At 42.7% G+C, this 69,062-nt stretch overlaps 7 protein-coding genes across 10 annotated transcripts; 4 read left to right on the top strand and 3 right to left on the bottom strand.

Annotated features, from left to right (window-relative positions):
- The first annotated feature begins 2,554 nt into the window (after nt 1–2,554).
- Nucleotides 2,555–7,104, top strand: tapbp.1 (TAP binding protein (tapasin), tandem duplicate 1). The gene is made up of 8 exons (XM_080836494.1): nt 2,555–2,749; nt 3,046–3,234; nt 3,524–3,772; nt 3,867–4,226; nt 5,329–5,652; nt 6,144–6,245; nt 6,355–6,383; nt 6,580–7,104. The coding sequence occupies exons 1-8, from the start codon at nt 2,686–2,688 to the stop codon at nt 6,589–6,591; spliced, it is 1,329 nt and encodes a 442-aa protein (XP_080692620.1). The 5' UTR covers nt 2,555–2,685; the 3' UTR covers nt 6,592–7,104.
- A 1,242-nt stretch (nt 7,105–8,346) lies between these two features.
- On the top strand, nt 8,347–14,714 carry daxx (death-domain associated protein; the record flags this gene model as incomplete). 2 transcript variants are annotated; one of them, XM_080838057.1, is made up of 10 exons in its annotated part: nt 8,347–8,544; nt 8,860–9,249; nt 9,470–9,601; nt 9,782–9,898; nt 10,204–10,435; nt 11,055–11,221; nt 11,523–11,679; nt 11,829–12,390; nt 13,118–13,211; nt 13,517–14,714. In XM_080838057.1, the coding sequence occupies 10 exons, from the start codon at nt 8,347–8,349 to the stop codon at nt 13,574–13,576; spliced, it is 2,109 nt and encodes a 702-aa protein (XP_080694183.1). In that variant the 3' UTR covers nt 13,577–14,714. The 2 variants fall into 2 exon arrangements, with proteins under 2 accessions (XP_080694183.1, XP_080694182.1); XM_080838056.1 differs by having other exon boundaries at nt 13,118–13,253.
- A 2,142-nt stretch (nt 14,715–16,856) lies between these two features.
- On the bottom strand, nt 16,857–20,271 carry zbtb22b (zinc finger and BTB domain containing 22b). The gene is made up of 4 exons (XM_080836747.1): nt 20,194–20,271; nt 19,294–19,536; nt 18,159–19,094; nt 16,857–17,836 (listed from the first exon to the last, which is right to left on the bottom strand). The coding sequence occupies exons 2-4, from the start codon at nt 19,501–19,503 to the stop codon at nt 16,895–16,897; spliced, it is 2,088 nt and encodes a 695-aa protein (XP_080692873.1). The 5' UTR covers nt 19,504–19,536; nt 20,194–20,271; the 3' UTR covers nt 16,857–16,894.
- A 705-nt stretch (nt 20,272–20,976) lies between these two features.
- On the bottom strand, nt 20,977–27,836 carry kifc1 (kinesin family member C1; the record flags this gene model as incomplete). Its single annotated transcript, XM_080836935.1, has 16 exons — nt 20,977–21,041; nt 21,171–21,246; nt 21,386–21,459; nt 21,547–21,686; nt 23,442–23,580; nt 24,020–24,184; nt 24,825–25,109; nt 25,301–25,420; nt 25,613–25,780; nt 25,912–26,077; nt 26,205–26,394; nt 26,771–26,806; nt 26,964–27,011; nt 27,113–27,215; nt 27,331–27,405; nt 27,816–27,836. The coding sequence occupies 16 exons, from the start codon at nt 27,834–27,836 to the stop codon at nt 20,997–20,999; spliced, it is 1,851 nt and encodes a 616-aa protein (XP_080693061.1). The 3' UTR covers nt 20,977–20,996.
- Nucleotides 27,837–29,920: 2,084 nt separating this feature from the next.
- On the top strand, nt 29,921–42,730 carry znf384a (zinc finger protein 384 a). 3 transcript variants are annotated; one of them, XM_080837132.1, is made up of 12 exons: nt 29,921–30,021; nt 31,518–31,585; nt 31,995–32,268; nt 32,637–32,759; nt 33,642–33,680; nt 35,427–35,587; nt 35,841–35,917; nt 36,933–37,157; nt 39,134–39,301; nt 39,550–39,628; nt 40,000–40,158; nt 41,208–42,730. In XM_080837132.1, exons 2-12 carry the CDS (start codon nt 31,523–31,525, stop codon nt 41,616–41,618), a joined length of 1,779 nt encoding a protein of 592 aa, XP_080693258.1. In that variant the 5' UTR covers nt 29,921–30,021; nt 31,518–31,522; the 3' UTR covers nt 41,619–42,730. The 3 variants fall into 3 exon arrangements, with proteins under 3 accessions (XP_080693258.1, XP_080693259.1, XP_080693260.1); XM_080837133.1 differs by lacking the exon at nt 32,637–32,759; XM_080837134.1 differs by lacking the exon at nt 39,134–39,301.
- Nucleotides 42,731–46,580: 3,850 nt separating this feature from the next.
- Nucleotides 46,581–54,976, bottom strand: flot1a (flotillin 1a). Its single transcript, XM_080837943.1, has 13 exons — nt 54,870–54,976; nt 53,212–53,275; nt 52,973–53,048; nt 52,791–52,881; nt 52,349–52,492; nt 51,640–51,759; nt 51,404–51,499; nt 51,021–51,173; nt 50,681–50,862; nt 49,750–49,795; nt 49,287–49,424; nt 48,261–48,425; nt 46,581–46,750 (listed from the first exon to the last, which is right to left on the bottom strand). Exons 2-13 carry the CDS (start codon nt 53,252–53,254, stop codon nt 46,733–46,735), a joined length of 1,272 nt encoding a protein of 423 aa, XP_080694069.1. The 5' UTR covers nt 53,255–53,275; nt 54,870–54,976; the 3' UTR covers nt 46,581–46,732.
- A 1,116-nt stretch (nt 54,977–56,092) lies between these two features.
- On the top strand, nt 56,093–62,663 carry LOC308364329 (tubulin beta-4B chain-like). Its single transcript, XM_080837429.1, has 4 exons — nt 56,093–56,238; nt 59,245–59,353; nt 60,076–60,186; nt 60,407–62,663. The coding sequence occupies exons 1-4, from the start codon at nt 56,182–56,184 to the stop codon at nt 61,462–61,464; spliced, it is 1,335 nt and encodes a 444-aa protein (XP_080693555.1). The 5' UTR covers nt 56,093–56,181; the 3' UTR covers nt 61,465–62,663.
- Nucleotides 62,664–69,062: the final 6,399 nt, after the last annotated feature.

Below are 69,062 nucleotides of genomic sequence, written 5' to 3'. Positions count from 1 at the left end.
ACAGTTTGCTTCACAGACCAGCACAAGTTATTACAACACAACCGATTTCCTACCATGCATGCACACACGCACTTACTACCACTCACTAAAAACATCGTGGTGTCATGCCGCATAGCACAGGCATTTTCAGGCGACATAAAACTATTGGTATCCTAACAGTCATCTTGAAATTTCCTCAATTGAAGATGATCACTCATTTTATACCGGAATAAATCGGATGGGTAAAGCCTTGTGTACCTATTTAAACTGGGTGCAACAGACGGTGGTCATTATCAGTCATTTGCAGGTGGTTGTTGAAAGTTTAAGTCATTTCATATTATTTGTAGTGGCATATGAAGTGTAACACCAGAATTAAGGGAGGCACACACCTCAAAGGACTCTACGAACATTTCATACGGTAATATATAATATATTAGGACATAAGTCATATATAATAGGTCATCCATATAGGGCGAAAAAAGGAACAAGCTTGCTATCCCTGACTTGTCTGGGAATTCCCCGCCCCTTCACTGCATTTCATTTGCTCAGTTAGTCTGGCGAACTACTAAATGGAGGTCCACTTCAGTCACGTAATTGGACACGCCTTTAACCAATCAGAACAACGATACTATACAACAATACAACGATCGGTAATAAAGCAAACACATCTTTTTTCTATATGAATTGTTCCAGAGCAGGTTTCTGTTCTATTTTCAAAGAAAACTTGCCTTTGAAATCATCCAAGACAGCCGCGAGAGCAGTATATAGTTTTGCTGTGCTTATCTCTTTGCTTTCGCTTTTGTTACGTAGACGTGGTTATTTTAAATCCGCAAATGGCGCGCCAGGTAGCCAAAAGCCAGTTTGTGATTGGTCCCAGGGATCCTGAGAATGCTGAAATGAACTTCTATGCAAAGTTTGCCAGACCCACTTCAGAGGCAAAATCAAATTGGCCGGAAGAAGAGGGGCGGGACTTCCCAGACAAATCCCTGACAGCAATACTCTAACATGGTTTTTATAGACCCAGTCTGTTGATTACTTCCTTCTCACTATATGTCACTTTGTGCATGACTGTTTTGTACAAAAATACAGTGTGCAAAAGTTTATACAGACGTCAGAAGTCAAACACAATGAAACACAGCATTGTTTACATCCAAGTAACGAGTGAGGCATAACAGAGCACACCAAAGCAATATGAACCACGTATGTGTTTTTATAAGGCTCATACACCCCCACTTCACTTCCCTCAACCTCCGATTTTATATCACATTCTTCAAAAATCATTGAACATTAACAAATTCACGATACTCTTTTGCATAAAAGGAAGTTCAGGCATATTATCTGAAGTCATCCTGTGTAGAAGCTGTTTTGTGATTTTGTCCTCAAATTAAACCCATTGTTTTAAATATACAATGGTTGAAATGCTGGAATCAGTACTTGTATCAGATGATAATCAATTCAATAATTGCAGATGACAAAGAGGAGACAGTGCAGTGTTTGTATTTTTCATCGACATAAAACTTCCATATGTTTGATATGAAAGACATGCTCCAGTTGGATAACTCTGCCCAGAACAGGCTTACATGTTTATCAGGAGTGGATCAGGTATGCACACCATATGATAAAGCTATAGTTTTGGGTTAAAATGTGTCAATGGAAACGGTTGCAGATTTGTTTTGTCTTTAAATTCTTGGTTAGGCCTGATTCTGTGACATAGGCACTTTTGGTCGAAATAGCTATCAACAATTATCATTCACTGTGCCTTCCAAGAGCCCGCAGCCCTGCCATTAATGAGCACGGTGCAAAAACCAAAAGAAATTACAATCTAACAGTTAGAGCAACATCTGATGGCTTTAACTCTGCTCTTGACCAAACACTACAACATATTGTATTCTCCTACTAGTCAACAAATCTCAAGGGGCAGCAATTTCGTAACCTACATGAGGGGGAATGGTGAGTAAGAGAAATAGATGGGAAGGCATAACACAATAGGCCCATTTCATTCTGCGGTCTCTTAAATCTGAGTTAAATGACATAATGATAGGCTATAGCATATATAAAAAGGTGGCGGAAGTGGTTCACAGCTAAAATACAGATGTTTTGATAGTCAAATGAAATTGGCATCACACCAGCAACATTACATAACTGAAACATTCCGTTGCATTTTCTCCGTCTGGGCTATATGTCAGACATGACAGAGGTATAAATATGAAATATTTTAAATATTTGAGCAATTGCATGCCATTATGAAAGGGGAATGTGGAGGCTACATGTGCAGCCCTACTGTATAGTAACCAAATGTAGGCTACAATTACACTATGTCGATAGGTTAACAGAAAATTAGGTAAAGGGCATCTTTTACTTTCTATTTCTGCGGAGAACCGTTTACCTCAAGCGTGAAAAAACCGTCATAACTATTAACGTTTGTGGTATGCTGGCTTGTCATGGGGGAGTTTTGTTGTTCCGAGAAATCATGCAACCTGGAGATCTATTATTAAATATACGCATAGCTCCCCCTAGCGTTGAATCTAAATCAGTATTCTAGCACGCGCATGGCAGTTTGATGTCCTAAAATGAAACTAAAAGTATGGGGCTTTTAGGGAGTGTGCGACACATACATGTTGACTGCAGTTTTCGATTGCACTATCGTGTGCAGTTACATTGTGTGGTGAAGTTTTTAAAAACGACTCGAAATTTACAGAAAGAAATATGACACAATATTGGACTATTTACAAGATCTTAGCCATCACATTGGCGTCAGCCTTCATTCGCGGTAGGTTTTTGGGATTGAATGTTTTCTTATGTTCCTTTTCCTTACTTTAATTCTCAAGTGAGTATGGTGGTACATTCAGACGTCTAGCCTACTCTACACCTGAGCAAACGTTGAGTAGCCTAAATTGATCTGCGTAATGTATGCTACCTGTACCCCGGTTGAGCGATACGTACCTTAACCCTTACCCTAACCCCCTAAATGAAAATACATTACTGCTCCTACAGTGGTAATTCTACTGTATTTTGGAAAACAGTCCTGGCTAAAGTGTGTGTGTTTTTTTTTTTTTACCTCCATAGCGTCTCATAATAGTTGTCCCGTGATGGAGTGTTGGTTTGTGCAGGAGAAGCCGGGAAGAGGTGGCTTCTCTGCAGCCGTCTCACAGGAGAAGTCTCTGATGTACATCAGAACGGACCCCGATGACAGGAGCTTTATGCAGCTTCACCCCCCTGCAGACATAGACCAGTCCAGGGTTTACTATGTTACCGGTGAGTGTATGGTCTTTGTGAATGGTGTGTGTGTGTGTGTGTGTGTGTGTGTGTGTGTCTTAGAAACACAGTGCTATAAAAGTTTGACAAGACAGGTGGTAGGCTAGATGGTCTTATCTTGCCTGATCACTTGCCTAGTGACTAGTGAGGATAGTGCAGCCTACAGTTGTGAAAAAACAAACGTCATGCATTCTCAAATATTAATGACTTATACATCACAAACTACACATGAAACATATTATTGGGCCTATGATAAGTTGAGACAACATATTGTATTTTTCCCCCTCAGATCCTGCTGCTTCCTTCTGCCATGCCCCCCTCCATCCACCAGAGGGCTCTGTGACAAAGCCACAGTGTGAGATTAACCCTTTCGTGCCTCACCCGTCCACTGTCCGCTGGGCTACTTCGCTCACTGAATCCGGCCAAAGCCCCATTCACCTGCAAGCGGATTGGTTCTCAGTAGCTGCACAAGGATTGGATGGAAAGTTGGTATTCTCCGCTATCATGCGTGCCCCTTCAGGATCCAAAGAACCTCATGGTAAAAGATACGGACATGTTCAAAGTCAAAGTAATAGTTTAATGCTATGTAGAATGGTGTTACTTACAACACTGTTTTTGTATTCCTTTCACAGTCATCCTCAGTGTCAGCAGTAGAACTGCATCTGTCCACTTTCGTCTGGGTGAGCGGGTAATGCTCGACTGTGGCTTCTGGGTAGACCCCTCTTCTCCGCTCTCTGGGGCAGGCTTCTCTGTGGAGTGGCGTTACCAGTTCCGCGGAGATGGCCGTCTGGTCCTGGCTTACGATGGCAAGAATGACCGCCTGGCTGACACCGGAGAGCCGGATGCAGCGTTGGACTTCAATGCCCTGCACGAGACAGGAAATGCATCACTGATTCTGGAGGAAGCTCAAGTGCGCCACTCAGGCACCTACATCTGCTCAGTTTACCTGCCAAACCTGCTGGCACAGGTGGCACTGGACCTGGAGATAGTAGGTGAGGACCGTTACCTGGGTTTTGGCAGGAATAGGGGACCAAAATAATGTGCCACTGAACTAACAGGTAGTGAAATGTTTCCATCTGCTGAGTGCTGTTGATGTTATTATAGTTATGCTGACGGTTGATGTTATTTTTTAGTTTGTCATTCTCTTTGTATAGCTAGTTTGTTATTCTGTTGTTTCCTTTAGTATTTACCCTATGTCGTGCACATAAGGATTGATAACTGAAATTCATGAAGACTTTATCAAAGCTTAATGTATCTGTGAAGGACCGGGGCGGTCACCCCACGTTGTTTGGGGATGTGTCGACTGGACGGTGAAGGGTTGAAGAACAGTGCAGGAGATGGTAGTTGTTGTATAAAAATATATATATTTATTTACAAGGGCTATAAACCCCAACACAGTGCCCCAAAATAAACAAACAAAAACCTTCAGGCCGTACCGCCCGGCACTCAAGTGCGTGGCACCCTGGGCACCTGCTTGGCCGATTAGGCCCAAATACCGGCACCTGCTCAAGGCCCAAGCCAGGCCCCTAACTAGGCCCAGGCACCTAGCCCAAAGCTAAGTACACAGCTAGCCACTCAAACATAAAACACATGAACTAAACACATCAAAAGGCACAAAGACAAGGCACAGAAACAAAGCACACAGAACAAGCACAAAGGAACAGGCATAAAACAGGGCAAACGCTGTCCACACATCTAGACAGAAAACACATACACCTTCTAAAAACAAGGAAGTGCTTTACCCTAATACCTCTCATCATTCCTCTCCACTCTGTCGTGACTCTGTCGTGACTCTGTCGTGACTCTGTCGTGACTCTGTCGTGACTCTCTCAGCCTCTCTCCTTCTTGAGAATGAGGCACCCTTTAAATAGGACACAGCCACGTTAGTTTCATTAGCTCAAACATTGGAATCAGGTGCGCCATTCCCAACCATTATGGGGGAGGAGTCCAAAAGTCTTAAAGGGCACCATCCCTTTTTGCCATGGTGAGGAGGGGGAGAATTCACCTTCTCACAGTATCCAATGTGTAAAATAATCTTTTTTATTTTGTGTCTGTCTTTCTCAATTTCTCACACATCTTCCCCTTGCCACACAGAGCCCCCTTCCCTCTCCATCTTTCCCTCCCCCCTCCCTCTCATCGTGCCAGGCCAGGTTGTGTCCGTGCAGTGTGAGGCTTCAGGCTTCTTCCCCCTCTCCCTGGAGCTGGCCTGGGAGTTTGTTGGGGCTGACGGCCAGTTGCTCTCTCTGGGCCAGGGCAGTTTGTCTGGCCACAAGCAGGCGTCAGATGGCACATACAGCCAGAGCAGCCGTCTGGAGCTGGACTCCACCAAGCTGGGTCTGGGTCGTGGAGGGGAGGTGATCTGTGTGGGCAATCACATGGGTGGCACAAGGAAGGTCAAAGTGACCCTCAACGTGATTGGTAGGTTATGTTAATGCGGTGGTTCCCAACCTTTTCAATATTTTATCAGTTATTTTAGTTTTTTTTAAACAGTTTTATGATTGGCTGTGTATCATTCCATTCTTTGGATTTGTTCATGTTCAAGCACTGCCCCACTTAATGTGACCGGTAGTTGGTTGTTTGAGGTTCCCATTCTGTTTTTTTTCAACCTCAACCTGAGCCCCCCTTCCTGAACCCCCTGCCCCACACTTTGGGAACCAATCAGTTAATGTGTTTGCTGTTCAGTACTGGTAATGAACCACTGTGTTAATGTGGGAGCTTTTTTATCTGGGTTTAGGAAAACTTGGACTGAAACCTTTAAGTGAATCCATGTCAATAATTAATATTGTGTTTTGTCACTCACTTGTATTCATTATAATCTTTCCATTGTTAGAAAGAACTGTCTTTAAGACAGTTTGGAGATCAAGAAAGGAAATGGCCATCAAATTACATTCTCTTTTCTCCTCTGTTAGGTGTCAGTGCTCCTTCTATTGAGGACTCCATGATGATGGTTGTTGTTGCTTTGGGCCTTTACGGTCTGATAAAGGTGTTTAGTCGGACAGTCAGCCCTACAGGTATTACAGTTTCTGCATTAACGTGTCAGTCATGAGTCAGTTCTAGCACCTTACAATAAAGAGAATATAATTCTGCCTGTCATTTAAACATTTTAATCTGTTTCTTTAGGTACAAGCAATGGAGACACCAAAGACAAGGTGAGCTCTTCTGTACAGGTCAACCCTGCCATACACACAAGAACACTTTATACTGCTAGAGTTTCATTATGTCGCTTTGTATAGCTGTTCATGTCATTTTAGTCAAGTTCAGTTGTTTTTTTTTGTGTTATTCTATCTTATCAGCATGTTCAGTATTTACATTGTTTTACCACTGTGTTCTGTTTCTCGATTTCAGAAGGGGAATTGACCTTGAAACCAGCGGGTTGTTATTTGGCCATAAAATGACTGTTTTGTCTGATGTGTCAGCTTCTTGTTCAACATTTTAACAGTTTATTAAGCCTTGTGGCACCGAGTTGGGGTTTTCCAAAAATACTTATGAATAATTTCATTCTGTGAAGGGATGATAAAGATAAGACTAAATATACACAGAATGTGCTCTACTATTAGGAAACAGTCTTGCACAGCGCCCTCGAAACTCAACTGTTATGGTGTAATTTTACATTTGTATTCATTTTGACAACTATTGCACTCTAAAAAAATGTGACTTCTTGTATGGTACCAATGGATGTTGTTTTTTTGAATTGATATATGATGGGTATGTGTGTGTGTGTGTGTGTGTGTGTGTGTGTGTGTGTGTGTGTGTGTGTGTGTGTGTGTGTGTGTGTGTGTGTGTGTGTGTGTGTGTGTGTGTGTGAGTGAGTGGGGGGAGGGCAGATTGTAAATAGATTTCTTTGTGTGCTTGAATCAGTCTGTGCACTTGTCAAACACTGTTGGCTTTGATTGAAATAAATACATTTGGAAGGTTCTTTGTCAATTCTGTTATTCCTATTATTTAATCAGCACAAAGCAAATCTGATTAACCCCCTAATGATAAGAGATCAGAGTTTTACGTCGACGTAAAACATTAAATCTATAGAATAGTCTAAAACACATATTGTTTTACATAGCATTTGCCAGCAGTCTTTGTGTTCGCAGATTGTTTAGCGAGTTTCCACGCTGATTCCACGACGGACGGTAGACCGGCATACTACTACAGAAGAAAGAACGGAAAAGGTTGTTACCCAATGACTGACATTGTTACTGACCGGCAACGAATTGGAGACGTACTTGTAGGGTGTGTTAGAAGTGAAAACAGAATCTGATCTGAGCGCGGGTAAGGTTGCTATCCAGCTGTTACTCAAATTAGCTATCGCTACCTTGGTAACATTGCTTTTCTTTTACATGTATGGCCCATTAGCTGTATGCAACGACTCATGAGCAGTAACCTGACCGGTATTTAAGTTATATTAAATGTATGATAACTTATTCGTTATTGCTATCCTCTACTTTACCCCGGAGGCTGGAGTTGATTGTCTTTGTAGCCTTGCTAGCACAATGACTAGCTAGTTAGGGTAATGTTAGCTTGATAAACAAGCCATCGCTAAGTATTATGGACAGAACTTTAGATTAACTGTGTTGTGCTGTGGTGGCCGTTCTATGAATCTTGGCGGTAGTGCTAGGTATGATGTGCTTCTCAGTACCCATACCAACAATGTCATACCAATATAACAATTATCCTAGGATAGCTATCTTAGCCATATAATATTAGCAAGTAACGCAAACATTGTCCATGTTATGTCTATGCAATTGAAATAAGACAGGTTATAAACATTCTGTCGTCAGCTGTGATGGGCGGGGAAACCTCAATTTTACCTATTTTCTTAGCTATATAATATTGGCAAGTAACGCTAACATTAGCCAATTTCAAAACCCACCAGGACTCCCTTCAAGTGGTATTTTCAGTTACCGAAAAATATGTCTTCTTCTGCGGTTCTCTTGGTGCCGTTTATGATATTCAAACCAGGCACTAATGGCGATGCAGTGATTGTAAATGAGGTTAGCATAAAGGTTGACAGCTGTTTAGTGTATGTAACACCTATCTCAGATTAACCTGTAAAATATTGTGTTCTTGTGCTATAATCGGTGTCCATTGTTTAACCCTCAGTAAACTCCCTCTTTGGCAATGGACAGCATTATAATCCTGGATGACGATGAGGAAGAAGAAAAGTCTGAACCGTCATCCTCCATTTCCTCACTTTCATCGGCCTTCAAACCCAGCATAAATGTCCAGGCACCCACACACATCACCCAATCACCCTTTGCCTCTGCGAAAAAAGACAGTCATGTCCTGCAGAAGGAGAATGAGAAGCTATTCGCGGAGGTAAGAGAAAGGGGCTGAGAGAAAATGAGGACTGAGTTGCATACTGATGAGATACAAGTGGCTAGATTGTTGGGTATGTCCATCAGTGTGAATTTGTCTTTTCAGTGTATAGGAGAGATGATGATCTGTGTAGGAACAAGATAATTGTGTTGACGTGATGCAATGTTCCTTCAATTAAGCTACATAGCAATACAACCCACCCATTCTGTTTGGATGTTTTTCTTGTATATCATACAGTTCTTCTCAGCTAATCCAGCCATAGTTTATAATTGTATCATGCTAATGTTTCCGGTTATTGCCTATCCTTTCTCTCAGTTTGTGGAACATTGCAAGCCCCATACCACAGACTGCTCTGAGGTTCTGACCTTCCTGCAATCCAGACACACTAAGGCGTCACCAGATTTTTTGTCTTCTGTTGAGTTCCGGAACACTTTGGGCCGCTGTCTGACCAAGGCCCAGGCCAGCACGGCCAAGACATTTGTCTACATCAATGAGCTGTGCACAGTTCTAAAGCAGCACTCGAGCAAGAGGAGGACAACCGCTCACACACTTCCTCCTGCAGAGGAAAAGACACAGATGAGGACAGACGGAGAGACGGAGGGTGGGAGTCCCGCAGAGGTCACACCATCTACGTCTGGGGCACAAGATGAACATGGAAATGAAGCACAGGAAGAAAAGAAGATAAAACGGGCTTCCAGGAGACAGGTCTTTACAAAAATCATCATCTCTGTCCGCTTTTTTTTTTTGGTGCAAAACACTCTTATCGCCTCTCTCTACCTAGTCAGAAACCTTGTTTTTTTTCATGCCAGGTTCACGAAAGTGTAAGCTACCTTCTCAGAATGATAATGCAGATGGCGTTGAAATGGAAAGACAAGACATTTTCTAATCATGAGACAAATTTTCCTCTTGAATCTCCTTGGTTTAGATTGCATATCTGGAGAACCTTTTGAAGGTGTACAATGATGAGATTAAGCGTCTGCAAGAGAGGGAGCTCAGTGTGGACGACTTGGAGGAGGAGGACTCAAGCTACATCCAAGAGCACAAACTTAAGAAAAAGGTGGGTTCTGCCTTTTTCTCTCTTTCTCTCTGTAGATGTCTCTCTTTCACTTGAGTCAACCGCCATCATTTGTTACCCTCCTCTATATTTACTTTGGTTAAAACATCTTCCTGTATGTCTCTGTTGGCCTCCACTCTGCATCTTCTATGTTCAATATGCTTTCATTTGGTTTGATTCCAGATGATGAAAATCTACGATAAGCTCTGTGAGCTGAAGAGCTGTAACTCTTTGACAGGGAGAGTCATTGAGCAGAGGATATCATACAAAGGGTCTCGCCATCCTGAAATTAACAAAAAGGTAGGAAAACACCAGGGATTACCCAAGGGTGTGATTATTGTGGGGGTTTACATATCCAGGAATTATCCCAGATTGGTTCAGCCTCACCCTCACAAAAGGTCCTATTGTCGGACGAAATACATTTTCGTTCATTTTCTTACACTTTCCGTGTATCATTTGCAGACAGAAAACAACCTGCTATAATCTAGATAATATACCTGTTTATTGTGGTAAACAGGGAGATTATATAGCTCTTTTTTTCTCTCTCACTCTTTCTCTCTGTCTTTCTCCTTCTTTCTCCCCTCTCTCTGCCTCTGTCCCTCAAGATTGAGCGCTACATCAACAGCCCAGAGGTCCGGTGGAACCCGCCGGACTACCGCGACATCCTACAGCTTGTGCAGCGCACCAACCAGCGCCACAACCTGTCACTGAGCCGCAGCCAGTTGTCTCAGATCGCCCAGGACGCCTTCCAGGAGACCGGCCGCCGCCTGCAAGACCGCCGCCATCTGGACATGGTCTACAACTTTGGCTCGCACCTCACAGATGTCTTCAAGCCCAGTACGAATGCTAGCCAATTCACTGCCCACTGTTTTGTATGGATAACATGTTGGGGCAGCCGTGGCCTACTGGTTAGGGTTTCGGGCTGGTAACCGGAGGGAGGCCGGTTCGAACCCCGACCAGTAGGAAAAATGTGGGCAGCTAATGCACGGGTTAGTGTGCTTCACTGTGTGTATCACTACCCTGGATGGGTAAAATGCAGAGCTCAAATTCAGAGTTTGTGTGTGTCACTTTACCTGCCATAGCATAGTCACTAGTCAATAGGGCTCATTTCATTTTCATTTCCATTCCATTACCACATGATGGCCCAAATTACTGCATTTACTATATCTACTGCGGTTTAACAAGCTTTAATAGCAGGCAATGCTACAACTCAATGTATCACTTCTGTCTGAATATTTGCTTCTTAAGGCCCTGACCACAAATATAAAAAATTAACTTTCTATGCAGCAAGCAGTGATTGCATACATATAAGACATAGAAACCAATATAAGTCCAAACCACTCACTGTCAGTACAATGTTTACTTCATGGGCATCAGTTAGGACTGGTTGGCATTGTTTTGTCTTGGCTCACTCCAGTCCCTGTGGTAACCCCTTTCCCATTTTGTTCCCCGTTAGATACAGACCCTGCCCTCTCTGACTCCGGCCTGGCCCGTAAGCTGCGGACCAATCGGGAGATGGCCATCTCCAGCCTGGAGGAAGTGATCACCAAGTACGCCATGAAGCAGGGCGACACAGAGGAGGAGGAGAGGAAGAAGCGCCAGAAAGCTCACCAGAAGAAAGAGGTAGGGAAGAGGAGCCGTGAACTTGCTTGTTGTTTTAAAGTTTTTGGCTAATTGTGTTTGGCACTCTCTCGTGAGATACTTCCAGTTATTATATTCAGTGTAGTGGTGAAATTAGAAAAGATTCCGATGATCACATTCTTGAATTTTGACTTTAACAGGACAAAACATACTTCATTGGTTTACATGTTAGAGTGTATTCTGTTTCTGCATGTTACAGTGTTTTGTTGCTAAATTGGCCAGTGTTTTGTGAATAACTCAGTTGCCGCTAAAGGCAAACGTTGTTGTCAATGTGTCTTACAAGGACAATACAGGCAAAGTAGAGGAGGAGGAAGAAAAGGAGGAACAAGAAAAAGAGGAAGAGAGTGGTGGTGATGAAGAGGAAGACGAAGAGGAGGACGATGATGTTTCTTCAGACCCAGACATTGAAGAAGAGATACAGGCCAGTAATTCTCAAGAGTGTGAGTCACAAGGTGAAATTAGACATTAGGTGTATTCAAATATCTTGAGTAGATTTTGACATTTGAGTACAGAGAGATGGCTGACTGAGTGACACTTCCAGTGTGTTGAAAAGTGTGTTGGGGTTTCAATAGCTTTTTGTTTTGTTCAGGTGATGAGGAAGATGAGGGGAATGATGAGCCTACAAATGCCAGTGACGGTGAAAACCAGGGGAGTGAGGACTTGCCTTCAGTCAAATCTTCTGTTCTGGATGAGGAGGAAGAAGAGGAGGAGGGTGGTGGGGAGGAGGAGGAGGAGGAAGAAGGCACCAGTGAAAATGACCAGCAGTCAGTGAGCAGTAGCCAAAGAGGTGTGTCCACAGACACCTCCCCACCAGAACAACCTACAACGGAAAACCCCTCCCCTTCAGACAGCCCGAGCCAATCGGAGCCCGTCAAAACTAATCCCCTTGAGGACAGTCAATGGCGGAGCCCCATTTCTCCCGCGCAGCCTATTACAACAAACACAGACTCTCTGCCCCCATCGCCGGTGGTGGTGTCCACCAACCAGGCCTTGTTGTCGACTACCTGTGACACGATGTCGACCAATGGTCACCCTTCTCCCCCTAGTCCAGTAAAAACTGACTCTGCCTGGAGTTTAAGGAAGAGGAGGAGAAGTGTTGATCTTATCCCACAGACAACCAGCAGCAAGCGTCAGAAAGCCAACAGTATGAGGTGAGTGGGAACAGTCTTCTCATTATACATCTGGGTGCATCTTCAGAGGCGCTGCATTAATTGGATCAGGTGTATTATAATGAGAGGTAACTAAACTCACTCTTAGTCGGTCTCTGGTTTCCCCTCATTTGTCACCTCAGCCTCTTTCTTTCTTAATCCACAACTAAAAGTCTAAGTGCAAACAACAGCAGTGCCATTTGCAGCTCATTGTCTCACATATTCTTGATTAGAAGTAGCTATATTTTAATACTGTCTGCGGTGAGTGACAGTAGTGAGAAAAAGGTAAGCAAATTTGCTTTGATTATGGTTTTGTAGTGTTTGCGTGTTCAAGTGCAACTTTTCAGCCTAGACACAGGTGACCTGAGGAGATGCAACGGTCGCCTTCCTCGTTGCATGTTGTTTGATATTGGGTTGGGGTGTCTAGATCTGCCTAAAGCCTTACATTTGGTAATAAGGAGCCATGAAGATTGCCACTGCTGGCTTTCTCTTGTACCCTTGTGAAAATGTTGAACCCTGCTTGACTTCATGTCCTCTTCACATCTTTATATCCTCAATGGCATGCACATGGATCGTTTGGTTGAGTAAAGGCATTTGTACAATTGCCTCAGCCTCTGTCAGTCATATAGTCATATCTGCTGTACTGTATGCTCATTTTACGGGTTCAACAGCATAATTAGAAACAGCTTCAGACGCTCTTTGGTGAAGGATCCTTTCTCTTCTCACCCAGTGGCAGTGAGAGTGACATCCCTCTGGATATGGGTGTGGCCAGCAGCCCCCACCAGGCAGACTCCACCCGAGCAGACTCACCCACCCAGGAAATGGTGAGCAGTTCCCAGATGACCCCACCTCCAAAGGCAAATAAGGTTGGAGTACATGGAAGGCACCTGACTTGCTTCCTATCTACAATTTCTCCCAAACCTCTCCTGTATGGTACCACCCTCTTCTGAGTTTAATTATGCTTATGTGCACTATGAGTCAACCATAGTAAATAATAATGAGGGCTGAGATTCAACAAAAGTATGGAAAGATAATCATATTAAATGCTTTGTTACTGTGCCTCTATGTCCAGTAATGTTTCTTATGGTAATCTGCTAATGAAGATTAACTCTGTTCCCTTGTCCATCAGATTGATGCAGCAACCCAGTGTGACCCGGAAGAAGTTATTGTTCTGTCAGACTCTGACTGATGATCACCCGTCTGGTGACGCAAGATGCAAGCAATGGATCCCTTATCCTTCCCTTCTTGCCCTCTACCCTAAGCACCTGTTGGAAAAGACACTTGAGCATTTTTGCTGGACGATCCTGTACTCACCTGTAGAGCTGATGTACCTGTGCAGGCCTTACCTAAGGTGCCTCTGGTACACACTACCTTCTCGGGTGAAGAATTGTTTACAACTCACCTGCTGCTGGGCTGGGCTCAGAGCAGGATTGAGCCATTGTCATTCAGGGTTTAGTCCATTTTAACTGTATTAGTTGTCCTTTTAGTTATGTTTAAGTTTTGTCATTAAATTAATGAACATGTCTGAGGGCACTTCTTCAGGAGGTATGGCTTCCTCCAGCAGTCATGGTGCTTTTCCTGCATGCTTCAATAAATTGCAACATCTTTTGTTGCACAACTGATGGAGTTGATGTCTGGAGGTGCATGTGTGGTGCTTAGCAATCATCTTACAGGAGGGTGCCACAACTGACCAATATGGAGTATTTGATTTTCAGTTTTTGTTTTTTGCTGTACAAGCACAACTGAATTTGTAGTCACAACACTCAGGGATGTAAAACATACGTTGTTTTTCCTGGCAGACTACTGCAAAATGTATTTTTCATGTTGTACATTGTGAAGTATTTGTAACAGGGGAAAGTGACGGCTCCATGTTTCTCGGGATCTGTCATTAGTTACTCTGCCCATTTGCTTAGTAGATGAAAAGAGAGGGTGTTTAAACCGTATGGCTATCCTATCTCCACTTTAGTTTTTCACATCTCTCATGAGCTCAGCCCAGGTGTGTTTCCCAATATGGGAGAATTGATCTTGAATTGGGATGGGGTCAGACTAGTAAAACTAGCCTCGTTTGCCTATTCAGTTGCGTCCATTCCCTAATTTCGTCTTTCGAAAAAAAAAAAAAAAAGTGCAAAGGTCATATTTGACCCCACCATGCGTGGTATAGGAAGTTGAGTCTTTAAGAGATGGATTCGAAAAGACAGAAAATCGGCACGTTGGTACCCGAAGACGTCTTCCTCTTAAAGGCAGCACTGCTTTTTCAACCCAGCTTTCACTATAGCTTTTTCAACCTAGACCTTCTGATTAGCATCAATGTGAAGATCATTTAATCAAAAGATGTTTTCAAGCTCTGAAACTTGAAAAGGGGCAGTGTTGCACACGACAAGCATTCACACTGGGTGCCTGCTGAGCCAAAGCAGAGCAGCTCAAGACAAGGGACCGTTTGAGCACTTTGATTTAAATATGCCACTATAACGGTAAACTTCTATTTAATGTATGTGTTTTTTAGATGCAAGTTTTTTTTTAATCTGATTTTCAATAAACCATTATTTTTATGGCTGTGGGTTAGTATGTGGCTTGTATCCGATCTGATCATCTGATTATGCATTTGGCTGTGAAGTGTCAAACTGCAAATTGAGAAACCTGAAACTGACACGAAAACTATGTAAGTATGTACACTGGGCTGATGATAACCCCTTAGTATTGGCCTGGTTAACTCATGGACATGAGGTTGCAATTGCTCTTATAGTTAAAATAATGCAATGAGTGTTTTTAACAAGAAATACATAATTCCAGACCCACCCTTGATGTCACACCTAAAAATTCCTTTTGAAATGAGGACAGAGGACATCGTTAGTAATTGAGCATTTGTAGTACAAATCACAATGGGTAGAGTCCATGTTAAATGTATCAAGTTTATCTAACATTGCAAAACTGAACAGCAGCAGGAATCTGCTTGTAATGTTAGTATTGTTTATTTATTTTTTAGTTTAAAGTATGTTCAATTGGTTGTTTCTCTGTTATTTTCCCATCTGATGGCAACTTTAAGGGCACCAATTTTGAACTTGCAAAACATCTTTTGTGTGTTTGTCTACAACCTTGAAATTAGTATCACTCCTTGAACATGCAACACATCAGAAGCGTAAGACATTTTGAACCAGATAGGGTTTATTTTTCATCATGTCACAGAATGTTGATGAAAGGTAAGCTCAGTTTGTTTTAATATCAATAGGCTGCTACAACAGTGTTTACACACAGGTGTGTGTGTGGCAGTTATAGCTGTGGAGGTCGGTGTCATATAATCTTTAAAAGGCAAATATGAGGTCACACCCAACATGGTCCCCAAAGAAATAATAACTACTTAACTCTCCCAAAACTATTTAAATAAATCATAAATTGATATAATCAATTAGTGTTAATTTATCTTCACAAAAGTATCTTGTAGAATCTCTCACTCACTTCCAACTATCCAGGGCTAATATACTGAGGTATTTGATAGTCATGGATGGACAAGATTATGAGATATACCCGAAATATTTAGTAAGGCATTTAGTCAATTCCAACATTAAGTTACTATTTCATATTTTGAAATGCATTTCAATATATTTCTGTTGTGTATAAACATAAATATATCCCTCCATATCTATTAACTTCTATTACAGTGATGAATATGTTCTCTTAGTCAACCTCCTATTTCGGGGTGGGGGACAGCTTTAAGACCTCCTCAGATTTGCTCACTTCCAGTAAAATGTAATGGAAGCCGTCCATATTCCATCACAGCTCACACGGCCCCAGCCGTCTGAGTGTCTAATGGTTTTCAGTAGCACTCGAGTCGTTTGGCAAATTTTACTTTTATTACAGTCCACCTTCATAGAAGGAAAACCTTTAAATGTACCCAAAATTTCAACTTTGTGAGGAACATAATTAAAAGCAAACAAAGTTGTCGGTGCATAAAAAAAATCTTAATTGACACCCCAGGTAATCTGGGATAATGCTTTGAAGCAAGACTGAATTCATCAGAGGGTGACAATAATGGTCTGGGTAGTTCTCTGGAGCCCCCCAAACACAACGGTGACACTGTTGATGTTCTGGCACTAAAAGCTGAAGACACATTAAACAGCTCTTCTGTGATGTAGAAGAAATGATTGAAAGTGATGTAACAACAGTCTTAAAAACAATCAATCAACAGTCCTCTGATTTTTTTTTTTTTTAAATGTTCACTGACGATAGTAAGAGTTCACAACAGCAGCCTAGTCTACGTTATACAGCAGCAAAAAGTACCATAGATTTTAAATGCATTCCCATGCCACTACATGGTTAGATATGCAGGGGAAAGTAAGGAAAGACACTGTTTTTGGCATTTTGAAATCACATGAACCTGAGCAACAAAACATCTACACAAAGTCATGTACAGTAAGGTCAGGGAGCTATACACATGGTCCTGTTTAGATTTGTAGCTTATAATTTGGGGGTGATGTGGGACTGTTCACTGAGTGTTTTCATGCCACTCTTCCTAAGAGATGTTGCTCTCACCAACATTCACCTCACACACCTCATCCTCACACCCACCTCTGCTTACCCCCAACCCGAAAATGTTTGACCCCAAACTCTGGGAGCCGACCCCCAACAGGGAACCAGAGCCAGCCATGCTCAGACAAGACATGGAATTGCCACTGCCAGAGCTGGAATTATGTGGAGACATGGCAACCATCCCACTTCTGCCACCAATGCTGTTTCTGCCCTCAGCCTGCATGGCCTCGCTGTGGGAAGGCTGGAGTGGGTGTGTTGGGGAGAGATCCTGTGCATCTTGGGATGCCCCAGCCTCAAGGGAGCCCCCTCCTCGCCTCTCACAGTGGGAGCGGTGGCGCATGAAGCTGTCTCGCCACATGAATTTTTTGCCACAGCCATGGCAGTCGTAAGGCTTCAGGCCTGTGTGTGTCTTCATGTGCTCTGTCAGGTGGTGCTTCATCTTGAACTTCTTGGCACAGACAGGGCAATTGAATGGCCGCAGGTCCAGGTGCATGTTGATGTGCCGGTCACGCATGCTCTTGTGCGTAAACGTCTTCCCGCAGTGGCACATGAACACCTTCCCTGAACCACCAGATGCGACACCATCAAGCCCATCCAACCCCCCACTTAGGCCCCCCTGCCCAGACAAATGAACTGCTCCGTGCTCCAGGGTGTGTCCTTTTAAACTTGGCCCGGATAAACCACTTCCCACTCCTAGAGAGGAAGAGTCCAGTGCAGCTTGACTATACAGTAGGATCTGGTTCCCCTGCATGTCCAGAGGATAGAGTTGTGCCCTGGCTGCAGCTGACTGTAGCGGTCCTAACAGGGCAGAAATAGCTCTGCTGCTATTGTGGCTAGTGTTGTCAAGGGGACTCTGCTGAGAAGTGTGGTCCAAAAGACCACTGTCATACTTGAGGTAGTCTTCAGAGGACTGACAGTAATCAACCTGCAAGCAACATACACTGAGTCAGAGTGAAGTTGACTTAAGTTTCACATTACACATTACAAGACTGTGCCGCCTACTCAGCTCTGATGGGTCAATCAATGTTTTTGAGATCTGCTATTTCTTAAAAGCAGACAGCTAACCAATGCATCATTAGTTTCCCAATCAGCAACTCATTTTTGTTTGCAACCTAGCTGCTAATATCTGAATTAGAGGTTCTTAGGATTTCAGTGTGTCATACTAATGACACAACAATTTTAAAAGAATACAGAAAGAAATTATTTCTTTGGAAAACAGCTGTGAAGTAGAAAGGGATCAAACTGACCTGTGTATCCATTTCAGCATGAGCTCGGCTGCTTAGTTCATCAGAGAGAGTCCTTACGTTTGAAATGTTGAAAGTTCTCTCCCTCTCCAAGTCTCTTTCCCTTTCTCTCTCTCTGTCCAGCTCCAACTCCTTCTCCTCCTCCTCGTCGTCGTCTTCACCCCCTTCCTCCCCGGACACAACAATCAGCTCATCGTCTTGACTCCGCTCTGTCTTCACCACCACCCACTGCTTTCGGGGCATGATGCTGGGCTGGCTGTACGTGGGCCTTTTCTGTGGAGGGGGCGAGTCTCCATCCTGGTAAGAGGAGACACCAAAACTGTCACTAACGCCCACTCCTTGGTCACACCCAGAAAGGGCCTTCTTCCTCCGGTTACTTCCCCTTTCCCGTTTTCTAGAATACATGAGCGCTTCCTCCTCCACCCCCTCGTCTTCTTCGTCTTCATCTTCCTCAATTAGGAAGGCCTCTTCCCCGCCAGATGGAGCACAGTAACTGGAGGTGGAGTTCAGGGCTTGTCCCTCGCTTGTGCTGCCGGTAGAGGCAGAACCCCCAAAGTTAGCTTCTCTGGGGCTGAAGTAGTTGGTGCTGCTGGGGGATTGGCTCTCGCTGAGGGAGGGGCGGCTGTGGGTGTGTTGGTCACCAGATTTAGAATGGAGGACGCCACCTGGGTTCTCACCAGTCCCACCGCTCTCGCGGTTTTCCTGAGAGTTCCGTGCCACAAGAGTGGTGCCAGCGCCCCCCCTGGCCTCCCGGAGGAGCTCGGTGCACTTATCAACAATGTGCCACATCTGCAGCACACTACCCACTGTAAGGTAGTTCACAATGTCATCACGGAGCATGCGAAGCTGGCCAGTGTATGCGCACCTGAGGACACTCTCAAACGCCAGAGGATCCATAACTGCTGGGATGGATACTGTGGACATGTTCTTCAGGAGCACCTGGAGATCAAATGGGCGAGTTATTAAAGGTCTTAAGCCGACTGAAATGTAAATCTATCTAGATGTGCTCATCAGTCTGGGTGTGCTCACCAACATAGATTCCCCCCATTTCAGTAAAAAAAAAATAGAAAATAATAAGGCTTTTTGTTTTAATGTACAGTCTGTACTGTCATATCTGGGTCGACCTACATATACACACCTGGTCATGGAAGTAGGAGGAGGAGGCTGCAAGCACACAGCGATGTGCCTTGAACACCTGACCCTGCACATGGATGGACAGGTCACAAAACCGCCCCTCTTCTCGCTGCCGGTTTAGGCCGTCCAGCACAGACGCCTGGGCAAGTGGAAAACACACCTGCACTACAGTGTCTGTGGATCCTGAGCTGGCACCTCTATGACCCGACTCCATGTCAGCTCAGCATACACAGAGAAGTGACAAAAGCTGTAATAAAAAGGTCAATCATGTAACAGAGCAAACCGTTCTGGTCACATAGCCTAGTCTTACAAAGACTAAAAACCACAAAGACTTGAACCATGTTGTTTTATATCAAGGAGTTGTCAAATATATTGTGCATCACTTTTGAGATACTGTCCATCTACTTATATAGGAGTGAGAGACGTGGTTATGAGGACACATAGCAGAGAAAGCGATGCGGGAATGCTCTCAAGCTTTAGATGAACTGTTGGGGCCTTGTAATACATTTGTATTTGACTAGCCAGCTTTGTAAATCAGATGTCAAAACTGTGGTAATGGCCGTGTCCTCACAAAAACAAGTTATGTCGTGCAGAGCCCACATGATGGGTCTAACCGCACAGCCAGTTAAGACTATTATACTACCAAAGGTTGAGGCGCCTAAGATCAGTACAGACTTGAATATTCTTGGTGTAATATGAGCGAGAATAGACTAAACGGATATTCTAATACAACCTCGTTTAAACACCGACAATCTGTCTACTGGTAGCTCCATGGCAAATTACATTCTGTTTTGCACAATCTGACGTGTTAGCAAGCCCAGTTCCGTTGGCTAGCATATATCGCTACATGCTATCTAGCTGGTTAGCACTGACATCATCTTTAGGCGATTTTTTGCAGACTTACTTTAGTCTTCGCAGTTTACAAAAAGTAAATGAGTGTAATTAACGCAATTTTCCCAGTGAAACCGTTGGCGACTCCATCGTTGATGGAGATCAGCGTTTATTTATTCCCTTTCCGCGTGCACCGCAAACGAACTGTTGAAAAGCCGACACCCGCTACCTTTAAGTGCCCGACAGACAGCAGACTAGACTTGGCCGATACAAAGTAATGCAAGCTCGTCTCGGCTGTGGCATGGCAACCGCGTCAGTACGTTAACTTCAGATGCAAGGAACCTTTTCAAAAACAAATAAGCATTTAAACGTGGTGCATATGCATGTGATGCCAAATGTAAAGCAAAAAATGTGTCAGGTCATGAATCTCCTCTTGTAGTTAGATATTCCTTGAGTTGTATGGGTGTTAAACTCTACACATTTAAAATTAGCCTACATCATTTACCAAAATAAAACCAAATGCATCAAGGAAATGGAACTGCAATTGACCACACCATCAACTCACCTTCAACATCATTTCGGTTTTCCGTGATTATTTTGTCAAATAACGAAAAAAAATGCAATCAATGTAAATTGCATCAATGCAAATTTTGTTTTGCAAAAACGTTTTATTTTTTTTCCAAATGGTATGATTTCACATATGTTAATTTGTTACAATCTGATGAATGTCAGGTCATACCCATGAAGGATATGGAAAAACAAACGAATTACATCACATCAGACTCTTAAAAAGCAGACCTGAAAAACTTTAATACACACAAAAAAAAAAAAAAAAAAAAAAACATTTAAAAACATATCTGCATATAAATATCGGATTCACTTCCGATTCACCGCAGCTGTTCCAATGACGCAGTCATTGACCTGCAAAAGAAAGTAATTTTCAGATTAAAAGTGTTCCTTTAACAGAAACACACATGGGAAATTGACAAATGATGAATAATGGTTAAATCAGTGATGACTTGTCTGGAAAAAGGACTGAAAGAAACGGACCTTGCTGGCAAACCGAAGTGAATTGAGGCTCTCGTTAAAGCTGTCCAGTTCAGGAGCAATGTTCACAAACATCAAACTAGGAGAAAAAAAGGGGGGGGGGGGGGGGGACATTTATAAAGCAACACAGCTTTGTAATACTAACTTCACAAATGTAGTTTTAATCATTCAAACCCACCCAAAAGAAAATTCTATTTACAAAAACAGTCACTACATACGTTTTGCTGTTGCCCCCCAAGCAGTTCTGAAGCAGGTATGTCAGCTTGCAGTTGCGATATGGGATGTGATTCTCCTAAAAATTAAAACAAAAGCCATCTTTAGAAGACTGCCATCAGCAAATACAACACTGCATGAGTCCACCCCTACTCCACAGCCATACCTTGCTGGCCAGGGCGGAGATGACAATACCCAGGTTAGTGAGGGACGAGTTGATGGCAGTCATCTCTTTGAACCGCTCACCCTGGGACTGACTCTTCTGTACCCGTTCACTGCCAGCAAGGTCCACTAGACACAGGGAAGCTAAAAATGGATAAACAATATTAAAAATTGAAGACAAATGTCACAGCAAAAAAAGAAACCCTTTGTAGTCAATGATCTGTCAAATCAATACAGTTAATCTGAATGCCTCATCTGGCAGCCAATATCAGGCATGAAAACGGGTCAGGGGTGAAAAGGGTGAGGAGTATATTACCCCTCTAGGGGGGTCCGGGGGCGTGCCCCCCCCCCGTAAGTAAAATTTTAATATTCCATATTTTAAAGCATCAATCTGATGCAGTTTGAGATGCTTTTTTTCCAACCTGGGGAGAGCTGGAGAAACTTAGCTTCAGCCATGAGTCAAAAATGATTTTGGCCTCCTTACTTAGTATTATGCAAGCCATTCATGCCAGCCTGTCACTGGGTCTATCATTTACAGTATATGAGGCACAATGTGGTAAGGGCACCACAAATGGCTTAATGCATAGCCCCCACGAGAGATGCCGTAACTTAACTTGTCTACTCTTCCATCCATGATTGACAGCCAATACAATGTTATGTAATTCAGATTTCAATACATTGTATTGGCAAGGCCTTTCGCGTTAATCAGCGGCGAAAAAAACAATACCATCATATATTCTTTAGAAGTACTAAATGATGCAAAATATAAGGATCTTTTCATTTATGGAATTCTTGTCAAGAAAATATGATTCTATTGTTTGTTTCGCCGCTGATTTATTATGTTGAATAACTGGATATATATATATAAATATATGTTAAGCTCATATTAAAGTATCCATCTATCTACTTCCTGTGGCACTTGCCCTTGACTGCTTTGCCTCATAGCTTGGCGACTTGGCCTTTTTGAGCAGAGCTCACCTTTCTTGTCACCAAAGTGCTTGTCATGTCAGTGCTCAGGGTTGCTCTGTATTGGGTCTTGTTTATGGTAACGAGACTGAATATCGTCATGATTTGTTTTATACCTGCAAGGCTTGTAGGTTGACTGGCTGCAATAGTAGGAATTATTTGCTACGTTAACAGTCTGTAGTCAAACACCTTTGCAATGGTCACTTTGGCCCAACAGAGCGATTAAAAGTTAGAACAGGGAGTCTCCGTGGCGTTTGAGTTAATGTAGCTAAATGAGCTTACTCAGTTATTCAGTACATCAGTTATTCACACCGTAGCCGTCTCGTAACCAGGCTAATCACATCATATGCTTGCTAACTTTTTTTATACAAATGTATCTGAAGGTTATACCCCTTGAAATGAATCATCTGGTTAAGTTACCGAACACATGTTTTAACGTTTTATATGCTTACATTACGGTCACACAAAAAAAATGTGTCCAGCTGGGATTCCAAAATTGTCCGGGATTTTGCCTCGTCGGATATAAGTGTTTCTCTGGGTCTTTCAAAAATTAGTTATTACGTCTTTACACGTTTTGGAAACTGTATCTAAGACTTACGTTCCACCTTCTTGCGCAAGCTCTGACTGTAGACAGAATTGTCATTGGTCAAACTTTCCCAGTGTTGATAGATAGAATTCATTATCCTCCAAATACGATCATTTTGAGCCTCTGATATGATACGCCATTTACAATCTGGCAACACTGACGCCTGCCGCCACTGAATATGACCCCCCCCCCCACAAAAACAAAACTCATTGAATCTACACGATTCACGTTGGTCACCTATTTTGTTTTCAAAACGGCGAATTTCACTGAAAGTTGAGTGATTCTCATGCCTGCAATATGACCAGAACTACATTTAGAGTAGCTCATGTCTCTCCTGGGGACCTTACATTTGCACTTGGTGCCTCTGTTGGAGTTGATACCCTCTATATCCAGCTGGAAGACAGAGTGGGATCTGGAGGAATGGTCATTTGCACTGGTCCTGGCAGTGGACCTGTGCTGGTTAGCCAACTCGATCAGGTTGTTGACCTGCAACGAAAGTAACAAAAACACCCTTTATCCAGACATTTAGGATCATCCTGCACAGTTCACAAATAATAATAAAAAGAGAGACTATTTGAGCATGAAGATAACAATAGTTCCATCTGTATATGCCAAAAGCTTGGACAAAGCATCCCAGACCTACCACCTATAACAAAAATCAGTACTTGCGGACAATAATGCCTGTCCATTTTGAGTAATATTGGATTGAGCTCAAAATGGTGCTTTCCCACATTCTGATTAGAGCAAAAAGGTGTTTTTCTTTTGCGCATTTTGAATTGGTACTGCACACAAGCATACAGTCAAGTCAAAATGTCTGGTCTCTTAACGAGTGGGCAAGTAGGCAGGTCTGCAGACATTGATATGCAGTACTAACTCTTTAGTTGTACTTAACACTTGCAACAGTCAAGACCAAAGGGTTGCATACCTGGTCCTCATTAGTGACACTCTGATAGGTCAGGTTGGTGACCGTGATTCCGTTGTTGGCGTTTTTCTTGATTTCATGCTCAGGCCTTTTGTTGGGCTTGCCCGTGTAAAGCAGGTCCCTTAAGGTCTCATTATAAATCTCCACAAAGCTGGCAGTGAAGGAATACTGGAAATAAGGATAATGGGACAAAACATTACACACCAAACATTAGACACTGCTTCTCATGGAAAAACACACAAATCTGAAGAAACTTTTGACCTAAAACAATTCAGGTTTTTCCTCAAGTGTCTAGAAGGAAACATCATGCAGAATGGCAACCTTATGGCAACCTTAAAAAGGCATCCAGGTCACAAAGTCTCTGTATTTAAAAAAAGGTCAATGTTTTTCAACGTCTAAGTCTGCGTCGTGTTGCTCTTCAGAATGTTCGAATAAAACAAGTGGTGGACTATTCATCCTAATAATGCAAATATACGTGTCTGAAAGTAAGGCCCTAAAAAGTGGATGGTCCGTTAATACTTACTGAAATGTAATGGTTAGATTGTTGTTTTGTTAGTAGAAAGCATTCAATCATGGAATAGTGCCCTTTTTATGATGAAAATGCTTGAATTAAGAAAGCCAGAAAACCCTTGGAAGAAACCTGAGTGTGTGCTTTAAGTGGACCATCTAAAATGGCAATGCCTCTTTAAGGTTTTTAAATGCCAACAAGTGCACCAGTATGCGCTTCTCATGTGAATCTACAGTCAAAATGCATGTTACGGGGAGAAGTCCAAATGAGCGAGTAGCCAGAGGAGGACTGAGGCTGTACCTCCCAGCCGTGCTGCTCCAGAGCTTTGGCCGCCTTGAATATCTGCTGCACTGCCCGAGGGATGACACCGCACTCCTGGTCCAACTTGCCGCCCTCCATGGTGTACGTCTTGCCGCTCCCCGTCTGCCCATAGGCGAAGCAGCAGACGTTGTAGCCATCCAGGGCTGACTGCACAAGCAGCGATATCTCCTCAAAGACCTCCTGCTGGGAGGCCCGAGGCCCGAAGACGTGGTCAAAGCTAAAGCTGTAGTTCTTCTGCGTGTCCCCAGAGCGGCCTGTGTGAGACTGACAAGGCAGAGGGCTGTTTAAAAGTCCGGATGACTTGGTAGGCCATTGACTTACACCTGCCTCTGGATGGGTTTACATCACACTAAAAACTACATACACATAACAATAAAAATGGAAGTACTTGTGATGCATGGGCATTAAAAACACATTAAACAGACACAGACTTGGCCATTTGTGTGTTCATTTACCTCTTCTGATTTAGCAAGGACAACAGCCTTGTTGTCGTGGGTAGGCAGCTGGATGTGAGGGACATCTGCTTGGACATCGGAGAGCTTGGGCCTCACTCGGCAGAAAACCCTGATGTTGCCCTATAAAAAAAATCATGTTAGTAACAGGAACATGATGATCAAGGGGGATGACAAATCTATCGATACACTCTGAAACAGATGGACGAATCTCGTCCACCATTCCCAGAAAAGTGATACAAATTTCAAATGTAAGTGTTTCTTCTGCTCAATCGAACAAGTAAATCCAGGGGCCATCAGTAGCTTTGGACTAACTTTGAGTTCCTGTATGGTGTTGTGGAGTCTTCGCCGTTCCATTTCCCCATTGTGTAGATTCTCCCTCTGCAGAGCCAAATTTTCTTCCAGCCCCCGAACCTTTTCTTGGGTCTCATGTAGGGTGGCCTGGGTGTGCGTCAGGGTTGATGTCTGCATGGACAGACGGCTCTGAGGAAGAGGATGGGAGCATATTCAGTATTCATATTTAGGATGGGAATCTAGCCAGTTTATTTCACCCATCTGCTCTCCAAATGGCAAGATAACCCAAGAAAAACTAATTATATCCCTTTGCGTGGTACCTGAACTGTATGGAGCTCAGAGTTGAGGCCCTCATTGAGCGTCTCCACAGCACTAAGCTTGACGGTCAAGGACGTCAGGTCTTTCTCCAGGGTGTCCCTCTTTTTGGAAACCTGCTCCAGCTGTTCCTTCACCCCAGACAGAGAGTCCAGTTCCTCCTCACACACACTGTAAAGTAACCGCACACAAAACCATTTATATACTATATAGTACAAGTTTAGTAAAAGGACTAGACCCACACAGAAACATACCATAGTATACCAAATTTGGCTGGAGTGTTAGGAAATGTTTTTACTTGAGCTTTTGTTTCAGATTGTCATTCTCCCTCTGAAGTTTGACTGCCTGCTCCAGGGCCTGGGTCACAGCTTCCTTCAGACCATCATTTTCTTGACTGACCCCCTTCAGGCGGCTCTGGTAGGTGTTAACTTTGACTTCCATGTCACAAACTTTACCCTTCAAATCCCATGGTGGTCTCCTGGCTGCACCTGTGCTCACTGGATAATAAAAAAAAGGGAAGCTCAGAACTGCAAAGTAATGTTTATTTTTTATGCAGCATTATGGATTTTTGGTCTAAAACTAGTGACCTGTCTACCAAAAAAAAAAAAAAAAAAACACGAACAGCCCAGTTGGCACTGATAAAAGCTTGATGGCTAGCAGGAATTACTGCTCATCAGTTCTCCACATACCATAAAAATTAGTTTGAAGCTTATACCAAACCTGGTTACTTAAAAATACCTTAAAAAGGTGGCAAATTGTTGCTTTAATGTACTATGGTATTAGTTTGAGCAGTTGAGGGGCTGTCGTTTTATTACTCAACATTTTATCTACAGAAGGTAAATACAGGTAATAAGTCAGGAATACCTTTGGCTGTAGAGGCCACTGGCCGTTTGTTTACACCTTGAAAACAAGGGAGAAAAAACAGGTTAAACAGGTTTAAATTAAAACAGCTGCACACCAGGTAATGCAACCACCTGTAGTAACAGAATTGCACACATTTTACAGTTACCTTCTTTCTGAATGCAATCTGTTCTAAATTAACAAATAACTTTCCTACCTGTAGGGCCGACAGCAGCTATGGTGGCTGCAGCAGTGGGACGTCTCGCTGGGGGACAAAAAGGGTCTATTAGGAATATGCTCAATTTCAATATACAAACATCAGAGAACTGCAGTGAAGCAAGAGGATTAGCTAAATGAGTCCCTCACCAGCAGGTCGAGGAACTGGAACCGCCACTGGTCTCTTGATCCCCACTACTGAGACTGCCTGTTTTGCCCTCAGAGTATCCTGGTCTAATCGCCTTGTTTTTTTCTGGGGATAGCAATGCGTTTCAAAGATCAAACACATCATCCTACTAATTTAAAATGCTGAGAATAGCCCAGACTTGGGTGGTCGGGTGGTTAATTAGTTGAAGCACTCTGCCCACCTGTGCAGGCTGCGGGTCTTCAGCGCTGCCTGGATGCGCTCGTTTCGTAGTCACAGGTAGACGGGACATTGTATTCTGACGGTGAAATAATAACGTTATGGTCATCTTATGTACACAACGGCTGAGTGATTCATAAGAGATGTTCCCCTAAGATTACTATTGGCCTTTGATGGAAATACAACATTATGCATGAACTCAGGGTAAGGTTATAAATGTATCGACTTAGTATCAGCTTACGTCAAGTTTCTTTATTTGGAACCAATTTAACATTAGTTGTAGTAATGTTTACCCCATGAACAGATCAGTTCAGCGTACGTAGCAGTAACTTGATGCCAAAGCAAAACCACCAACATGCATTTGAAGAACACCTGAATATATTGGACATGACTGTTGCATAGCCAAGAAAATAAAGGTGTGCGTGCATTAGGTGTGTTAGTAAACATGGCATGATGCAACATTCGCCGCCGGTTAATTTAGTCACTCACCTCCTTATTAATTTTGCTCATTTTCCCTGCCACCTGTCAAATTCAAAACACATTTAACACGCCGTCACAGCAAATGTAACTAACTGCGATGCTGCTAGGATAATTAGCTACAGCCAACATTAGTAATGTCAACAATAGGTTACATCTACGCCTACAAGTTAGGCGTTGTTGCTAAGTCACTTTGGAGCTATGGGTTTATTTTTTTAAATAAAACGTCAGTGTACACAGTTTAATCATTGTTTTCCATCATTTGGCTAGCACAACAAACCAAAACGACACATGATAGAGCGCTTACTTAACGTTACTAAAGTATCGTTACGATATATGGATGTGGTAGCTAACGTTGGTCCCCAGGCTAGCTATCGATACCTTAGTTAAGCAAAACGGAAATGTTGGAGAAAATATAAATTCTGATAGCTCAAGAGCAACTTGCCTATGCCGCTTTAAGTAACTATTTGGACATCACGCAAGATTCAGGTAATTGAAAACAAAATACCGAGTATCTTACCGGCTATGGTGCGACTTCATCCAATAATGAAACACAGCCGTTTGATTTCAAATTTTAAATGTTTTGCCGCTTTGAATGGAGATATCCACCACCAATAGCAAACTAGAACAGCAGACTGGGCGTGTTGTAGGCACTGGTTGATCACACACCCATGGGGACTGTGTACCAAAGCAACAACCAGGCTCCTGTTCCTAAAAAACAGACAGACATTGCTACAATTTCTAATAAACTTGTATTATGAATAAGGCTACTTGTCAAATTGTGTTTTTTAATCTGATAGATGGGACATCCGCGTTAGAGGTGATATGTTGTCCTAATCTAGAACAAGACCATAACGGAGGTTTTCCTTTATTATGATGTCGTAGCCTGACGGTATGGATTTTAATTTCAAAATAATAATGCAAAAAAATATCACAAGCTCTGCAACTCACACTAGCTACAATTTGTTCAATTATACAAATAGGCTTTATCACAATAGAATGCATCTCTAGTATGTACATATGAGTGATGGATTAATCCTGTGAAATAGCATATAGGTGAAGTGAAGCTTCAATACATAACTGAAAATCTACAGAATTTATGAAAAATGTATCAACAGTAACATTTCGTTCCCAAAAACAATAGACACTGAAACGTCTTAGATTAATTAATTTGGCCACGAACTGTAGAGTGATAGACAAAGTCCACGCAAAATATAGACTTAGTCTAATTTTAATGGTGACATGTAGCCTAACCATCCTTTACCAGCCATGTGACCTCAAACCAAAAAAATCATTGACGATTCTGAAATATTCTTCACTTCCTATGGGTAAGAGAAGAAATATGTAACCTGATTTTAATAACAATGCTTCATCCATATGAAGATCTGACTGAAAATTAAGTGATTTCTGCAGTAAGGCAATATTTATTCTTGTGATAAGTTATCAATACACAATATGACTTTTTTGAAATATTTACAAGGAAATTAAAATGTTTAAAAGTAATGTATTCATATTAAACCATTGTCCCGAGCATCCTGCCTTCATGTGGGGGTGCAGGATAGAGTGGTGAAAGTCATGAACTATGCCATTGATGGAGACATTTCAAAAAGCCTTATATGGCTGGGATTGCAGTGCACTTTGCCTTGTTTATGAAAATGATAGGCTATAGATAATGTTCATTATCTGACATTCATATTGTGACATGTAACAGATAATTTCTTTGTGACATTTTTAGAATCATCTAGCATGTTGATGATTGTTGTAGGTAAAGAGTCAAAAATGTCCAGACCAGTTAGATGGGTAAACCAGTAAACCATTGATAGGTGAGAGGTTGGTGTGTGTTTCAATCATTTGCGATCATATTCATATATCATAATCAAATGGTTTACTTGGAATTCTGTATCCATCGAAATGGCTCTGTGGTAGGCTGTCCCATAGACATACATACACTAACCCATGTATATGTCCTACTAGAAACCGAAGACCTCACATGACGGAAGTTAAGTCGGTGGTGAAAAAGAACCATTTTGGTGTTTTGACCTCATTCACCGGAAGTGTCGAGAAACAGAGTCGAGCTGCCCCACAAGAGGGAAAAAAATTGAAAAAAAAATTGAGGGAAAAAAACGGCGAATCTGAGGGTTCGGGCGGATTTGGACGAAGTTTCCGAACTGTCCCGGCCCGAGGGAGACCCAGGGTTGAGAGGGAGTCACCATCACCGGTAATTAACGTACAGTAACGACTAAATTGTTAATTATTTCTCATAATTTCAGCAACTCACACGAGTGCTTCTCCCCTGTCTCGCCAGCCGGAAGTCTGCACGAAGCTGCGTCTCGCACAGGGGCATTGGCGTCGACGTTTTTTTTCTCTGTTCGTTTTTTTATCCGCGAGTTTTTTTTTCTCTTTTTTTATTTTCACAGTGAGACTAACGGGAGAGGGATGCAGGCATGGGGACATTATTGTTTTCTAGCGGAAGTTTATATGTGCATGGTTTTCACTCTGTAATGTACAGTAGGCTGTTAGCTAACAAAAGACAAAATTAATGGAGGCAAGCTAGCTAGTCTGTTGAGCTCAAATATCATTTTGAATGGATTGTTTCTTGTTTTTGCTAGCTAGCTGTTTTGCTAGCTATAAAATAATAAGGCGAGCAACGTTGTTGCAACAAACGATACAAACAATAAAAACAGATGAAATATCGTTTGGTATAGATCGAAATGTATAACCAAGAAAGTAATTAAAAAATGAACTGCACCATCCTAACTTGAATTCTTCTTTGGCTGGCTAGGTAACCTTGGCTAACTTGATACAACTTAGAACTATTTTTTTCACATATCGCTAACCTGGGCAGTTCTGCAGATTTGGCGAGCACATAATGCATTGCACACTTTCATTAACATTTGTCTGATTTATATATCATAACATCCACATAGCAGTGTTTGTCGCAGGCTAGCTCGATCGTTAGCTTTTGTTTTGGAGAGCTATTAATAGTAATAGCTGGCCATCCAGCCATCTAGCGAGCGACTGAAAGCAAAGGGGCGTAGCTGGCGGTGTCTGACATGTGTGATGTGAAAATTTGTATGTCGAATTTCACCGGAGAGTGTCTCACAGTACGCTCTGTTCTCTCGTTACTTAACATAACAAATTCACTCTCAAGAAACTATAGCTACGCAATAATTGGAACATCACAGTAACATTTCTGTGTTTAGACTGTCCCAAATGCTTTGGCGTTATTTCGGTCGCTTGTACATCTATCCAGTTAGTCAATGACCGCGTTCCATTATTTGTGTTGGCAGTGGAAAGACGGGAGAACTGCCGCTCATCTTTTCGCGGTGAAAAGACTTGCGGGATGCATGCCTAAGATGTCTTGCACGTGGGAGTAAGCATGGCATTGACATAAAACAAACAAAGCTACGAGGCAAAAGGTCCGTTTCATATGGCAAGTATAGGGTCACCCAATACGCAAACACTTCAGAACGTGACCAAACCAACAGACTGACAGACAGACCTTGCACAGTTCATGCCAGTGGCATCATGAATTTGTACGTCGGCACAAATTCTTTTGCAGGACCGTTGTCTTGCCTGAGCAATTAGGCGCTAGTGCCCAGGCCGAATCCTGGGCACACGGAACCAAATCTGGCAAGGCAAGGTCTGGTTTTCGACTGTCGGAGCGACGCACGGCGGCTGGGTGTTTACTAGTATGTTGCTTTTCAATTGCAGAAATAATGGAAGATTCCCATTTCAACTCATCATACTTTTGGTCTCCCGTTCCCACAATGCAAGGACAGGTAGACACCTTATTATTGGACTCTCTTGTACTGTACATGGCTGTGCCTCTAAACGAAGACACCATGCTTAAAAAAAACAAATAAAAAGTAATGACTGAGTTTGCGCCTTATCAGGCTGCGATGGCTGATCCTGAATTGGCTGTTCTAGAGCTTGGTGTTCACAGCCCTGCAGAAAATAATCTCCTCTGCTCATTCTCCCCTCCTTCTCATCAATCCATCCATATCACTCATCCATCTTCTCCTATTCTTCATCATCTCTTATCTCTATCATCATTCCTCTCTTCTTACCTTCCCTCCTCTTTTTCCTCATCCCCCCCCCCCTTCCCCTCAAATTCCCTTGGCTTTGCCCTTTCTCTTCAACCCCCTGCCATCACTCCTGCCCCTTCTTTCCACACCATTCCCTTCACAGATTGAGAACGCCATGTTCCTGAACAAGATGAAGGAGCAGCTTGGCCCGGACAAGGCTGGCACATTCCCGCACTCTTCGTCCTCCCACTACCCTGCCGCTGTGCTCACCGTGCCTGGCTCCGTCTCCATGGACGCAGGTGCCGTAGGGCGGGGCCCCAAGCAAGAAGGGGGTGGTGGCTCCCACATGGCTGCGGTGGGGGCGCACCTGCACCCGCCCCACACCTCGCAGAACATCACCGTGGTGCCGATGCCCTCCACCGGCATCATGACGGCAGGTTTGTTTAAGTTCATGTTTATTTCCTGGCCATATGTGCTTCCTCTCTTCATACACTCACCCACTCTGTCATCGTAGCCTCCTTCTGCATTTTATTTAGTGTGATTTATTTACTCATGGGGTTTAGCATCTGTTTGCTTGTTAAAGTGTGTCACTCCGACTTTACAACCAGCCAAAATATGCTGCCAGTTTCTATTGACTGCATTCAGCCAGCCTTAAATGAGCATACCATCTCCGACCACATCAAGTATGTGGTCTGGTGGGCGTGTTCGAACCCTTGGCATGTGGCGATTGGTTGTGGAGCTGGTGATGTCACACACAGTGCCATGCTGCGTGCTCTTCAGGTCACGGTCTGTCTCTCTCTCTCAGCGGGGCTAGTGATCACCACTCCCCAGGGCACGCTGGTCTCCCCTTCTGCCTCGTCCCAATCTTTTGTTTCTGGATCCCCCGCCACTACCATGATAGTGTCCACACTGCACCCCTCAAATGCAGGTAAACACTACCCCATATCCCCACCCACCCAAACCCAAAAAAGAACCACTTTCCTTCACCTACGCACTGATACCCCCCCCCCCCCCCCCCCCCCCCCCTCCTCTCCCAACCTCCAGCCGCTCGCTCTGCACCTCAGCCTGAGTACAGGCAGACCAAATGTGTAAACATACATACACACACGCACGCAGTAGGTTGTGACCACAGACACCCATATACTCATTCAAATGAATTTAATTTGATAGTATATCCAGCCAGTGCGGTGCAGTACAATTATGATATCTTATTTTTATGGAAAGGACCTAAGGATAGAGAGTGAGAGCGAAAAAGGAGGAAAAGAAAGCAAGCTAAACAGAGCAGACAGAGTGTTATATCCATTAAAGGAGATGTCAGAGGTTCTAGTTTAGCAGTTGTTTTTCCAAGAGCAAAAATAGCTGACATGGAATGCTGGTTTTCTCTCTCCCTGGGCGGGTAGATGGATCTCCTTCCTTCTATGTTCCACACTGCTTCTAACACTTGCTCTAGTCAATATCCTCATGTACCCACATTAATCTCCCAGTGTCTTTTTCAGCTCATTTAGGAACAGAATCCCTGTGACCCAATTTACTCAGGCTCTCTCACATACACACACACACACACACACACACACGTAGATATACTTACCATTTAGACTCGTACACATACACACAGGCATGCTGATGCTTCTGCTAACCCCCTGCGTAACTTGCTTAAGGCCATAGCTAACACCCTTTGTGCTCACTGGGGCACCTCATGTTGGAAGACGACGAAGAAAAAGAGGGATGAAAGAATGAATTCATTGATGGAGGGAGGGAGGGAGAACTCTGTGTGTTGAGTGTGTTCTACTCTTTTCTCGGTTTCCATTAGAGACCAGCCGGCCCTCCTCCCTCTACTTCCACAGCCAGTGTGAGTAGACTGACCCCTTACCCTCTGACCCCTCGTCAGCACCAGTACAGCTGCACAACAGCCAATTCCACCTGTAACGAGCACACAGCTGATCTGGAAATAGTTGGTCATTGGCTCCTACAGTCCGATACACACGCAGCACAAGTTGGTCATTGGCTCCTACAGTCCAACACACGGAGCACAAGTTGGTCATTGGCTCCTACAGTCCGTTACACACGCAGCACAAGTTGGTCATTGGCTCCTACAGTCCGTTACACACGGAGCACAAGTTGGTCATTGGCTCCTACAGTCCAACACACGCAGCACAAGTTGGTCATTGGCTCCTACAGTCCAATACACACGCAAACTAATTGTAATGATAAAAGGCAATACGACGTCACCGATTATGTTTACTGATTTATTTGAAAAGTTGCATCTTGAAAACATGAAAACAAGCAGGCAAAACAGTGTTGTGTAAAGGAACACCTATTTTCTTGTATCAGGGAAGTCATTATATTGAATTGCTTTAAGGTGGTACTCTGAAGTGTTCCCTCTATGTTGGCCAATAAATGGGCTCAGTCCAATCAGTGCCGTTCTCATGTTTGCAGATTCACCCTACTGTGACGAGAAGGGAAGGGGGGGGGGAAAGTAATTGATACAATAGGTCATATGTAGTCCTTATATAAATGTATGATATAATAAATACTGTTTAATTTTCTAATATAAAATATTTGTACTTTAAATTACTTGATTGATCGATTTAAAATAATGTGTAAAGGTACAATTACACAGAAGAAATGTATTGAGTTCCTAATGACCGTGTTCCCTTATGTACAAAGATGGTCGGGTACCTGTAGAAAACGGATAAGCACCCCTAGACATGATTTAATTGGAAGATTAGGATCAAATCATGAGAAAAAGGGTTTGACAAAGGCTGGCGTGGATTTCTTTGTGGTTTTATAGTTTCTAGATGTTTGCATTCCATGAGACATTCAGCAGCATGGGAAGTGTTTGCACACATTGAACAAAGAAAGCATCTTGACTGAACATGGAGGAATTTAGAATGTCAATTATGTTAGGGCCTAAGCACACAAGCAAGCCAGATCAGAATTAATTTTAATAGTGACAGAGCTATGCTGTATACTCCATCATTCCTTTGTTAAATAATCTCAAGGTCTCATTATCAGTTACAGAACAATTTGTGACTAGCAGATACAAAATAGCAGAGATTAAAAATAGCCTGGATCACTTTACTGTCTCTACCTGGGGGTTTATTAAAGAAGTCATCTCCTCTGAGCCACTGCAGCCAATTCTTTGTGTTGTGAAGGAGCAAAATAATGAGAAGGAGCCGGGTTGCGTAATTGATGCAACGTGATGCATTATTAAAGGAGCTGCAGCGTAGCATCTGATGATGCTTCTCACTCTGACTGCTCATTATAAATATTTCTCAGCAGATTTTCCATTTAATTCAAAGTTCACAGTTGTTTGATTACATTTTCACAGATTACGTTTGTTGTATGAAATATAACGGTTGTCTTTAATTACTGGTGTAAAGTGTGGTCGTTGGCAAAATGGAATGTATGGTTTCTTACCATTTATTAAAACTGATGAGCTTCATTTTGTACACTCATAATTTCATCTCATATCTGTGTATCCGAGGGAAGTATTCTGCGGACACTTGGGAAATGCAGTCCTTCGTTGTGATCCTGTTCCTATCCAATTTCCTGTGTCTTTTCTCCCTCCCTCTTTTATTACTTTATTTCCCAGATAAGAAAGAGAATGGCAGCATCCCCCCAGCTGTCGTCATGCCAACCCCCTCAAAACGAGGAAGGAAGAAGAAATCCATGCTATCCCGAGAGGGTCCAGTCCACACGCTGCCAACAGGAAGTGATGCATTGATCCTCGCCCACCTTGCAGCTGGGGGTCAGGTGAGTCTTATAGTAGAAGGTTGGTGGAATTGCATCTTTAAATTAAAAAAAAAAAAAATTAAACTTATATGACAAAATAGAGGGTTGGTAACTTTTTGTTACAAAAAGTAAGGAAATGTCCACTCGTTCTGGAATTAGAGCGGGTTTAGTTGTAGATGGGAGACATTTGTGCTAATAATGTGACACTGCAACGGTAAAGCTTTGAAACTCTATTGCAGTACCTCCAAGAGTCTCTCTCTGATTATTCATACAGCACCACGGAGCTGACCCCTATGACCTCTCCAATGACGAAGATGATCATGCTAACAAAGATGGGAACAAATCTTACAGGTTTGCCTATTTGTTTACTTGAAATGCCAATTGTAGCATGTTACGCCCCCCTGGTGGCTCGGAGTAGGATGCAACATAAAGGCAACAGGTTTGGGCAAGTGAGGGTGCAGTCACACAAAAGTCATGACACAATATGAAGTCAAAAAAGTATTTATTTACAGAAAGCAACACAGGGATCAACAAGGACTGTCAGTTGCACCAAAGAAAAGAACATAACAAAACTCACCACCCTTTGACAGGTGCTTTGCACCCAAAAGTACAGTGAGTGGTGCTCACTCTAACCTAGGGTATTAACAACAAGTAAACGTATGTGTATGGAATATGTAAACCCCGGAGTATCTTACCTATCCTCTTGAGCCTGTGCGCACAACAAAAATAATTATCAAAGACAAAACAAAAGTAGGCTGCTAACAACTAAAGTAATAGAGTTTAAACAAATGTGTTATAACTAAAGACAAATCAATAAACTAGCAAAAAAAAAACAAGCAGTAGCAAACACAAGCAAACACAAGCTATCAGAGCTCCACCAAAGCTCTGCCACAGCTCAACCCAAAAGCAACAACCACTGTTAACAAACACAGGACTATTTAAAGGGGAATGGTTGATGGGAGATCTGGAACAGGTGTGGTGATTTGATGATTGGAACCAGGTGTGCACATCTGTGAAGTAGGTGAATGAAAACAGGAGGGGGAGACAGAACAACAAACCAACAACACAAAACAGAACACAATACATGTAGGCCTATCACATGTATACATACAAGACATACAGACAACTGTACGTAACATAGCCATTGATTCTTTTTTAACAAATCTGATTTTGTCTTAGCTGTAGACTGTAGCTTGAGTTGGTCATTGGCTTGGTGCTTTACAAGCTCCACTAAAAATGTCCTTTAATGTCCTCCCTGAATATCTTCATTTTGTGAAATACCTGTTTCAGTGTCAAGTCGAAACCATTGTTCTCACTTCCTTGTACGTAGCTTCATTCCATCTCTCTCTCCCCCTTACACACACAGGTGTAGGATGTGTGCTGTGACCTTCTTCAACAAGTCGGACATGCAGATCCATGCCAAGTCTCACACAGAGGCCAAGCCACACAAGTGCCCCCACTGCTCCAAATCCTTCGCCAACTCCAGCTACCTGGCCCAGCACATCCGCATCCACACCGGGGCCAAGCCCTACACCTGCTCCTACTGCCAGAAAACGTTCAGGCAGCTCAGTCACTTACAGCAGCACACACGGTACTTAGACACACTCGCCACACCCAGTGCTCACCAGGAGTGTGTGTGTGTTTGTTTGACAGGAAACGTGTGTACCTGTGTGTGCTCTTTAATATTTATGCTTGTTGGCATGTTTTTCTGGAAATGTCAGTTTTGCTCTACTTGTCCAGCTTTTCTGTTCTGATTTCCCACAGGTTTTTTTTTGCAGTTGTTTTCCTCTTTCCTCCCTCTCTCTCTCTCTCTCTCTCTCTCTCTCTCTCTCTCTCTCTCTCTCTCTCTTTGCACTTCCCCTCCCCCTCCCTGCTCTGATACACTCACACTCTCACGTGTGGCCAGGTTGAGTCATGACTCAAGAGCTGGTCGAACATTGTTGGTGAGCCACCTCAGAGAAGCACTCAGTGTCTCTGATCTCCATTCTCCATCTACTGTCTACCTGTAGGCCACGTAACATGCAGACAGTTCATTGCTCAAACTCTTCTGTCTCACTTCTTTTTCCTTGTGTAATACGGCATTTGGTTCCCCTTTTGTCTATCTCTGCCTTTTCGCCTACCCTCATCACGATGCTAGCGGCTCCTGTAGAAACAGCACTTTGATTTCAACAGCTCCGTTGACCAGCTGGTCTATCAAGTCAAGTCAAATTTATTTATAAAGCACATTTAAAAACAGCTCACGCTGACCAAGTGCTGTACAATTAAATCACAATAAAATAAAATATCAAAACAAATAGAAAACAGAAACAAAAATTAATATCTGACTGCTGTTTACTTAGCTAGCAAGCTGTCTACTTTGTGGGTAGTAAGCGTGCTAGTGGTAGATAATGTCAGTTGCCTAGCAGCGGCTCAAATCACCTCAGACTTTTTTGTGGTTATAATAATGGAGTACAATGAACAATACCTTTCTCTAACTTATAATGAAAACTAAGCGGGGGGGAAAAAGCCGAAAAAAATTTGTTCGTGTACGAACATGGCCATCTACTGAATTTTTTGTACACTGACAGACCAGCCCACCAGTATAACGTCTCACAACGGCGTACAACCTTAAATCAGTCTTAAAACTCCACACTCTTATCCCTAATGCAATCCTATTTAGTGTCATGCACATGCCTTCTGTCTTTTCCATTCTGTTTCTCACAGATCTCTTCTGCCTCATGCATGCCTGTCATCCGTCTGAATGCCTCATCTTTGCGTCGCACACCTGTCTGCTCTTATCTTCTCTCGAGTTCAAGATGTCCTGGAAGTGATGTCTGTCACTCATCTTTGTTTCTGCTCATGATCTATAATCCTCTTGTTTTCTCTGTCTTTCTGATGATCCTCCTGCTTGTGCAGGCCTCAGTTTCAGTTCCATTCATGCCCTCTCATGTCTGAAGATACCGTGTGCACATGCTTTCTTTAGTTTGACATCTTGTGAACAACTTGTGTAGATTCGAGGTATCACCCTTGTGCACAACAAAAGAAAGTATGAAGTTTTATGTTCCATATGTCGTTTATCATTACTTGCCTTAACCCTTAAATCTTTTTTTCTCCTCTCGGTCTCTTATCTTTCTTTTCGTTCTGTCTGATTTGTAGTGAATGATCCTTTTGTTTGTTCTTTCTTCAACTCCATCCTGTATCTTTTTCTTTTTCCTGCCATTTCCATTAGGAGAGTGAGAGGTGGCTCATCTTAAATCCCCATCAGTAACACAGACACAGTAAGAAGCACATTACTATGGGAGAGCATAGGAAGTAAAAGAGCTGGAGAATGAAAGAGAGAGAGAAAAAAACAAGAGAGAGACAAAGAGATAAAAACATACTGATTGCACCTGGTGTTTGTTAATGTGCTGCGTTTCGCAACTCAGACACAGACAAGAAATCACAGATTCCCCTTATCTTTTTTCCCCCCCTCCCCCTTGTGATTATTTTCTTCTAATACCCAGGTCATCGTTGATCTTATAAATATATCTCTCTCTCTGTGTTTTGTTCTCTCTCCCTCTTCCCATCTCCCTCCCCTCCCTTTGGTAGAAACCACACAGAGGCCAAGCCACACAAGTGCCCCCACTGCTCCAAATCCTTCGCCAACTCCAGCTACCTGGCCCAGCACATCCGCATCCACACCGGGGCAAAGCCCTACACCTGCTCCTACTGCCAGAAATCGTTCAGGCAGCTCAGTCACTTACAGCAGCACCACAGGTAACCGGCAGGGACAGCTAGCGCCCCAAACTCTGAAGCCACTCCGCCCCCCTCCAGCCCCTCTGCCACCCGCTCCCCTCTTCTGCACTCTCTCGCCCACTCTCTCTCTCTCTTCTAACTCTCTTTTATTGCTATGTCGCCTTTCTCTGTGAGTTTGTTATTGATTGTGTATGGGGAAATGAGTGAAGTCGGTGAAAGGGATGCTAGGAATTGTAGTTGAAAGCTCTCTTCTCCCCCCTCCCTCCCAGGATCCACACGGGTGATAGGCCGTACAAGTGCGTCCACCCAGGCTGTGAGAAGTCCTTCACTCAGCTCTCCAACCTGCAGGCAAGGCCACCACACATTACAGCTACAAAAAAAACTGTACTCAGGCTAGGCTGACAGTCTGCAACCCATTCCACACGGCGTTCCTTAAACTACAGTTTACAACACTGTTAGCACAGCTATATACCAGGTAAAACTACTGTCATCCCTGATACTACTGATGAAGAGAAAACTCAACATTGTGATGATGATGAAGTGTGTAGTAAGTCATCTTGCAATATCAAATGTGGGGAAACAGCTGATGCCAGGCAAGGTAGAATAAGCAGGGGCCTGAAATGTAGTACTTCATCAGGCATAACCCTTGGTTTTGAAAGGTGCATTAGAAAAGAAAAATGTTTTCTCACATTACTTCTCTCTCTGCAACTCCGCCACAGTCCCACCGCCGGCAGCACAACAAGGATAAGCCGTACAAGTGCCACAACTGTAATCGGGGTTACACGGACGCGGCCAGCCTGGAGGTGCACCTGTCGACGCACACGGTCAAACACGCCAAGCTCTACTCCTGCGGCCTGTGTAATCGCGCCTACACCTCGGTATGCCAGCCAATCAGCCTTCTCCCTCACACGAACCACACCACCGTGTCTGCCTTGTTCAGACTTCAGTGAGGCCTAGATGTTATTTTCAGTAGTTTCTTTTCAGAGATTTTCTGGTGCAGACGTTAATACATGTTTCTGTGTCCCTCTTCCAGTAGCCTTGCTAGCAATATGCTACAGGACAACACACCAATTTCAGTCTGTAAGTTTTGAGGTGCTAAAACAAGTTAGTGAAGAGAGACCGTAGTTCATCCCTCCGGTAGCAGAACAGAATTATTTCAATCTGTAGCCTCATACCAATAGGTATAGTTCCTTGTCATAGGTTCCTATGTGTGAAGTATGTTGTTCTGTATTTCATCCTGCTCAGTACTCTCTAGTAATCCCTGTATGATGTGCTGCCCTCTCCATATAAGTACTTTAGTTAGTCTAGAAAGTTTGCAGCCAAATAATAATTGTGACGTCTACTTTTGCGGTTTTGTGAGGTTGATTTCATGTTGATTAGGCTTGTCATGTTTTGCCTGTGTTTGCAAGTCCCTGGGTCCTAAATTGGAAAAAAAATATTAAGTAGTCTCACAATGCACTTTGAATATGATGCAAACAGTGACCCCAAATATTCAACCTAACCAAAAATGTATTTTCTAAAATGTGTACTGTATGATGTAGTGTTTCTACACAAATAATTGATAACCTAATAATGTTACATTTGAATGCTTTTAAAATGCCTATCAGATGTTAAATGACATGGTTGGGTGTGGGTGCTTCCAGGCACAGAGGAATATTCAAATTGAGTCGAGCAAATTTACCACCGTTTTGCCCCCACCCCCCTCTAAAGGAAAATAGGTTCCATACAGTATACTGCTGTTGGGAGATATGATGAGCTCCTTTAGTTGCTTTTATTAAAGTATATAACCTTTTTGCAGAACTTAAACAATGGTAACTGACATTGGCAGTTTGTAAGAAGAAATTGCAGTCTTTGCTTTTAAGAAGTTCAGGCTCTGGTTTTGTGGCTCCTAACCCCCGTCTCCCCCTTCCTCTCCACTCCTCCACAGGAGACGTACCTGATGAAGCACATGCGCAAGCACAATCCCGACCCCCTGACTGTGGCGGCAGCCGTGGCTGCCCAGCAGGCTCAGGGCCAGACCCCAGGCACGGGCCGGGGTAGGGGGCGCGGTAGAGGGGGTGCGGCAGCGGCGGCTGCAGCTGCTAGGGCGGCCGCAGCTGCGGCAGCGGCAAGTGGGCCCGGAGGCGCCCAGGCGCCCAACGCACCCAACTCCAACCCCCCCAGCAGCTACGCATCGAGCGAGGGCCTCCCCTGCCCCTTCGACCTGCACCAGTACAAGACGGTGTCGGCTGGGGAGATCCAGTACAAGCCGGTGAGCGTGGCCGACCTGTCGACCCACAAAGACCTCTGCCTCACCGTCTCCACCTCTGCCATCCAGGTGGAGCACATGAACTCATAGACTAAACTGAGGGATGGAGGGAAGGGTTGCTGGTGGGGGAGGTGGTTGGAAGGACTAAAACACGAACAAAAAGACAAAACTACACTGCCTTGGGCTGAATAAAGAGGTGACAGACTGGAGCCCAAAATATAAGGAGTTGGGAGAGCGATCGACAGATTAAGATGGGAAGGGAGTGAAGGAGTGGAGAAGAGGAGAGAGGAGTGGGCACGGAGCAATTGCAAGCTGTATGGGTCAGGGGGGTGGGGTGGGAGACGGAGTGGTGGCACTTAGAAAACTTTTTATTACCCGTTTTCTGTTTCTCGTTGTCTTCATTTTTATGTCCTTTATCATATGTGTGTATTTTTCTAATGTCTGTGTGTGAACGAATGAGCGAAAGAGTATATATGTGTATGTGCGTGTCTTTGGAAGGCCGAGAGGAACTTCGAGCAATGAGTATGGGTGATGGAGGAAGAAATTGGTGTGGTGGAATGTATGGCAACATCGGAACAGAGCATTATGAGTTGTTGTTTTTATTTTTAAAGGAAAAGCAACGTGGTTGAATATTTCATTGTTCTTCCCCTTATGATGCAAGGGGTTGATGTGAGAGAGGACATAATGGTGATATATGTTAACAGTGGCTTGGCTGCAAGGTACTATTTACTATTTTATTTTTTACTTTTAATACCAACTTATAACATACATCATTATTGTTATGCAAGCAAAATCATTTATCCTTGTTATCAATTTGCCATTACTGTAATCTTGTACATATACTGCATAGAAAAGATGTTTTTTCATTCAAAAAGGGAAGGACTGTCTCTCTGCCTCTGTAAAACAAACTGATGAAAAAGGAGGGAGAAAAAACATTAACAAAACCTGACAATGACATAGTAATAACCAAATACAGAATCATCTATTTCTATCCCAGCCAATCAGAAACCTCCTCACTGCCCGGTTTAGAGCAGTCAGCTGACTGGTTGGTTTTGTTCATGTATAATCCTTGTGGTAATTTCATTATGTGTCTTTTGGAATAACACAGTTCTCAATATTCTTATTAATGTTATTACTGTTGCTCTCTGACTAGTATTAACGACTCCTCTGCTGAATTTGCTGTATAGACCACACATCATTAAAAGGACAAGAAAAAACAAGAGTGCGCTTTTGGCCTACTTATTAAGAGCTGGGGTCTCAAGGTGATCTCTGATTGATGTTAATGTTTGACAGTTTGGTAGTATTTTGGGGCTGTATACGACTTCAAGATCTGACTTGATGGGACTTATTCTTGTTCAATCCCTATTTAGGAAATGTTTTGACAGAAACCGTGTAGCTTGACATGACTGACATGTGGCAGTGGCATGATGACTCACTGAGAGGAGGACCTGCAGTTGGCCTAGTGATGGTTTTATGGGCCAGGGGTACCTTAACCCACAATGCAGCCCACCTCTTGAACTGGCTCCAGAGCTGCAATAGATCAGGGCCAAGTCTCAATTAAGTTGCCATCAAGGTATGACCACATTTAATAAACATTTTTTTGATTAAACGAGTGGTCTTTTAAAGCCAGTCTAACAATAATACAATTTCTGTGTTCCCATATTTCTGTTCCCCTCATGATAACCATATTCACAATAAACAAGGCACTGCACCCTAACCCCAACTTCAACCAGACACACTAAAGGTCTACAGTATAGGAAGTGACAGAATAAGGCAACAGGACGCAGAACTGCAGTGGTTAAATAATAATTTTATGCAGTTGAAGAGAATATGTTCTTTTCTACAAAATACAAAGTAATCATTGATATTTCAGTGCACTAACAACAGATTGGAAACCTACATGATTAGCTGAACTCCTACTTTCACAACCTCTGTAACAGATGAACAGTGTCGGATAGAAAGTTACGTAAAACAACACACGTGGTCAAGACAGTGAAGACACTCCAATTTCATATGATTGGTCATTAAGTGCAAAACCTACACCCTGGATTTCTACCAACAGATTTTCCTCTCATTTGCTAATTCAATCATGTGGCCATTTTTGAAATGAAAGTGGTTAATATGCTTAGAGAGGCTTAATGCATTAGAGCACAATATCTGTAATGTATATGTAATATTTAAACGATTTACAGTAATTATGATAAACATAAAAGAATAATCATTCACACTAAACTCTGCATCTGACGTTTCATGTCTTGAGGTACTTTAAAGCCCAAAAATAAACTAGTGTTGATTGGAGCGATGAGGTCAACAGTATCTGCATACCTTAATACATGATCACATAATACAAATAAAACGTGGTTCTAATAGATATACAGTTTCAATCGTGACTTTCCGGCTTCAGTGATTCTGTCCCCTGAAGGAGGAGTTAAAGATCGTCAACATAAAATGTTAAATGACTTAACATAGAAGAGGAAAAAAGAATGAATGTTTCAATAGCTGCGCCCGTGAAGTATGCACACAAGATATCAGAATCTGGTTTCACTCATGAGCCGTTCAATAAGTCCTGTCTGTAACGTAAGTAGTCAGCATGGTAACAGGATGACCACACAGCACTGGTTTTCGAGAGCAGATGGTATGGCAAAAGTTTGGTATGAAGAGCCTGACTTTTGGACCAACGGACAAAGCTAAAGAGCAAAGCCAGCTAGTTCAGCACACAGGATGGTACCCTTTCTGTTTTCTTAACACTAAACTTCAATGCCGATGCCATGGTAAACACAAAGTCATGACAATAATGACACAGTACATGTGTAAATAGAAATATGAATACATGGTTACAGTTGCTTTGCTTCCTCAATATTCTACAGTTTGAAAGAGAAACATTTGTCCCCTATTATATATTAATTCTCTTGCCCTCTTTTCCAACTTGTATTCAAAAATGTAACATCCTTTAGTATTTAAAGATTTTTTGGCAAAGTAATTTCAGATCATGTGAAACAACTGGCCAATGGGTAACTGAACACTAGCTTAAAGCTAGTCTGGTGAAAAATAATAATGAGTTGTCTGCTACATTTATGGCCTGACAATGATGACTCGCTGAATGATAAATAGAATTCATAAATATAATTATGTCATCAAAAACAAAAAAAATACTGGCCTATTGAAAGTAATACATCTACAATGACCCAACAATGGTAAAATGGTTGAGCATGTCTCTTTTTAAATATCTGGACTCCCTGAAATTGAATTTCTACCTGTTTCAAGTTTACCTAAACGATTGGAAATGATCAATCGCATACAACCTCAGCTTTGGATTTGGTCAAGTGACAGTAAATGTGAACAGTGTCCATATGCTATTATTCTCCCGTAAAACAGAGTTCAGAAGTAGAGTACCACATGGAAGATTGGACTGCAAGATTACATGACACTGTCTTGTAAGATGCACTTCTGGTTTGGCAGCAAGGCAATGGACATAGAGGCAATAATGGGGGGGGGGGACGACGACAGGGCTACAGGTCCTTGAGGCTGCTGGCCCATGGTGTTACTTTCAGTCAGGAAAGCTGCAGTTATATTCCCTGACACCACGTAACCCTCATAGAGTCAGTAACTGTACAAAAGTAACCGCATTCTGGGTTTGTCATAGTGTTGTGAAGCCAGATGTGACTGTCACACTTGTCGTAAGTAAACATCTGGGAACAACAAAACATTTTGGTATAAAACCAGACTGTCTGATTTAAAATGCATCCTCATTTGATGGTAGCATCATTCGTTCAACTGATCCTGAAATGTCAAACGTAGCACACACTCACTAATTATATCAGCCCACATTGAGGCTTAGCTCCCAAACGGTTGTTCCCAGAAATGTATTATAATATATATCGTGTATAGTGTTATAATATATATTTGGTCACGAGGTACACATTTCACCGCAGTGCCAGCGTCTCAGAAGGACTAGACACACATTGACACCACTACAACGCAAGGAACAGTCAAAGGTCAAGTGACTGAGCAAGGAGACTGTTTCTGGGAAAATGGAGTATAAGAACCACTCAATTATAACAGTCATCCATACTACATCCATACAGGTTGGTGAAAGAACTATTCAACAGATGACAGCAAATATAACCGAATAAACATTAAAGGCACCCAGTGCAACTTTATGTAAACATTCAATGAAAAATAAACATTCAATTTCTAGTCTTTTACACGTAGTAAGTTTCAATAACTCCATACCATTACATATCGACATTCAAGGAGCAAAGATGAGACGTCGTTGTGTGGTGAGAACTGATAGAAAATCGTAAACAACAACAATCGCCGGTGGGGAGAAGCCATTTTTCCATTGACTGGAAGCCTGCTTTATTTATTGAAGGTTACAAAAAATAAAGAAAATGGCGGCGATTGTTGTTGTTATCGATTTTCTATCAGTTCTCACCACACAACGACGTCTCATCTTTGCTGCTTGAATGTCGGTATGTAATGGTATGGAGTTATTGAAACTTACTACGTGTAAAAAAGACTAGAATTTGAATGTTTATTTTTAAGCCTCGAAAGTTGCACTGGGTGCCTTTAATGGCAAACTGATTCATAAAGTGTTGTATAGTGTGTAACCCTTTTTAATAACTTTATAACTTTCTGCAGCTTTATTTATGTATTATACTTTTGTTATCTGTATGTACAGAGTGACATTGAATTATACTTATGATCAATAACATTTATTAACCATTGCATGTACCATGCCGTTACCATGGTTACAAAAATGTGCATGTCACCACAACACGTGTGCCTGCTCATAACTCATGGCTAAATGCACTTGTTAACTGCACTGAAAATGCTCAGTAATGAGTAATGCCATTGTGACAGAAGAGAACTAAAATAATCTGTTCGAGTTCCAGGCATACAGTTAAAATCTACTACAGGTGCAGACAATCACCTCAGTTAGTTAATAAATAGTAGCAAAGCTAATCAAATGTCCCCAGAAACAGCCTTAATGTGCCAAGTCAAAGACGAAAGAAATTTAGGAATGTGCAGCCAAAGGGAAGAGAATACAAGATTGAAATTCACAGATAAGGAATAAAAGAGACATAGTAGTGAATGAGACAAGAACGACAAGAGACAGGACAGGGGAAAACGGAGAACTGTAAGGCTGTGACTTCAATACATGCAGAGGCAGCAGACTGGTGGAGCCAGTTGGGTCGGCCTCCTCAACCAGTGCGAGCCACCTGTAGGGGAAGAATTAGAGAGGACAACTCAGTCGTACACCTGCTCATTTGTCCCACTGTGTATGGATTCCTACAATAACTGCAAGACTGGGCATGAAAGTTGCGATCGAACTGAAAGACTGGTACAGCAGCAGTAAAGAGTTTTGTTTGATACCAGCTAAAACCAACAGACTTGCCTTGCAAACACCAACAGCAGCACAGTTGGCACTGATAATTCATTAGTTAGCAAGCTAACTAACTAGCTTTAAATGATTTTTTTTTTTTAAGTAAAAATCCATAACAGTGAGTAAGTATACCACAAAGCATGTGTTTTTGTTCATGTTAATACTGTGGCTTGCAAAAAATTCCTTCAACCCCCTTAAAGTCATCACCATTTTCACAATTTTCACAGTTACAAAAGATACTTACACACATTTTATAATAAAGTGTTTTATTACAAACATGTATGGCCTAGTATATTTCCAAATATATTATTTTTGTCTGCTAACAATTCAATTCATTAATTAATTAATTCAGTGATTGATTGATTCAATAATTTAAAACTGAAATATACTACTTGCAGAAGTATTCAGAACCCTGTGCTTTCCATATGTGTGAGTTCCAGACTAAGGCATATGATACATTATTAAAAAATGATCCAGATGCCACTCTTTTGGCCATAACTGATCATAATTAGCTACCTATGAGTGGTTAAAATGGAGATCTCCTACTGGATATAATAATCACTGTCCAAGGGTATTCAGCAGTTGTGAGAGAACGGATTCAAATAATGGAGGAAAAAGTAAAAAAAGCTCCAAGAAAATGTCCGAGTGTATTGAGGTAAGAAAGTGGAAATAGAATTACAGCACCCAGATTATTTGAAGAAAAGGCTGCCCCCCAAACCAAGCATCCAGGGAAGACATTAACTGGTGAGGGAGGCCACCACAGCCAAGCTATCTATCACCCTCAAAAAGCTACAAATTCAGTGGCTGGAATTTGGGCGGAGGTGTAAGAGTCCACAATCTTAAAAGCTATCCATAAAACTGGACTTAGTTGTAGGGTTGCAACAAAAAGACATGGTAGAAGATGAATTTTAAAGCATGTCTGGAGGTTTGCTCAAGATGTGGGACAGAGTTGTATTGTCATGAGACCAAAATAGAGTTTTCTGGCCTATCCTGAAAAGCACTTTATGTGGTGTAAGTCTAACACGGCCAATGCCTGAACATACACCATCCCAATTGTGAAACAAGGTGGCCAATCATGATGTGGAATAATAATTTTTTTGAAGGGACTGGGACACTTTATACAATTGAAGTGGGAAGGCTTGGGAGAGTGATTGCCTTCCAGCAGAAATGTTCCTAATGAAAATACTGATTGGGAAAATATGTGTTAATATCTTTTGTAAACCAGAAAATGGTGATGATTTTTAGGGGGGCGGGTGAATACTTCTGCAAGCCACTGTATGTTCTGCATGAAGTGGGTCTGGTTATGTTTACCTTTCTATGAATTAAATCACGTGTGTGTGTCTCACCTGGGAGATGCTGACTCCAGTGAGTTTCTCGATGGTCTCGGGCAGCCTGGTCATGATTTCCATCACTTCGCCAGTCAGCTTGGCCGCGCCTATCTCCGCGCCGCCGCTGGACACCATGGTAATCTTCTGAGCTTCCGCCAGGGGCCTGCTGATCTCCTCGGCCATCTAGGGGATCACACACACACACACACACGACCACTTAAGACATCTGACACTCAAGGGCACAATATCACCAAATCTGACAAAAACTAAATATTCTCAAAATAGTCTGCCACTTCATTCAGTCCATCTACATTTTCCAATTAGCAAAAGAGTACAAATCTGAACCCTTCCTCTGCAAATTAATGGGCATATGGGAATATTCCAACCCAGAAAACGCTTTGTTTGTCTCTAACCCTGTGCTCATAGTGGGAGCATGATGTTTGATCACATACTCTAACCCGACGCTCATAGTGGGAGCATGATGTTTGATCCCTGGACTCAAGGACTCAAGAGTCCTCTTTTATGAAGCATTGAGTCCTGTGAATTCCGCTTTTAGCAGCTCTTTACACAAAAAGTTAAATGCTGGTCTGTGTTTGTGAAATGTATGGCTTGTGATGCACAGTTACATTTGTCTTTGAGCATCAACTTTCGGTGTTCCAAAATGATGGTGATGGTACATGGGTTCCTTTACATAGTCATTCTGCTCTAGCTGCTTTGGATGTGGACTGATCTGGTGAACCTGGTGTATTTCTCCTGCTCTCGCCATCACTATTTTTCTCTTTCTTGAAACTTGCCCATTCTCCCTCTTTTAGTTTCATTAAACCACTCTCATGGCTGGTCACTCACTCGTTCACACACACGCACACACTTGCCCATTCTCCCTCTTATTCTCACTCCCATTCAATCACTTTCATGGCTGGTCACTCTCACATACACAACCACTTTCCCATTCTCCCTCCCTCTTAGCCTCGCTCCCATTCAATCACTTTCACCCTGTCTCTCTCACACACAATCTTTGTCTCCCTATATCCCCATGAGACCCACCAGTGGTATCTTCTCAAGCAGCATGTCCACCATGGCTCCCTCCTTGTACTCATTGAAGGCCTCTGCCTTCTTGGCCATCTGTTCAGCCTCGGCACGACCCTTAGCCTCCACGGCAAAGGCCTCGGCTTCCCCCCTCACCTAAGAGAGAAAGAGGGAGAGGTTTGACAGACGTCACTGTGGCAAGAGAGTAGTTTGGTTGTACTGTCCCTACTTTGTTAGATTATTTTGTTAAGTATATGTCCTCTTTAGGTACTGGAAAAATGTCACTCCACCACACAATTTGTATGCTTTTAACTTAATAATTGATGTAACTCAGAGAACCATCAGCACAGCTGTGCATAAAAAAAAGGAAATTATTCTACTCAATTGTTTTTTTGTATAGTAACATTAACCATAGAATCTATTTCATCTGCGATCACATGAAGCTGGTTGCCTCTTGATGACATCAGCTTGTCTTACTCACCTTGATGGCTTCAGCGTCAGCTTCTGCCTCCATGATGAGCTGCAAACTGGGATCGAGACAGAGAGACAGAATTCAGAGGAAGAAAAACAGCTCATGTGAACAAGTAGCCTGACGTTGTCATACTCATAATTCTAGGCAGAATATGAGTCTGATACTGCTCCATTGGGCTGTGATTATGGGGCGTGTTTCAACCAAACCTGAAAATAAAATGCCTCTGCTCAATTGGATAGACCTACAACCAATCTACACATCTCAGCTCTCCAGCGGTAGCCATGTTTGTTGAAAACGAATTTAACCCAAGCTCTCTTTGGTGACGTGGTTGATTACGCTACTGTTGATCATCTGTCCATCATCGTATAAAGCCCGGCCTGACAATTTGGTTGTTACGAACAGCTCTGGTGCTGGCATAGTTCTGCAATGCCAGACCGAACTTCCCGACCTCAGATGTTGTGGGCGGGGCTAAGTTCGGCTGGCACCCAGGCTAGTGAACAAGGCAAAGAGCAAAAGAAAAAGAAAACCTCTGAAGCTGCCATTAGGCACATTTTTCTATTTTCCTAATCTCTTTTCATTGATCCGTTTCCTTTCCTTTCAATGTTTAGGATTATTTTCTTTGTTTAATGAGCTTCCTTTCTCTGAAAAAGCAATATTAATACACTACATGTATTCTTATTCATAATAAGTGTTGTAATTGTTGTAGTAGCCATGCTAGAAACAGTACACTTAATTAACATCTAAGGATGTTTTTTCCTTTGACAGGAAGATTTGATTGAGAAACAAACTTTTACCTTTACCATGCAGTTGTCTCTTATTATATTTCTCTCTCTCTCTCTCACAATCACACTTACACTCTCTCTCACACACACACACACACACACACACACACACACACACACACACAATGTTTCTCCCACTCCCTCCTCCAGGGACTCACCGGTTTGCCTCTGCCAGCCTCTCCAGCCGGTAGCGCTCGGCATCAGCAGGCTTCTTCACCTTGGCCTGCAGCTCCATCTCACGCCGCAGGATCTCCTGCTCCTGCAGCACAATCTGCTGCGTGCGCTCCACCACCTGCACCTGCATCTTCTCCTCCTCGATGCGCTGCTTGGTTTTGGCCACCTGGGAGGGGGGCACAACAACTGACATGCTTTCACATGCTCCACAGTAAGTGGAGCTGACCCATGTGTAAGCTGCTGTATTTAACTTAAACGTGAATTGTGTGCATAATAACTAATAATGTAGTGGAACTGTATGTTAGATGAAATAATTGACTGTACCTGCAGCTGGTAGGCCATCTCAGACTCCGCCTTCTTGGTGTTGACCTCAATATCATAGGCAGCCTTCTTCAGCTCGTAGTCCCTCTGGGCTTTGGCCATCTGGATTTCATTCACATACTGTGCAGATACTTTTTCCTGCATGGCATGGGCTTCCTACACAGGTGGAAGGGAGGAGAAGGAGGAAGAGAGAAATGAATGGCAGATGGAGACTGAGAGAATCCTTACTCTTATTAAACTTTTAGACACGCTGAGCCTCTAAACAAGAAAAAAGAGGCACGCTAAAAATATGTCTGAAGAGTTAAAAAAAGTGTAAAACGCAGAGATTGAAATGCAACAGGGAAAGATGCAAACCATAATAAGGGAAGTCCAGAGAAAATACTTACTCTGATGACAGCATCCCGTTTGTACAGGGCCTCACCAATACGGGCATCTTTCTGCACCTGCGCAGTACGAGCTTTACCGAGAGAGTGTAGGTATTCCTTAGGAGACAAGAACGTATATTTTACTATTAGTTTTCAGCTAAAAAGGCAAAAAAAAGACAGTGTGCCAACTAAAATTATTTCTGCACTCAGTGTAAAATGAATATTAGATGTGTGACATTAAAAATGTAAATGGTAACCTGGTCATCGTGCACATCTTTGAGTGTGTAGCTGACCACACTGATGCCCATGTTGACCAGGTCAGAGGAGGCCACCTTGAACACCTCCTCCGAGAACTTCTTACGGTCCTTGTAGATTTCCTGGATGGAGTGATTGTTTGAAGAGATGCTCAGGAGGTTGTAGATCCACACACAAGATAGCCAACACAAACGTTTGCAGAAACTTTCCGTCAACAAGCCAGTCGCTGAAATACTGGGTATGGTAATGGTGTGTGTAAATCTATTGCAGCAACCTATTTTGTGTTTGGATCTACATCAAATGTTGTGCTTTCCATGCCACATCTCTGCAGGTAAATGTAATGCTTATGCTAATCCTTATGCTTAACATAACTTGACAAAGACATTGCAATCAATTCCAGAATCGCAGTTAATCAAAGATTTATCATTTAATCATATTATGACCAAAGAATTGTGATGAAATCAGATACCTGGTGATTCCCACCCCGACTTGGCTGTTCAGCTCTGTTCGTTCCCGTTCATTGAAGACTTGGTTACATGCCTTCTACTAACCTCTACAATATACTGTTGTCATGACACATTAGGATTGGGATTATTAATTGGGATGCTGGGAACAGCTAGGATGGCCATGTTCCTTGGTTGCAGTTCTCCAAGAGTGATGTGGCACTGCCACTGCCTGGTCCCAGGTTTTGGAGTGTTTGCCACTGCCTACCTCCACTGTCAGATGAGCAATGATGGCGCGCTGGTGTCCCTCCAGTGTCTCCAGGGCGATATTGGAGATCTCCCCCTCTGACTTTCCTAGGAACATCTGACAGGCTGCAGCCAGCATCTGCTTATTCTGGCCCTGGATCTTGACCTACAAGGTCAAATAAGGTAACATGGACCAGGATGATTCCGATTATCATGGCTGCCTAAAGGATGTAGTTGTTGTCAGAGGATGAATCAAGGACTGACAGCCAATCCACAGCATACTATTACAGAAACATACAAGGATCATGTTGCAAATATTCTTGAGAGCATATTTCTAGGCCTTAACCGTCTACTATGATCATAATAAAATGCAGTTTAAATCAATATTAACAGTGGAAAACAGGAAGTGCAAGAGACATTGAAAGGCAGACAGACGTATAGATTAAGTGATTGAAATAAGATACCTGTGCAATGCCTGTAACAGAGATGGGCACTCCATGGCGTGTGTACACTTTGTCACTTTTGACATTCAAAGTCAGAGTGTTCAGGGAGATCCTAGAAGAGAAGGAGGCAAAACATGCATTTCAAACTGATGTTTCCTATCGGCCCACATACGCCCATGGAAATGTTAAGATTGATACAGTACCTCTGGATCCGCTGTATACAGGGGATCACAAACACTCGCCCACCAGAGATCATGTCAGGCGGAGAGCGGCAGAACCCTGAGGAGGAATGAAGTGTGAGTGAGCGGGGAGAGAGAACAGCGATAATATCATTGTACTATATTCGATTCCAAAGACATGGGGACAACGTACAAACAAGGCATGATGCGTGCATTTAACTTGGCTGAATTCAATGTTATGGGACTGAAACGCAGTGATTTACCTGACACCACCATAGCCTCATTGGGACCACATGTAAAGAACATCCTGATGCTAGAAGTAACAAGCTGTATCAAAAGAAAAAACATCAATGTGAGTATTTCACACATATTACATCAAAGATGAGATTAAAAGAGCTGAGGTGAATAACAAACAAAATCCTAATAGCCCACAATGCGTGATCATACACTAAAATATGAAAATAGACAATATGAGGAATAGCTTTATTTCAGGTATATTGAAGCCTATACCAGAATAACATCCAGTAAAAACTAGTGCTGTCAGTTTAACGCGTTATTAACGGCGTTAACGCGAACCCATTTTAACGCCGTTAATTTTTTTATCGCGCGATTAACGCGATGTAAAAAAAAAAAAAAAAATTTTTTTTTTTTTTTTTTAGATCAACGTTATTTTTCCCTCACAAACTTTGTAGTAGGCTAACGTCACGTTTGAGTGAATGATGAGCGCGATACAGCGAAATGGATGATAAAAAGCTTCTGAATAGAAAGTTTACCTTTAAAAGTTGTGTTGTGCAAAAGAAGCGAGCTTCACTGTTGTCTGAAAATGTCAATAGGCAGCTGGCAGCAAAAAATATTAAGCCATGGTTTAACTGCACTATAGGCTGAGTCCATGTTTATCTTAAATGTGCACTTTATAATTTTATTTTGTACCGCCCTGTTCGGCAATGTTGTTTTTCAATAAAATAAAACATTGCTTAAAGCAAGCCAATCCACTTTTCCATGCTGATAACAGCATTAAAATAAAATAAAAATGATGGAAAAAAAATTATTGAAGGGGCATTTAGATTAGATCAAATTTGCGATCGCGATTAATTTTGATTAATTTAATCGCGATTAATTTTGAGTTAACTATGACAAAAATGCGATTAATCGCGATTAAATATTTTAATCGTTTGACAGCACTAGTAAAAACATGTTCTGAGTTTGATGCCACAATGAATAGGCTATATGTTTCTGACCGCACCTAAGGATAATATCAAGGGATGCTATTGGTCTAGGTCCAAAGGATGCAGTGTTCTGGTAAATGAGTCCAAGTACTTGCCACCTGACAATACACTGTGGTCTAGAAATTTCTGTCACTAGTGTTGAACTTTGAACTTCCTCCTTCCTTTTCTTGTATAGGCTACTTCTAACTCGTAGCGTCCACACTCAACATCTAATTAGAGTGATGCCATTTTACTCCAGGGTAGACAATGAGGGAGACGTCCCGAGTGTCACAGTTGCGCTATTGCTGGTGATGTTAGAACTTGATTGCATTTTGAATTGCAGCAAGTCAGTCGCACACACACGGGGGAAAACCAGGCCCATCTAATAAAATAATTGAATTTGTAAATGCTGCAATGCAAGGCGCATTTATGCCTGTTGACACTGGCAAACAACTACCGCTGATCAATGCAGGCTATGCACATACTCAAAATAAGCATATGGATGAGATGACAAATCCACACCCGTCCATCCATGACGTGTAAGAAATTAAAGGCTGATAGTAACGACAACATTCAACCTTTCAGATTATGCAGATTATTATACCGAGCCGTTGTCGACAGGGCTAAGTAACTAGGTGTTTGTGTGCGCCATTGTCGTGGTCTACGTTAAAATAACGTTATATTTCTGTTGTCTGGAACTAAGATTGATTACGTACCAGTCGATGGCTTTATAGGTAGTCTGCAGAACTGAGTGGTGGAAATGTTCGACAGATTATTCCAACAGCGCTCCGGTCAGAAAAGACAGCTGTAGGATCAGATCCCAAACCGAATGATGATAAAATACACAGAGAGCCTGCTTGGAAAAACATATACTCTCCGCCCATGTAAGAGACGTGCGCTTGCCATCTAGCGGCATGGTGATGAAACAACAGTTACATCTTGATTGAAGAGGATTGGGGTTTAATCATAGGCGTGATAGACAAATAGTATCACGGCACAAGCAAGACAGATTACTATAAGTATGTTTATATATATGTGTGTGTATGTGTATGATAATGGCTGTGGAAAAATACACAATATATTCAACTCTACCTCAAGCATAAGCATTTATTGTGGACCCCCTCAGGGCCAGTCTTAGAGGCAAAACTGATCTGCCAGAGCATTTCATCTTAAAAAGATGAAAACGTATTAAATAAAAAATTCACTCCAAATTAAAGTTATACTTCTAATACCCAAACGGTATTTTATTTTAAATATATTTCAAAGAGTGTTTCTTTCACTAAACTGCTTGAGCAAGGTGTTATGAGACCATGTTGGCCTACCGCTTACCTTTGTGTAAAGTTGTCTGATAAATGCTTCAAGTGTCTTAAATACAGTGCCTAGGTCATGAAGACGGCCTATTTTGCCACCTCAGTGTTTGTAATAACACAGTTCCTAGTGACTGTAATATCGTGTTCATGGAAAGAACGAAAGAGGTGGCTTACTTAAACCCTGCAAATTAAAATGTGAACTATTTTGCAGCTTCTGCATAGCCTGGGTGCCATCCGTTTTGTACGCGCTCCACTGATTGCCTTCTCGCTGAAAAATCGTTTGTTTAGCGAAAAGGCAGCAATCAGTGGAGCGCGTACAAAACGGATGGCACCCGGGCTAACTTCTCCAGTCTCGAGCCTCTCTACTGAAGGCCTAGTGTTACAGCCATAGACATGTATGTCTATGGTTACAGCACCAGCACTATTCCACTGGCACTCCCTCCTGACTTCCGGCCCCTTTCAGTTTCGTAGAGAAACCCCTTATCCTATGGCATGAACCAATCAATGCCGGAGATCCACTGGGCTACGGAGTTCTGAGCCTATCGCAGGATTCAGCCTCGCTCTGGCAAGTATCCAGAGATATATAGCCTTTGTCCCGCCTCAGACGTTTGCCATCTGCACATCTCATAGTAGTCAGTGGGTCAACAGCGTGGTCGCAGAAGTATCATTCACATATCATCTTCTTGTCTGAACTTAAACTTTAACACAGTCGTACAAAATGAGGGAGATTGTGCACCTTCAGGCTGGCCAGTGCGGTAATCAAATTGGAGCGAAGGTAAGCACCCGAGGCAATTTAAACTGTTATGGGATTTTCTATAAAAAGTAGGCCTAATGATTGTGTGTATTATCCTCTGACATTATGTCTTGATATGCAAAGTCTGTAGGACACAATTCTTGCGGACAATTGACTTAAACGACTTTTTCAAGTATCCTACAAAAAAAAAATCCTTATAGCCAAGCCAAAAAGATTGAATTGTATTGTGTCAAGGCTGAACGTTTTCCTATAATGACAGAAATGTCATCACTTACAAGTAGGCTATTGTCACTGTCAGGACTTCAGAGTGGACTTTAAACTTTCACAGTCTACTTTCTGTAAATTGTTAAAAAGGGGAAAACATTTGTGAAAGACACCGTTTCTGATAAGTTGTGGCAAGTTGGTGACTGGACTGAATTAACGGTAATATTAGTTTTCTGCGTGATCTTCGGCTGTGATTTGGTCTGCCAATGAGCTTGCTACTTAGCACAGGTCGTATGCATTAAAATAACGGGCTGAATGTACGATACATTTAGTTAGTATGTCTCCGAGTAAAAGTTGTCCACTGAAATAAAACGTAGGTGTAGGCCTACATTAGGCTAGTTCAATAACCTATTAACTAAATATACTATAACTAAACTATGAAAATGAGAAAATCGAATTATGTGCCAAAATAGGCACTGAAACGGGGGTTTAATAAAAAATACAGCTGATAAACTTTCTGGTCTATAGCTGTTGTATATTAGGGTGGAAGACGTGGAATGTAAGATATACCACAATAGCCTATTTCGTTTTTACCAGGTCGAAACAAGTCGTATGGTGAAATATCTAACGCCTCTGTTTTATCTGATCTACATGGTAGAGTTTTACTTCAATGAATCACGGACTTCTTTCAAAGAGGGTGACATTTCCTCTAGACACTTTTTTAACTGTGGCTCCGACACCGCAAAATCATGCCATGAAATAGTAAATCAGTAGCAGTTTGAAAAGCGCCCCATATTCTGGCCCTGTTGCGCGCATTGGCTGCAGGACCGGGCGTATTCGCGTCTAGAAAATAACTGACTGCTTCTTAGTTATGTTTTCACGACATTTTTCACTTCGTTTGACAATAGCCGTTTAAATGGACGCGAGTGGGTCGTCTCGTTCCACATAGCGAATCAGTGTCTGTCAAGACAAAAAAAAAATCAGTTGTCCAGCGAGGGGGAGGGAAATGTGCTGATGCAAGAGGGGAGGACGCCAGCGAATGGAGCTGGGGCACAAAAGAAAGAGGGAGAGTAGAGATGGGGGGGAGGGGAGCAGATGAATGCGGAGAGGATGAAGTCATCTGAAAGATGATAGAATGTGTCGGGCCAATTGTTGAAACGAATTTTTTTTAGCTGTCATTGTGTCTGCGGCGTGTCCATGTGTCCTACCGGTGCCTGGGAACGCATCACGTGATGCAAACTGTATCCTTAGGAATTTGATTATGTCGCCACAGTGGCAGGGTTTGTTCCGTTAGACAGTCCCAATCTTACCATCAGATACATACATAGTTTGAGCAAAACCTTGCCTGCTGAGGTTAATAAACACACCAATATAATCAGTACTGCTTCAGTATTACTGAAAAGTCTAATTTGTTGGCTTCCACTTTGGTCATTGGGCATAACACTAGGGCCGAATAGACAAGGGGGTGCTTGAGTCAGACCCTTCTAAGAGTCTTAGCGGGATGTGAGTGACGTAGGTCGCCTGTCATATTAGGTCTTGGGCTGCCTGCCGTTCTTGCCATGGTCCCTTTACACTGCATCCATATATTTTTTTCCCCCTCTTTGTGTGTCTCTCTCAGATTAAGGTCACTTGATTTGGTATGTGTAATTGTCTGTGCCAGTTTCTTAATTAAGTTTCATCTTATAGTCTTCCTTTAAGTTCTCTTCAGTCCTGCCTCAGATTTTGTTGTGCTCCTCCCGCTCTCTCTTTCTTTCTCACTCTCTCTCTCAGTTAGTTTTTATAAAAAGGTATCTTTAGTGGGTTATTTGAGACCCGCACATTCTATTCACACATACACAGAGAGAGATTGTTCACAATTTTCAAATATGTGATGCAGAGATATATTCCACAATTACACGTGGGGACACATTCTCCATTTCAGATGTACAACCATTTTTGTATAAAAGCCATGGAAGTGACAACAAGCAGAGATTTACATTCTGCAGTTGAATCTGGCAGACAGTGCGTTGTCCTTCGGCCAGTGCTCTCCCATTACCCACAGGCACTGGAGAGCTTCCTCATGCATCTAATTTGCACACTCAGGGCTATCAGGCAGGCACACACACACACACGTTCACACACACACACACTTGCACACACACACACACTTTCACTTGCATGCACACTCACGCATACACATCCAGTCGAACGCATGCAAGCAAACAGCACAGACACGTATGCAGGGAAAGATGCAGACTCTTAAATGTGATTTGAGGCAGAGTGCCCAAAGTCCTGTGACCCAGAGCTGTAAACAATTATATCTTTCATGGGCTTGGATAGATGCAGAACTGAAAGAGCCAGTCTCTCTGTGTCTCACATTTTTTTTTTTCTCTGCTCTTACTCATTTGCTCTGCAGATGTCCAGATGCACCCAGAAAGACCATCTGAATATGAAAAGTAGACACTGAACTTTGAATTCCCCTGCATATAAATCCCACATTTCTGCCAGAATACTAGTTCAGTTCCTCAGAAACCTCTGGCAGTGAGTTTGCTTTATGGCTCGCATTTCTGTAGACATTGGCTGTTGTTCCTTTAGTGCATCAACACACAGTTACATAAAGCTGCATAGTATACAGCTCCCCAGAGAGGTAGAACATGACTCTACACTGAGAGGCCATTGATTTACAACTCTCTCTAGCCCCCTGCTTTTGCTCTCTCTATCCCTCTCTCTCTCTCTCTCTCTCTCTCTCTCCGCTCTTTCCCTCCCCTGTTGTCTGTATTGATTCTTCATATTTTTTTCTTCTCTCACTTCTCCCTTCCCGTCATTCTCTTCTGCCTCTCTCAGTTCTGGGAGGTGATCAGTGATGAGCATGGCATTGACCCCACTGGCACATACCATGGCGACAGTGACCTGCAGCTGGACAGGATCAACGTGTACTATAACGAAGCCTCAGGTATGTCATGCTGTCTGCCTGGTGCTAGCAGAGCTCCTAGTGTGTGCAGTGCCATTGGTAGCCCACAGCTAGCCGCCGTTGGCCATTTGCTACTGCTGATCCAAAGAGTCCTAGGGGCAAACATAAAAACAGAAGGAAGGCTGTGATAAAGTGATGAGAGAAATTGGGTTCAGTCACATGCCCCGTGGACGTCTTTCAAACCCATACAAACCCCATGACTCAAACCAGAATAGTATCTGACAAATGGGTGAATCTTTTGACCACAACCAAGACTGAGTTGGTCTCAAATGAACATTATGGGGATGTTAAAAAAAAAAAAAAATGAGAGATTTGTGAGGTTTATTTGGAAATCTTCAGGCCTACCAGCAACAAGGCAATCTCCAATTTGAAAATAATTTCCAGTTGTTCAAAAGCACCACATAAATGTGATTTATTATTATTATTATTAAAAGAGGCCTCCGGGGAAAAGTCAAGTCATTTGGAAGAAGGGGGTGTTAATTACTTTGAACTAATTAAGTCTTCATTTTTTGTGAAAAAACACATAAAAAGTAGTTCCTCATTCTCTGCAATACTGAGTTGGTGTGTGTGTGTGTGTGTGTGTGTGTGTGTGTGTGTGTGTGTGTGTGTGTGTGTGTGTGTGTGTGTGTGTGTGTGTGTGTGTGTGTGTGTGTGTGTGTGTGTGTGTGTGTGTGTGTGTGTGTGTGTGTGTGTCACTTATGAAGGTGGAAAGTATGTGCCCAGAGCCATCCTGGTCGACCTGGAGCCTGGCACCATGGATTCTGTCAGGTCCGGACCCTTTGGGCAGATCTTCAGACCCGACAACTTTGTGTTTGGTAAGGCAGTAGAGGATTGGTGGTAGTTGCACCAATTTATATCATGTTAATCACCTAATCGACAAGGCCTGAGATGATCTACCTGGGTACTCCATATCGTTTAAAAAAAATCCCTCTACTGTTATACTTTCTTCTGCTGTTGCCACTTATGACTCTCTTGTCCTCTGTGCCTTCTTCCCCCTTTTCATCACATCTCCAATGATCTTTTATGTCTCATTAGGTCAAAGTGGTGCCGGAAATAACTGGGCCAAAGGCCACTACACAGAGGGAGCTGAGCTGGTGGACTCCGTGCTGGACGTGGTGAGGAAGGAGGCGGAGAGCTGCGACTGCCTGCAGGGCTTCCAGCTCACACACTCCCTGGGAGGTGGCACCGGCTCTGGCATGGGCACCCTGCTCATCAGCAAGATCCGTGAGGAGTACCCCGACCGCATCATGAACACCTTCAGCGTGGTGCCTTCTCCTAAGGTGTCGGACACTGTGGTGGAGCCCTACAACGCTACCCTGTCCGTCCACCAGCTGGTGGAGAACACCGACGAGACCTTCTGCATCGACAACGAGGCACTTTACGACATCTGCTTCCGCACACTCAAGCTGAGCACGCCCACGTACGGCGACCTCAACCACTTAGTCTCGGCCACCATGAGCGGAGTCACCACCTGCCTGCGCTTCCCTGGCCAGCTCAACGCCGACCTCCGCAAGCTGGCCGTCAACATGGTGCCCTTCCCCCGTCTGCACTTCTTTATGCCAGGCTTCGCCCCGCTCACCAGCAGAGGGAGCCAGCAGTACCGCGCCCTCACCGTGCCTGAGCTGACCCAGCAGGTGTTCGACGCCAAGAACATGATGGCCGCCTGCGACCCACGCCACGGACGCTACCTGACTGTGGCCGCAATCTTCCGCGGGCGCATGTCCATGAAGGAGGTGGACGAGCAGATGCTCAATGTCCAGAACAAGAACAGCAGTTACTTTGTGGAATGGATCCCCAACAATGTGAAGACCGCCGTGTGCGACATCCCACCTCGAGGCCTCAAGATGGCTGTCACCTTCATCGGCAACAGCACCGCCATCCAAGAGCTCTTCAAGCGCATCTCCGAGCAGTTCACCGCCATGTTCCGCCGCAAGGCTTTCCTGCATTGGTACACAGGTGAGGGCATGGACGAGATGGAGTTCACCGAGGCGGAGAGCAACATGAACGACCTGGTGTCCGAGTACCAGCAGTACCAGGACGCCACTGCAGAGGAGGAGGGCGAGTTTGAGGAGGATGTGGAGGAGGATGCCTAGACATACTACAAAATAATACCTAAAATAGGGTGGGAAGGGGGGGGAAGGAAGACAACAAAAGAAAGTAAGAGAGAAAAGGAAAAATACATCAGAATTGGTAAAAACTATTTGGGAAAATTGAACTGAATTGAATTGATGTGAGCCAAAAATGCAAACCTTAGTTTTGGACGAGAGCAACGAATGACACGAGAATGTGATCAAGAACGATTGAATGAATGTAAGATGGAAATAGATGAAGGACAGTGAAAAGTGTTACTTAATGGCCAAACCAACAAGAAGCAAACTCAAAACCAGAATAAAAGATGGCTCTGTGTTATCACCCTGTGTAACTAATGCCTGTATTTGAACAAAGGAAAGATTGTAGGGAGAGAGACGGAAGAAAAGAAAGAAATGTCATTAACCTCCATTTTATTACTCCTGTGGTTCTTATGCTTTTTTTTTTACTTTTTTACCTTTCTGCTTTTTCTATATTTTTAACTGCGCTATCAGCGACTTAGTATGAGGTCAGAGCTGATGGTCAGTCAGGCCATCACATCACCTCATATAACCTGGGACCTTACGTCCAACATCATCTCAACACACCAACAAACATGAACATGACATTGAGATTTACAAAGGGCCGGAAGGAGGGCTGCCGCCATTTGCTTTATTAAACGCACAAGAACTGATATAGAAAGCCATCAAAATATAAGCCAGAAGCTTGATAATGGACTTGAACCAAAGAACCCGTTCAAGGACTATGGAGGTTGTGCTGAGTCATAACAAGGTTGTCAGATGTGCTCTGAGTTTGTGCAAAGTGCCCTGTCTGACTCGGACGCCAGCCAACGTCTGGAGCCATAGTGCACCTTGGCACAGGGAGACTGACAACCATAGAAACACTCCTGCGGCATGTCTTTGTATAGTCTGCAATAACATCCTGTCAAATGAGAATAAGTAAGGTAAATCATTTGGATTTGACTGTAGGGAAAGGGTTATATGGTTACACCACAAAGTTGTGATGTGGTGAGCATGTACTTCATGTACCTTTGAGTCAAACTCACCAGAAGCCGCGTTGTATTGCACCTTACTCTTGATAGTGCAGAAATGTCAAACCTTTTTCTCTCTGTTTTTTCTTCTTTAAAAATAATAAAAATATCTGTTTACATTCTTTGAAAACTCATGTGAAAGGAACACAAATAAAAAAAAACTTTTTATAAAAATCTGACCATTTTGTGGTGTTTGGACAGGTGATCATTGCTTTCATATTCTTCCCAGCATGGGGGAGTGGCCTTTGGCATATTTAAGTATAACAAAGAAATGAGACAATGTGAGCTCATCAGATAAATTAAACAGATAATGTTACAGACTGAGAGAGAGTTGAAGACAGCCTCACTGAAGAGAGAGGACGTTCAACTTGAATATTAAACTCTTTATACGCCCTGGGTGTGTTTTTTATATGTTGGATGATGACAGAAGCAATACCTACATTTGATGATTAAAAACTGAAAACAGAAAATGTCTCAAATAAAACCATGGCTAACATTAATCGCTATCGCTCGGTCGATACGTTACGGCCTCAGTCTGATAAATTACCTGCATGACCTCACTCGGTTAGAAGAAGGAATTCTCTGTTTTTCGTGGGGTGTTGCTGCAGTGTTCTAGAATTCTATTAGGGTATAGAGGGTTAAGTAGTTAGTATAAGGTGATAGAATGGTCCCAGGAGAACATTCTTTCAGAGGGCCCAGAGTTCCTAAGAACACCTCTGATTGGAACACCGGGTCATAATGGCTCTAAATCTTAAGTGAAGGAAACCAGGCAGGACTGTGACATTCTGACAGCACAAACACAGTCCCATTACTTTGTCCCCAATTGGCAGTGTTGGGGAAGCTTCTTTAAAAAGCATAGCTTTGCAGGCTACCAAGTACTTTACACTGGAAGAAGTTGAACTACAGCACAGCTACCCTAGGGAGAGATCTAGATGTAGTTACTTCTAAAATAGCAATAAACAACTTCTCTGAACATTTGTTAATAAACAATTTTTTTGCACATGCACAGCACAAAGTGTTTTGGTGGCTGCCTGATGAATGCATTGTCTGAGTATGCCCTCACAGCAGTCAGGATGAAAGGGGACGGGGCTGGTCAAAGGGATTTTAATTACAGTAGAGAAGCAATTGTGAGATAAACAAATGTTTACTTTAGTTTCAGTAGTTAATTACACCAACATGAAAAATAGTAATTTAACAATTTGAATCATATAGTTGAACTACCAGCAAGCTTCTGCAAAATGAAGTTAGACAACTAGTTTAATTACTTGTAGTTCACTACTCTCAAACATTGCAAGCAATTTTTAAATGAACTAACAATATTCTATTGATCATTACCAATGATCCATACCCTACCATACCCTCTTCATAATGAATCCACTGTGACCATTGAGTTTCTGAACATAGATAATTACACCAGGGAAAAATCCCTTAAGTTAACAAGCTATGGGTTTAAGCTGTGTCAGCTTTCTGTTAATGGGAGGGCGAAGGCAGTGTCCATCATTAATTGTTACACTGTAAAAAACTGAAAGGCAGAGCCAGCAATGGTGTTGGTCCCCTTGCCACTGGAAATATCAGACACTTATTACTGTAAACAGTATGGTAGAGATGCTATATAAAGACCTTTATCCTAATCCAAGTATATATCTCTATTGTTATGAGACACATGAAGGGAAGTCTGTGTTTCAGTAATCACATGCATCGTTTTCATGATTTATGCCTTTGCAGTTGACAGCAATATGACAGCAAGATTCACACTGCCATTCTGGCCATGGACAGCAATTAACCTCAGAAGCAATCCTGCTCAAAATCTGACTAAATAAAAACAAAATGCTATATTTCCACACATGTGCACACGCTTGGTAGGAATAAACTATTCTATATAGTCAAGAGTAAATGTTGAGGGGGGCTATCACAGGATTTGAGCATTATCCACGGTGCCTTTTTAATCTTATTCTATTTCTTTACAGTTCATATACTAAGGTAAAATAAGGAGCTCTGTGATATTTCCAATACAATCCAAAACAGATTCGAAACAAATTCAAACCAAGCCTAGAATATATTTTGCCTTTTCACATGCCGTTAAATGTCACTGTGAGACTGCCCTCTGTCTCTGTCTCATTGATGAAGGCTGCATCAACATTTCTTGGGTCTTATATTATCTCTATTGCTGCCATAGGCAATGTTGCGGTTACTGGTGCTGTTCTGGATCTAAACTGCTGGTACTTTCCGAACAATGACGATCTTGGCCGAGTGTGCCCGATGAATATTAACCTATACGCCGATAGTTGCCGAAGCCCCGAAGATAATCCCGGGTTGAAACACCACAGAAGTCCCTTATTTGACGGGTTGAGGGCGAGGGAGAGGGGTAAGAATTTTAGACGAAAAACAAAATTTAGTTTAGACTTAGGGTAGGTAATACCTTGTCTCCATACCCCACCCCCTCTTATTTAGGATATTTTGTGACGGATTATAGATGTTTCACTGCGATTAAGGTAATTATGCATTTTAATTCACTTCACGAACACCATTACGCGAAGCTTTTGCCTGAAATGGGTTAAATTTAGCATTTTTTCGAATGCTTTTTTATTTTCTGGGAAAGGATGTGATGTTAGTAGGTTAATATGGGCGTGTTACATGTGTTAACACAGTGATGTGAGGAAAATAGCAACAAAGGATAGCGTACATTCACTAGGATGAAAATGATCTCATTCATATCTATTACAGACCGATATGATTAACGTAAGGGAATGTGGTTATCAGTTTCTTGGTCTGTGATTTACCGATTTTCATTGACAATGGCCTATTTGTTCATTATAAATTAGATCTATTCATGATCTGTTCTTGGGACTGCATGTAAAAGACAGTACTGCATAGAGACTGCTGGGCGTTTTGCAATAGTGTAAAATTAGGCATCGGTTTCGGTTGGATTAGATTATTTCCTCCCGTTCTTTTGCTTACTTTGTGTAATTGCCCCACGACATGCTGCAGGGATGCTTGAAGCCCCTCATCTGTTTCTAATCATTTGCCGCTGCTCGGACCTGACGTAAAAAGCAGTGTCGTTGAGAAAGCTACACCTCTAGCCCTGTTTTTTCTTGGACCAGTAGGCTACAGTAGCCTACTTACATAACAAACGAATGAAGGAGATTGCCAGCATATGGCCATTTTCTACATTAGTAGTTAAGTGTTTGCGTGCTTAACACAGTACTACCCGGAGGGTGCTTGAAGCCCCCGCTTTGCTTTTGTGTGTGGGGCAGACTAGATTTGTTTGGGGCTGTTTGGTTGTGTTTTTTCATGTTTTGGTTGTGATAGATGTATGTTGAGTGCTTGTGGGCGCGCGCCTGCGTACATTTGGATGTGTTTGAAAGGATGGAGATAAAGTGATGTGTGTGTGAGAGAGCGAGCGTGCGCGCACACACATCAATACTGCTCAGGTTATTCTGAAAGGCTTATGTTAGCTTCCTCTTCAGGACGTCTCTGAATCATTTTCTGGCATCCCTCTGGTGGGACCGCTCTTGCGGTGGAGCGTGACACACCCTTGTCGCACCAGCGATGCTGCCTGAGAAAGAAAAGGGGTGGGAGGAGGTAAAGATGTGGATGCAACGTTAATGGTTCCACATCAAGAGAGCAGAAAGCGTGTCAAAAGCTAACATGACAGGAGACCATGCCAGACCATGCCACACACCTCATATTAAGTGTGAGGGATGGCGTGATGCCTTTTCAGTTCAAGGGTTTTATTGATTCGATGTATTGGTACCTTGGACAATACCCTCACGGTTTTTAAAATGAGAGTTTTAAATCAGCTACGTTTAATCCTACGGCACCTTCGAGAATTGTGCATTTATTGATGTTTAAATGGGCCACTATGCGTCTGTCATTATTTTAACACGATAGGTCTCCAAATGGGGCACTCCTTCTTTGCAGTAGAAGTCTAGAGCAGTTGAACTCCGATTAGAGTAATTCTACTTAGAGATTACCAGTATTTCTGACTGATATAATGGGCTTTAGACTTCATAGGGCTTCATTTTAAAGCTTCATTTTAAATTAATTTCATAGCAAGAGTGTCCAATGTATCAGTGTGCTCATAGGTCGTCCTAACTGGGGTCCTAACCAGGATACATTGCTGTCAGTGAAATACTGCATGAAAGCCCTTTAGTCATCAAAAGGGCGAGAGATTCACATTTCACATGGACATATCGGTTGCAAAATCACGCCCATCACAGTGTTCCTTATTCTTGGCATAAAAAGTTGTGAACTGTTCTGAGTGAGCAGGTTCACCCGTGTGATACGAGCAGTCGAAGCCTCCCTCAATTGAATCCCGACACTCCCGGAGGCCAAGTCTTGGCTCAGGGTAACAACACAGATCCTCTTTGATAGCCTTGCCCCACACCACTCCAGTCTCCCACCAGACCGGAAGAAAAGGGTACTGCCTAATGAAATGACAGATGATGAGAATCAAGGTCTGTCTGAAAGACAGAGTGAGATACTAAGAGACTGAGTACTGAGTGTCAGACAGTTGTAGATGAACAAGAGAGAGGGAGACTGACTTGTTAAAGAGGGTCAGTAAATGAGTAAGAGGGGGAAAGAAGAGTAAGAGGCAAACATTATAAGAGCATGAATCAGTTACAGGAAGAGAGATAAGAGGGACAGGAAGGTGATGGGGTCATTAGACAGATAGGGAGAGATAAAGAGATAGGGGAAGAGAGAGTTATTGTAATGGTGGTGATGAGAAGCTGAGGCAGAGGACATGTGAACCAGGGTTAAAAGGCAGAGGCCAGGCACAGGATATGGCCAATAGTACTGCCAATAATCCAGTTTCTTTCGGCCAAACAGGCCAGCCTCAGCTGCCCAGCTCTTTTATGTGATGTTGCACTCTATGGCTTTGTTGCCTCTGAGCATATGTAATAATGTCCCATTGGAGTACTCACTGTATTGATTATGTGAAGTAATTGTATGTCATGGTTCGAGGCCAAGGTATTTTGGAAACCTTCTTATGCAATTCTTTTAACATGGAGTGGTTGGAGTCAATGATATTACCCCCCTCTATATGTGATCATCTTCAGTTTGTGAAAATCATGTTGATTAAGTAATAACTCTCCAAGACTTCAGTGATTCATATCAAGCAAAGTAGATCTGTTGTATTTTGCAATATGTTTTCCGTTTCCCTGAGGTCATCATTTTCTGGGACTCATCAGCAAAGTTCTGGATCAGGACCAGAGAAAAACGATTGTCTCAGGGAAATGGAAAGCACCCAAATGCTCACATCAAAGGACAGAAACCTTTTTCTCTCTCACACACTTTCATTTGTGATTTGAAAAGTAATGTTTATATTCTTCTTTTGAATTCATGTTATTTCGCAGGACCAGACAAGATGAACATACTTAGTGTGGCAGTGTTTGGCGCCTTGTTTTGCACAGGTGACAGTATGCTTTTATTATATTAAAAATTATCTGCAAATACTGTCATATTATTTCACCACCCGTGAGCATAACAGTTCTCCATTTGAGCAAGTTGTGTATTTATATTACTACCAAAAATGTAAACCCTGATTTACATCTGTATGACATGGGAGGGCTTAGAAAGAGATTGACACTAGGGGGAGATATCTGAGTGGCTGATTCTATCTTTTCCTGATTTCACATGAATGAGCTAGGAATTGTTAGTGACGCATAACAGGAAAAAGGACAGATTCATTACCAGTATGGGAAAACACAATGACAGCAGTGGAACAGTCAGTAACCCCCCCCCCCCCCCCCGCAGCTAATACCCTGGAAGAACCCAGGGGAGTCAGAAACCGTGGACACTGTTCAATCAGCTGGCAGCCATAGTCTATAACCCAGGGCTCACACTTCTGAAAGTGCTTTCATATGCTTAAGATTTCCTGCTCAAGGACTTTGGCACTGTACTCTAAATAATCCAGATAGAGTATTGTGTTTGCTGTCAGACTGTTTTACATAAAGTTTATTTTGGCTGTCCGCATAGCTATTTCGGGCCGAAATATGTAGGTCACTGTAAGTTGAAAAGGCTGAGGTATTAGTGGCCATTAATGATGCAGTTCTCATAGCATGCATTAAGGAACTGCTTATTTTATTCTTGATATCTGATGTTGTGATACTGGTCAGATACAGTGAAATTACAATTCAATTTGTCTCTCTTTTCAGTTTTATCTGCAACCATCAAAGGTATGATACAGCTCCCGTCCGTTTGATTAAATATACACAAAAATGCTTTGGTGTCCACTGGCTGGAAAAGTCTATTTGACTTTTTTCTTGTTTTTCATTTTGATCCTTGTATTGTTTATTGGTCTTTCCATTACGGTCTCCCCTCTCTCTGTCTGCGTATATCTCTATCTCTCTCTCCATCCCTCTGTATCTCTGTCTGTCTTCCTCTGCCTTTCCCAATCTCCCAAATGTCTCCACTGGTCTCTCCATTACGGTCTCCCCTCTCTCTGTCTGCGTATCTCTCTATCTCTCTCTCCATCCCTCTGTCTCTCTATCTGTCTTCCTCTGCCTTTCCCAACATTCCAAATGTCTCCACTTTCCTGTCCTGGCCTGTCGGTCTTCGTCTTTCTCAAAC

This window comes from Sprattus sprattus, assembly GCF_963457725.1.
Source record: "Sprattus sprattus genome assembly, chromosome: 4".
Classification (NCBI taxonomy): domain Eukaryota; kingdom Metazoa; phylum Chordata; class Actinopteri; order Clupeiformes; family Clupeidae; genus Sprattus; species Sprattus sprattus.
Note: the sequence above shows the minus strand (reverse complement) of the source record. Positions and strands in the feature narration are given on the sequence as shown.

What these genes read in the sequence shown, in the direction of transcription:
- tapbp.1 (XM_080836494.1), top strand. Translation starts at nt 2,686, where the DNA reads ATGACACAATATTGGACTATTTACAAGATCTTAGCCATCACATTGGCG. An exon ending in ACTGGACCTGGAGATAGTAG is followed by an intron (nt 4,227 to 5,328) that starts GTGAGGACCGTT and finishes CTTGCCACACAG; the next exon opens with AGCCCCCTTCCCTCTCCATC. An exon ending in TCGGACAGTCAGCCCTACAG is followed by an intron (nt 6,246 to 6,354) that starts GTATTACAGTTT and finishes CTGTTTCTTTAG; the next exon opens with GTACAAGCAATGGAGACACC.
- zbtb22b (XM_080836747.1), bottom strand. Translation starts at nt 19,503, where the DNA reads ATGGAGTCGGGTCATAGAGGTGCCAGCTCAGGATCCACAGACACTGTA. An exon ending in CCTCCTACTTCCATGACCAG is followed by an intron (nt 19,095 to 19,293) that starts GTGTGTATATGT and finishes TTTGATCTCCAG; the next exon opens with GTGCTCCTGAAGAACATGTC. An exon ending in ATGCTGAAATGGATACACAG is followed by an intron (nt 17,837 to 18,158) that starts GTCAGTTTGATC and finishes TGTTGCTTGCAG; the next exon opens with GTTGATTACTGTCAGTCCTC.
- znf384a (XM_080837132.1), top strand. Translation starts at nt 31,523, where the DNA reads ATGGAAGATTCCCATTTCAACTCATCATACTTTTGGTCTCCCGTTCCC. An exon ending in CACTTACAGCAGCACACACG is followed by an intron (nt 37,158 to 39,133) that starts GTACTTAGACAC and finishes TCCCTTTGGTAG; the next exon opens with AAACCACACAGAGGCCAAGC. An exon ending in GTAATCGCGCCTACACCTCG is followed by an intron (nt 40,159 to 41,207) that starts GTATGCCAGCCA and finishes ACTCCTCCACAG; the next exon opens with GAGACGTACCTGATGAAGCA.
- flot1a (XM_080837943.1), bottom strand. Translation starts at nt 53,254, where the DNA reads ATGTTCTTTACATGTGGTCCCAATGAGGCTATGGTGGTGTCAG. An exon ending in TGAGGCTATGGTGGTGTCAG is followed by an intron (nt 53,049 to 53,211) that starts GTAAATCACTGC and finishes ATTCCTCCTCAG; the next exon opens with GGTTCTGCCGCTCTCCGCCT. An exon ending in CTGACGCTGAAGCCATCAAG is followed by an intron (nt 49,425 to 49,749) that starts GTGAGTAAGACA and finishes TTTCTCTCTTAG; the next exon opens with GTGAGGGGGGAAGCCGAGGC.
- LOC308364329 (XM_080837429.1), top strand. Translation starts at nt 56,182, where the DNA reads ATGAGGGAGATTGTGCACCTTCAGGCTGGCCAGTGCGGTAATCAAATT. An exon ending in GTACTATAACGAAGCCTCAG is followed by an intron (nt 59,354 to 60,075) that starts GTATGTCATGCT and finishes TCACTTATGAAG; the next exon opens with GTGGAAAGTATGTGCCCAGA. An exon ending in ACCCGACAACTTTGTGTTTG is followed by an intron (nt 60,187 to 60,406) that starts GTAAGGCAGTAG and finishes ATGTCTCATTAG; the next exon opens with GTCAAAGTGGTGCCGGAAAT.